We start from the raw sequence: 72,089 nt of genomic DNA on the forward strand, positions 1-72,089 counted from the left end.
TATGGATTAAAACAATCTGGATGTATGTGGTACAATCGTCTTAGTGAATATTTGTTAAAAGAATGTTATAAAAATGATCCAATCTGTCCATTTAGGAGTTCCAATAATATTTAGATAATCAACATAAATAGCAATTATCACAAATGAAGTAAATTATTTAAAGAAATTTGAGATGAAAGATCTTGGAAAAACAAAGTTTTGTCTTGAAGTACCCCGATGGTTGTACGATCATTATATATGAATAAAGATTAATTTCGTCATTGCGAGAATGATGAAGAGTTTTTTGGTCCTAAAGTACCATATCTAAGTGCTATAAGGGCATTGATGTATCTTGTAAACAACACAAGACCTGATATAGCTTTTGCTGTAAACTTATTAGCAAAATTTAGTTATTCTCCAACACGTAGGGAATTAAACATGTATTTAGATATCTCAGAGGGACCATTGATATGGAGTTTTTTTCTTCAAATGATTCAAAATCCCTATTAGTCGACTATGCTGATGCTGGATATTTATCGGATCGACATAAAGGTCGATCTTAAACTAGATATTTATTTACATGTGGAGGTACTATCGTATCATGGCATTCAACAAAGCAGACATTAGCTGTTGCCTCTTCAAATCACGCTAAAATAATTGCAATGCATGAGACAAGTCGAGAGTGTGTTTGGTGGCTAAGTTTATTAACCTAACATATCCAGAAGATATGTAATTTGTCTTTATAGGAAAAGATGTCAACTATTTTATAAGAAGATAATGCAGCATGTATAGCTCAATTGAAGGGTGGTTACATCAAATGTGACAGAACGAAACATATTTCACCAAAATTATTCTTCACTCATGATCTTGAGAGAAATGTAACATAGAAGTTCAACAAATTCGTTCTAGTGATAATTTAGCAGATCTGTTTACCAAGGTATTGCCAACTTCAATGTTTGAAAGACTACTACACAATATTGGAATCCGTTAGTTGAAAGATGTAATGTGATATTGCTATTAGGGGGAGTCAAAAACACGTTGCACTCTTTTCTTTTAAACAAAGTTTTGTCCTACTAGGTTTTTCTAATAAAGGTTTTTAACGAGGCAACTTGTAACAAGAGATTGTGTACTCTTTTTCCTTCATTAGGTTTTTATCCCACATGAATTTGCCTAGTAAAGGTTTTAATGAGACACAATTTTCTCTAGTTGACATCCAAGAGAGATTATTACAAATAAATGTGGATGTCAATTTTCTAACCCCTTCATTTATGAGGTAAAACCTCTAATTCATTATGCAAGTTGTTTAATGTATGCATTAATGAAGCACTTAAGTAAGCTTCATTTATTGTATTGTATTGTATTAAATGCCAATTACTTATAAATAGAATCCTTACATGAGTGAAATAAGATATGAGAAAATTCTCTGTTGATTTGATTTATTGTTTACTTTAAGTGTTCTTTTATTTAATTATTTTATAACATTTATTATATTATGTGTGTGAAAAATAAAATAAAATAAAAAACATGATTTTTACGTGGAAACCCTTCGGGAAAAAACCACAGCAGATGAGAAGAAAATTCACTATGTCGAATTCAAATCATTACAAGAGGAATAGACTATGTCTATTTATAGACTTGTAAAGCTATATTCTAGTAAGACTAAAACACCTTATTCTAATCAATATCAAATAGATGGAATTTAATAAGGTTTAAAAACCTTATTTTAAAAATAAAATAAAAGAAATGTCATTCTATATGGATTCTTCTTTTATTTTATTTTACCACTGTATTTTATTTAAATAAGAATTTGGGTCACTTAATTCTAACCATCTCCACCTTGACACGAATTCTTAATGAACAAGTTCTTCATCGTGAACTCTCAACGAACAAGTTCTCCGCCTCTTCCATAAAACCCCTTAAGGGTTTAACTTCAACAATGAACACCAACCAAGTCTAAGCAATGCTCAAACTTGGTTATAGAAAGTGACTCAGTCATCATATCTGCAGGATTTTCATGAGTACTAATTTTGCTCACAGGAATATCACTACGAGCAATAATATCACGAACAAAATAATACCGAACAAAATACTGTGCTGATTTGAATGTCTTCATTGAGTTCACTAAAGAGTCCCTTCAACCAAATAGTTTCTTTACAAGCCACAGTAATCGCCATGTACTCAGCTTCAGTGGTAGACAATGGGACCGTAGATTGCAAAGTGGCTTTCCAACTGATTGCATAACTTCCGATTGTAAAGACATAACCTGTGAGAGATCTTCTTCTATCAAGGTCTGTAGCAAAATCAGCATCAACATACCCAATGATTCCATCTCTAGTTCTTCCAAACTATAAGCAAACATCAGTAGTACCTCGTAAGTATCTTAAAATCCACTAAACTGCTTTCCAGTTTTCTTTATCGGGATTCTCCATGTATCTGCTAACTGCACTGACTGCATATGATAAATTTGGACGTGAACAAACCATAGCATACATGAGAGATCTCACTGCACTAGAGTATGGAACATGTGACATGTACTCAATCTCATCATCTGATTGTGGAGAAAGCCTGAAATGGGCTGCTAAAAGAGTACTAACAGGCTTAGCACTCTGCATATTGAACCTACAAAGAACTTTCTCAATGTACCCCTTCTGACTTAGGTACAATTTACTTGCTTTTCTATCTCTGAAAATCTCCATTCCAAGTATCTTTTTTGCTGGTCCTAAATCTTTCATCTCAAATTCTTTACTTAGTTGAGCTTTGACCTTTCTTATCTCTCCTTTATCTTTTACTGCTATCAACATGTCATCAACATAAAGAAGTAGATACACAAAAGAACCATCACTATTTTTCTTAAAGTAAACATAACTGTCAAAACTACTTCTTTTGAAATCATGAGAAGTCATAAAGGAATCAAACCTCTTGTACCACTGTCTTGGTGACTGTTTCAAACCGTAAAGGGACTTTTTTAGCAAGCAAACATATTCTTCTTTTTCTGAGACTATAAAACCCTCTGGTTGTTACATGTAAATATACTCCTCAAGTTCTCTATGCAGAAATACAGTTTTTACATCTAACTGCTCAAGCTCCAAATCATGCATGGCCACAATACCAAGCAAAACTCGAATCGAACTATGCTTAAAACTGGTGGAACATATCTGTGAAGTCCACTTCTGGAATTTGACTATAACCCTTTACAACAAGCCTTGCTTTATATCTAGGTTCTTCAAATTTTGGAGTCCCTTCTTTTTTTTTAAACACCCATTTACAACGAACAACCTTTTTACCTTTAGGAAGTTTCATAAGATCCCATATTCTGTTTTTGTGGAGTGATTCTATCTCCTCTTACATAGCAAACATCTAATTTTCTGAGTTTTCACAGCTAACCGCCTCAGAATAATTAGATGGCTCTTGATTCACATCTATATCTTCAGCCACATTTAAAGCATAAGCAACTAGATCAACCTTGGCATACTTCTTTGGAGGTTTAATTTCTCTTCTAGTTTTGTTTTTGGCGATAGAGTATTGTGGTGAAGAAGCAACTCTATTCTCAATTTTTGTACTGGCTTGATGAGTTGACTCTGTATTAATCTGATGCTCCATCTGCTTTTGATTTTCTTTATTGGAAAAATCTTTAAGAGATAAGTTAGGTAGTATAGCAGTTTCATCAAAAATATCTCTGCTAATCACAACTTCTCTATTTTCAAGACACCATAACTTATACCCTTTTACACTAGCTTTATAACCAAGAAAAACGCATTTAATGGATCTCTGTTCCAATTTTCCATTATCAACATGAGCATATGCAGGAGACCCAAAAATCTTTAAATCAGAATAATTTACAGGATTACCTGACCATACCTCTTGTGGAATCTTTTTCTCAATGGCAACGGATGGAGATCGGTCGATCAAAAAACATGCAGTAGAGGCTGCTTCTGCCCAAAACGACTTTGGTAAGTTGGCATTTGACAACATTGAACCTTCTCCATGATCGTTCTGTTCATTCGTTCTGCAATGCCGCTTTGCTGTGGAGTATGACAAACTGTCAAGTGTCTCACGATCCCTTCTGACTTGCACAATCTATTAAACTCATTAGAACAGAACTCTAAGCCATTGTCTATGCGGAGATATTTTATTTGTTTTCCCGTCTATTTTTCAATCATAATTTTCTAGGACTTAAATGCAGAAAACACATTGCTTTTCTGCTTCAGGAAGAACGCCTAAACTTTTCTGGAAAAATCATCAATAAAGGTTAGTATATAATTAGCTCCACCTCTTGAAGGCACTCTAGATGGCCCGCACAGATCAGAATAAATATACTCCAACATTCCCTTCGTGTTATGGATTCCTCTAGTGAATCAAACTCTCTTTTACTTTCCAAAAACACAGTGGTCACAGAAATTTAGTTTGCAAATTCCTTGCCCATCAAGAAGTCCCCTTTTGCTCAATTCTATCATGCCATTCTCACTCATATGCCCTAGGCGCATATGCCAAAGTTTAGTAATATCATCATCTGACAAGGAAGAGAAAGCGACAGCTGCATCACTAGTAACAGTAGAACTTTGTAAAATATATAACTTGGCAGTTTTTATTTGCCCTTTCATCACAACAAGGGAACCTTTGGAAATCTTTAAAACCTTACTTTCAGCTGTATATCTGTACCCTTTTGAATCAATAGTACTCAATGAAATTAAATTTCTCTTCAATTCTGGAACATGTCGCACGTCACTAAGTGTTCTGACAACTCCATCAAACATCTTAACTTTAATTGTTCCAACACCTGTGCTTTTACACGAAGCATTATTTCCCATCAAAACAACACTTTCAGACACTGTTTTGTAAGTTGTAAACCAATCCCGATTGGGACTCATGTGGAAGGTGCAGCTTAAATCAAGTATCCACTCCTCGCTCACTTTAGAATTGTTGATGGAAGCGACTAGAAGTTGACCATCGCTGTAGTCTTCTACAACATCAGCTTTACTAGAATTTTCTAGTTGTTTTCCTTTTTGATTCGTAGCCTCCCTTTTAATCTTGTTCTGTAGCTTATAGCACTCAGATTTAATGTGCCCTTTCTTCTTGCAGAAGTTACAAGTTTTACCTCTGTTTGATGACTTTGATCTACCCTTAGATTTACCGCGAGGATTTCGTTCCTGTGTCCTTCCATGATCATCATCAGCATTCTGATCTAGTCTCCCATGAACAATGAGACCCTCTCCCTGAGAGTCGGGTTTAACCACAAGATGCTTCATCTTATCATACGAGGTTAAAGAATCATAAACCTCATCAACTGTGAGAAACTCGCGGCTATATAAAATCGTGTCTCTAAAGATTGAATAAGACGGAGGCAACGAACAAAGTAGAATCAAACCTAGATCTTCCTTATCATACTGAATCTCCATGACCCCCAAGTTTGAGAGAATTTCTTTAAACACTGTTAAGTGTTCGTGCACAGATGCACCTTCCTCCAAATGATGAGCATAAAAACGTTGCTTCATATGCCACTTGCTTGTTAGAGTTTTCGACATACATATTTGTTCTAGCCTCTTCCATAATGCAACGGTGGTCTTCTCTTTCATCACATCCTGTAAAATTTCATTGGACAAATACAGATGTAATTGTGTTCACACCTTTCGATCCTTATGCTTCTTCTCTTCATCTGTTAATGTCAAAGGCATCTTATCTATCCCTAGCAAGGCATCCTCCAAATCCATCTGCGCAAGAACTGCTTGCATCTCAATTTGCCACAACGTTGATATGGTGTTACGATCCAACAGCAGAATTTCATACTTTAAATACGTCATTACCGTGATTGAGATGAAAAAACCTGGAAGCTCGGATACCAATTTGTGAAAAATAAAATAAAATAAAATAAAAAACACAGATAACACGGGCAGAGGAGAAGAAAATTCACTATGTCGAATTCAAATCGTTACAAGAGGAATAGACTATGTCTATTTATATATAACAGCCCGAATTAGGGCCTAGTCGGAATAGTGGTCTCGGGACCACAAAGCCAAAGTTAGAAGAAAATTATTTTATTATTTTTATTATTTTTATGAGGTTATAGTATAATTTTATTAGTGCATGAAAATTTTGGTGAGCTAATTTTAATATTTTCTAGCCCAATTTAAAAAAAAAAAACTAAATTGCATAAAAGGCAAAAGTTGTATTTTAGTACCCCAATGAGTTAAATAGCTAAAGAACTTAAATTGGAGAATTTTAAAGGCAATTACACCTTTTATATTAGTGTTGGTCGGCCATGTGAATGATGTTAAGCAAATGGTCAAAGTATTAGGTGGATGATGTCATGATTTGGTGATAAAATAATGCCTAAAAGCCTAGCTATCATTTATTTCTTCTCCATCTCTCTTCTCCTCCAAAAATATCAGCAAAAATGAAGTTTTGAAGGCTGAAAATTTTCAGCAACTAAAAGCCCTCACAAGTAAGTGATTCCCACACCCTTTGTTAATGATTTTTGCATTTTTGAGACCCTTGAAGCTTGAGTTTTCAAATGAGGGTGATATCTTACAAAATGGTCAAGAGTTTAGAGTGTTTCCATGAAATGATTTGTGATTTTTATTGAGTTTTTATGGCTGAATATGATTCCTTGTTGTGTTATAAACAACTTTTGTAAAAGGTGTTAGCATGAAAACACCTAAAGGGACTATGTTGCATAAGTTGTAAAATAGTTAGTAAGCATGTGAAATAGTGAGAATTTGAAGTTACTATAAGAGTAAAAATAGTTCAGTTAGGCCTAAGATATAAAGAAATTCGATGAAAATCGATTTTCGAGTATAGGGGCAAAATGGTCATTTTACCAAAGATGTAAATTCATGATTGCTTAATCTTAATTAGTGATTAAATGAGTGCATATTATCATTATAGATCAAGAATTACCAAATCTGAACCTAGATCGGGGGAAGGGCAAGCAAACCGACTAAACCGAATAGCCAAGTAGTTTTTGTAAACTGAGGTAAGTTGTATGTAAATGATACAACTACACTGTTAATACTTGTATTCATATCTCTTTCGAATTGATATTGTATGAGTTGTCAAGTTATGAATTGAGAATGTTTAGTAATATTTGAGATAATAAAGATATCCTGTTGAAACATTAGGATACGAACTGGATATTCGTGCCAAGGCATTGGGTGATTTGTGCACCAGTGTAAGACATGTCTGGGACATGCTTCAGCCACATTATGAGAGCCAGTATAAGACCATGTCTGGGACATGGCATCGGCATTCAGACGAGGGCTAGTGTAAGACATGTTTGGAACATGCATCAGCCATACTATAATAGCCAGTGTAAGACCATGTCTGGGACATGGCATCGGAACAGAGATGAGTATCAGTGTAAGACATGTCTAGGACATGCATCAGCCTCGACAGAGATAGCCAGTGTAAGACGAGTTTAGGACACGCATCGGCTAAGAGTTGTGCTAGTGTAAGACATGTCTGGGACATGCATCAACACGCGTATATGAGAGCCAGTGTAAGACCATATCTGGGACATGGCATCAACAATGTATCCCATGTTAAAGGTTCATAGAATATCCAGTAGCATTCTAAACGTTTCAATGATGAGAGTTATAGATCAATTTTGATAAAGAAAGAATAATCGTGTTGTGAGTGGTACATGTACCTATATGGTAAGCATGAGTAACGAGCTTAATTTAGAGAATGTGACTCGAGTAGATGATAATGAGTAAGTTAAATTATGTTTACCTTTGAGCTATAAGTATGATGACTAATGGTGAGATTGTTGTTTTATATTTATTCATATGCAAGTTACTAAGCTTTATGCTTACCCTCTTTCCTTTCCCTCTTCTTTCAGCGTTATCAAGCAAACTTAAAGATCCCTTAAAGTCAGAGATATTGATCACACTATCGGCCACAATACCCGGTATAGTTCGATTTATATTTTTGAAAGTGGCATGTATAGGGCTAGACTAGGATGTTGTATTAAGAGAATGATTCATGTATTTTGGCTTAAGTCAAAAGCCCTTCATTTTGTAATCAAGCTTGGAATAATGGTTATTATTCATTTTGATGAATGTATATAATGTTCTTTTTATGGATGAATTAGTGCCCATTGTGATGAGATTTATATATTGAAATAATCTTGTGTAGGTTGTGCAAAATAGGTGACAAAAGGGCTTGGGAAATAGCCTAGTTTGTCCATACGGGTAAGACACACGGACGTGTGTCTAGGCCGTGTGTGACACATGATTCACACCCATGGGCATGTGTTATGGCCGTGTGTCCCCTGCACTTAAATTTTTAAAGTCATTTTAGCACACGGGTAGGCCACACGGGGGTGTGTCCAAGCCGTGTCATAAAGTTAGTATGCATGCTTGTAGCACATGGACAAGAGACACGGCTGTGTGAATGACACGATTATAAGGTACGGGTGTATTCGTGGGCCGTGTGGTTTTGACAGAATGCTTATAATTTCAGACATGGGTTCGAGACCATGTTTGGGACATGGCATCGGCACAGAGATGAGTACCAGTGTAAGACATGTCTGGGACATGCATCAACCTCGACAGAGATAGCCAGTGTAAGACGTGTCTGGGACACACATCGGCTAAGAGTTGTGCTAGTATAAGACATGTTTGGGACATGCATCAGCACGCGTATATGAGAGCCAGTGTAAGACCATGTCTGGGACATGGCATCGACAATGTATCCCATGTTAAAGGTTCATAGAATATCCAGTAGCATTCCAAACGTTTCAATGATGAGAGTTATAGATCAATTTTGATAAAGAAAGAATAATCATGTTGTGAGTGGTACAGGTACCTATATGGTAAGCATGAGTAACGAGCTTAATTTAGAGAATGTGATTCGAGTAGATAATAATGGGTAAGTTAAATTATGTTTACCTTTGAGATATAAGTATGATGACTAATGGTGAGATTGTTGTTGTATATTTATTCATATGCAACTTACTAAGCTTTATGCTTACCCTCTTTCCTTTCCCTCTTCTTTCAGTGTTATCAAGCAAACTTAAATATCCCTTAAAGTCAGAGATATCGATCACACTATCGGCCACAATACCCGGTATAGTTCAATTTATATTTTTGAAAGTGGCATGTATAGGGCTAGACTAGGATGTTGTATTAAGAGAATGATTCATGTATTTTGGCTTAAGTCAAAAGCCCTTCATTTTGTAATCAAGCCTGGAATAATGGTTATTATTCATTTTGATGAATGTATGTAATGTTCTTTCTATGGATGAATTAGTGCCCATTGTGATGAGATTTATATATTGAAATGATGTTGTATAGATTGTGCAAAATGGGTGACAAAAGGGCTTCGGAAATAGCCTAGTTTGTCCACACGGGTAAGACACACGGACGTGTGTCTAGGCCGTGTGTGACACACGATTCACACCCATGGGCGTGTGTTATGGCCGTGTGTTCCCTGCACTTAAATTTTTAAAGTCATTTTAGCACACGGGTAGGCCACACAGGCGTGTGTCCAGGCCGTGTCATAAAGTCAGTATGCATGCTTGTAGCACACGGACAAGAGACACGGCTGTGTGAATGACACGGTTATAAGGCACGGGTGTGTTCGTGGGCCGTGTGGTTTTGACAGAATGCTTATGATTTTAGACACGGGTTCAGGACACGGGCGTGTCCCTGACACACGGTCGTGTGTTCTATGCTACACGGGCGTGTGAAGTCTTGATGCACAAAAGTTTTCTAAGTTTCCATGAGGACTCGGTTGGGTTGCAAACAACCCTGGATTTATGATTGGGCCTTGTAAGCCCATATATGAGATAGTTACTTGTGAAAAGAGGAGTTTTTTTTTTCAATTGTTTGAAATTTCACGGCCCAGTTTTATACAGTTGGTTGAGTCTAAGTCAGGTAGCACCACGAACCCTATCCTAATGTCGGATACGGGTGAGGGGTGTTACATTATAGGCTTGTAAAGCCATACTCTAGTAAGACTGAAACACCTTATTCTAATCAATATCAAATAGATGGAATTTAATAAGGTTTAAAAAAACCTTATTCTAAAAATAAAATAAAAGAAGTGTAATTCTATATGGATTCTTCTTTTATTTTATTTTACCATTGTATTTTATTTAAATAAGAATTTGGGTAACTTAATTCTAACAATGTGTTTTAATATAATAAAATGATTATTATTATTTATGTTAGGGTGTTTGGTAAATAAAGTTTTGTGCCCTTTTTAGTGGTTTGGGCACAAAGAGAATTGGGTAGTCAAAACCTCTAATTATAGTGTTTGGTGAATGGAGATTTGTAAGAGCTTGTTGAGCTAAAACCTCCAAAGCAAAAAATGCTAGGATGAACAACTTTTTTTCAACAACTGATTGCGAATTAGATATGTGGAATGACATATCTAACCATACTTACTCAAAAATTACTCCATTCATGCTCTCAAACCTAACAGTGGTACCAAGATATTAGTAGCCTCTATTCTCCCATTTTTACTTTCACCTCTAAAGTCCAAAGTAAATATCAAAAAAAAAAAGAAAAAAAACTCCATCATGAGTATACAAAAAAAAAAAAAAAACCTCCACCGTGAATCTATTTAAAGCAACATTGCCGTGAGAAATTTTCAATCGAGCCTATTCACCTTTTAATATTTATGTACTCTTAATTTATTTTCAATTTACTTGTAGAAAATGATTTCTTATGCAATTTTATATTAATTGAAATATGCTACTTGACAAATTTATTTAGAGTGTTATATAATTATTACTAATTTACATACTAAGAACATGACATAAATATCACTAAGAATATAGTTTACAAATATATTGATACACTATAAATGTTTATCAATTTCCACAAGGTTAATATTTGCAAATAAGGAACTTAAGAAATTTGTTTATTTAAAATTTCAAAAATATTCACTAATTAATTGCCAAAATGGATGTTTAATTCCTTATTAATAGTGTTTTATTTCAATAATTTCACCAAATAAAGACTAAAGTATTATAAACCAATAAATACTTAACAATAAAATGTGTTATGCCCTTATTTGTCATTTTACAGATATTAACTATCAGCTAAGTTTTACCAAATACTTTTAAATAAACAGTTAATAGAATTAGTTGGTTAAATTAGCCACTACAATCAGCAATCAGCTATCAACCAATTGCCAAATAGGGTCTTAGTGTTCTTTAATATAAATTAATGTGTTAGAAAACATTTATTTTAGTGTTTTTAGTGCATTTAGTGTATCATATTTTTTAAAATTTATTTTTAAATAAAAAATTAATCTAAAAAAATCAAATATAAGCAAACTAGGTCCGAGTTTACTTTTCTTAATTTTAGCAGGGCTTGGGCAAAAAATAAACTCATTTTTTGGGTCTGGCCCAGGCTTGAAAAATAGACCTAAACTCCTTGCACAAGCCCTCGCAAGTCAATCATGTATGATGGAATTATCAAAGATTTGACCTTTTCGAACTCTGCCTGTAATTTACTATAGACTCGAGAAACAAAGAGAAGATGTGTGCGAATGAGTTATCCAACAACAATAAAAAAGAAAAAGAGTGAATATAGGAACTCCAAGCTGCTTGATTAAAATATATAAGTAAAAAAATCATCACAAAGTTAATATTATATTAAATTAAAATTTAAATATTTAATGCATAAAAATTATTAAAATAAGCGAGATGTAAAAGAGAAGATAAAAACAAATAGATAATTTTTTTTAAAATTAAACTTAAAAGCAAATGAGAGCATTTTTATTTGTTATCAAACTTGAGGGGCTTTGAATACTTTAAAAAAAAAAAAAGTTGTTAAGAGCATACAAAATGGAGCCATTATGAAAAGAGTAGATATCAATGACATTTCAAGTCCTCCTTTGTCCTTCTACATTGCTCTCTTTATGGCAATACGAAAGACTCCATTCGCTGGAATTGCACTTCTAACGGTGTTTTCACCCTAAAATCTGCTTCCAATATCCATCATTGCAATTGGATCAACCTTCCACCTAAATTTTCTTTCTTTGGAAATTGTCTTCCAACTCGTTCCTTGCTTTTTTCGAGAGGAATGAGCGTTAGTATTGAGTGTTCGTTCTGCAACTCCAATCAGGAAACTGCCAGTCATCTCCTAAAAGAGTGCACTATGATCGACAACTTGTGGAAGCTTCTCCCTATCCCTCACTCTCAAGATCCTGTTGGAATGCTCCTTATGACACTTGGATTAAAGATAACCTTTTTTGAAACACCACCATATCCCTTGGGGCAATTTTGTTTGCCTTTCTCCTTCGTACCATTTGGATGACTAAGAATGCTATCATCTTCAATAAACCTTATGATGTTAAGGAGAGTTCTCTGCTTTCTCACTTCATTTTAAAATCAAAGGGCCTCCAGGACTAATTCATGTCAAATGGTCTCCTCTCCTCCCCCTTGGGTTGGCTCAAGCTCAACTATGACTGATCCTCGCTTGGCAACCCTGGCTCTGTTGGCTCGGGAGCTATCATTAGGGATCATAATGTTCATTCGATTGCAGTTTGTCATAGATTTATCGGAATCACAGTAAAGTTATAAGGTCTTAGGGATGCGCTCCAACTTGCTAAAAGCTTGCACCTTTCTCCCATCTCTTTGTGAACACAAAAAAATCATGATCATAAAAATGACTTGTTTGGTTCTCTTCTTCATGATTGAGTAGCTTATAGTGGAGCCGTCTGCTCCATATTTATCCGTTGTGCGGATGCTCTTGCTAGAAAAGGAAGCAGTTCCAATCTTAGTATTTGTATGAAACTAGGAGTTTAACTGATAACTTTGTTGTTTATTTTGACCTCTCGAGTTCTCTTCGTCCCCTAATAGCGTTGATCTGCCTATATACCAAACTGTTTAATTAAACAAAATTTCCTATCCATGGCAGGTGGTGGCATTAACCCTCTTAACCAAGTAAAACATTAAATTTAAGCATTTTAAACCTTTAGTTAAATAGAAAATTTCAAAATTTGGCCCCTCTAAAAATTAAATAATTTAATTTAAGTATTTTTAACACAATAATTTTAGCTTCCCAAAATTTTATAATTATTATCTTTATCACTCCTAAACAAAATTCCTGGTAAGTGTGTAGATAACTTACAAAATCTTCAGAATGGAAATGGCAGCCATGAAAGGGTGATGTAGGAAGATTAGTAGCTAAACAAGTGGGAAGAACCAAGTAACATCATAATGAACCAAAAAAGAACATCATAATCCAAAGATAATTCACAAGGTAAAAAAACGGAGTATATACTAAATATAGTAATACATACATCATAAAAGGAGTATAGAGCAAAAGGAAATGAAAACCAGAGGTGGGTAAGACGGTGAATAGGGCCACTTCCTTCTGAAGTGCTGCAAATACACTGAGAAATGTTTACAATTAGGGAATTCATCAAATTGAAAATCTGTAGCGGCCCTAGCATCAGGTGTTCAGTCCTTTGGTCCGTTGCTTAGCAAATAAATGCTGTTAACTCAATCATATGCAGGGAAAAAAAGCATGATAGCCAAGTACTAACATCATATAGTATCCCATTTTGTGCTCTCAGACTCAAGTAGATTTGTTGTCAAATTTCGAGTTAGATCCAAATCCGTCCAAGCTTCTTTGTTTGGTCTTTAGCTTCAGGCTGATTAGCAAGCGGAAGATTGCTTTTCGATCAAAGGATTCCCCCTTGCAGTTCAAAGCAGAAGATTGCCTTCACCAACTGACTTCACTTATCAGGCACCAAAGTGAATTTCACAGCACATTGCTTGCAAACTCTTGTTCTTCCTTGAACTACCAGTGCTTGTCATGCTAGTTTTTACAAGTAAATAATGCAGTCTTTCCTTCTCTAAATCAACTTATAACATCGGTACTGAATCAATCAAATGCCAATTAAACTTTTCAAAGAAAAAAATTCTTCCTCTCTGTTGATAAGAAAACCAGAAAATCTGAGATAAATTTGGGCTCTGATATTAATATTCACAACTCGTGCTCACCTATGAATGGCACTTACTTTCTCCAATGTGGAACTTGTAGAATTGGAGAGTCTATCCATCAACCTATTATATGTAGCAATATCAGGTATATATCCTTTATCCAACATCTCATCCACCAAGTTTTCACCTTCCTTTCTTCTCCCATCCCTTGTATATCCATACACCAAAATGTTATAAGTCACCTCATCTGGTTCTAAACCCTTTGCTGAAGCCAATAATCTAAATTTATTTGCATCCATTGTTCTTCCCAAATCACAAAGATCTTGCATAAGACAATTAAAAGTCAGGATATCTGGAACAATACCATCTTTAAGCATTTTTTCCATCAATCCAAATGAATCTTCTCTTCTCTGGGATCTCCTTAAACCTTCAATCAATGTGGTACAAGCAATCGAACTTGGAACATCTCCTTTCAACCATAACTCATTAACCACCTCAAATGCTCTACCAGCATTGCCTTTACCACAAAGCTCTTCAACCAAACCACAATAATCAAACCCCTTCGGCAAAAGTCCCTTCCTACAGAAATCAACGATCATGTCAGATGCCTCCAGAACCTGGCCTTCCATACACAAACCCTTGACCAAAATCTCACAAGTCACGGTCGAAAATTGGCACCCTGATTGAGTCATCTCATTTGCCATCTCAATAGCTTCCTTAACCTTCCTTTCTCTGAAAAACCCTTGAATCAAAGTGTTAAAACTAACCACATTAGGCCTACAGCTTTTCTCCTTCATTTCTTTAAACAACTTCAATCCTGATTCAAACTTCCCATTCCTGCAATAACCACTAATCAAAGTATTAAATGTACACACATCTGGTTTCACTCTGTCCTTTTCCATCCTCTCATAAAACCTCAAAGCGTTATCAAAATCCCCACTTTTCAAATACCCATTAATCATAACATTATAAATAACGATACTAGGCCTTCCATCGATCAATTTCTTCATGGATTCAAAAGCAAAAACAGCATCACTCAACTTCCTAGACCTACAAAACGCATCGATAACGAAACGAAAAAGGGGTTCTATCTGAGGGCAAGAGAAGATACCTGGAGAGCAAGGGCAAGGATTGGCAACTACAAAACTAAGGAGAGAACGAAGCAGGGAGAAACGGTGAGAGGAAGCTAAGGAATGAGCCATCCACAGGTAAGTAGAGTGATCATGACGGAAAGAGTCAACGGTGGAGGCCCAAGAGAAAACTTGGAAGTCATAGTGGGTGAAAATGGGGTGATGGTGAAGCTTAGTTTTGAGGACGTGAAGGAGGGTTTTGGGGGTTAAGGGTTGGTGGGTCAGGTGAGCTTTGAGGAAGGAAAATAGTTGCTTGTGGTGATGGGGTTGGGGTGTTGTGGGGAAGAGAGAAAGGGAAGGAATTGGTATTTGGGGTGAGTCCATGAGTGGAGAGAGTGGTGGGAGTGACTGTGGGCATTTCGATGGAGGATTTTGGAGAGGTTTAAGAAGGTTCTTCTTCTTCATTAGCTATTTTTTGAAGAACAGAAAACTTGTCAATATGACAAACAGGAAATAATGAATTTTGATAAGGCCATTGCCTTTTGTTGTTTCGATTAGGTAAGTTTTTGAAGCCCACCCGAGACACTTTTTCGGCCTATCTCAACCTGTTAACCTTTTGACTTAAATAACCAAGAAATAAAAAATAAAAAAACCTAAGATTTACTAGTTAAGTAACTTAACAACCCATTTCTTCTTCTCTGGACTGGCCCCAGGAGTTTTCAGTTTCAACCCAAAGATGAGAAGTAGCAGCCTCCATGGGACTTCTTCGATACGGGAGCTAAGTAGCATTTCTCATGGCAGGAACTTCAAGTCCTCCTTATACGATTCTTCCAAGCACCCATTTGCCAGAGCCATCCCTTCACTAAGTTTCAGTATTTCTCAAACTTCTACCATTTTCACTTTTGGTTTTTCTTTATTGGGTTTCTTAAATCTCTCATTTTTTTTCTTTTAATTTATTTCTTCTTGCAGAATCTAGTCATTTCTGTGTTCGTTGCACTGTCAGTTTTCGACCTTGCATTGATATTCACAAGGTAATTTGAGCACAAAGGAATGCTTTTTTTTCTTGGTTTATTTTGGTTGAAGAAAGCTGACATTCTTTGTTATAACTTTCTAGTATACAATTTCTATAGACTGATAGTTTTCATCTCATTGTAGAAATTAATTTGGTTAATTATATGTTGAAACAAATTTCATCCTTTGGCTAGCATAGTTAAAGGAACCTAAAAGTAATATTGATTCTTTGGTGTTTTTATTTTTGTTCTCATTCCTGCACTATGGGAGGAGAAAAGAGTTTTTCTTCATGTATTGGGGCTTGTGTGAGACTGGCTTTGACATTTTTGCCAGTTCCTAACACGTGAAATATGATTTAATACCAGGGGAAAGTGAAACAAATTGTTGGGTCAACTCTTAGAGATTCCAAGGAGGATGGATCAACCCTTGTAACCAATTTTGAATCGGATAAGTTGGCAGCTGAGTTTGCTAACTTGTACAAAAAAGATGGGCTAAAGGGAGGTCATGTAATCATGCTTGGAGCTGATCCTCTAAGCCAAGCAGCAGCCCTTGAAGCATTGCGTGCATATCCTGGTAAAAACTGATATTTCAGTTTCATATTTAGTTGTCTGTTTATTTCAGCTGTCTTTACTGCTTATCATAGTACTTTTTGTGATCGCTGCCAAATCTTTCTGTCCTAAGATGGCCTAATTTTCTGGTTCCTTGCAATCAAGATAAGTTTTAATGTTATTAATATATAATATTCTTGTAAAAAAGTGAAATTATTGATTCGAAGATATATGCTTCTCTAGACGCAAAAGGAGTAGTCGGAGTTAATTGTCAATATTAAGTTGTTGGAACTTTATTTTCATTTGTAAATGTTAGGCTATTCTTCGGTAAATTGGGACTTTTTAAGTGCAATGTTCAGATTATTTTCATAGTAATTCAGGTATTCTTAGATTATCACTGCAGACGAGTTTGTTAACAATACTATTGTCATATATATTTATGATGAATGGGAAACCTTTTACAGGTTGAAAATTTCTGATTCCAATATTCTTATACCTTTGGCATGATTTTCTTTGTCTTCCTGAAAGTACTTGATATCATTGTGAAAGCTTTGAAGGTCAGATATCTATCCTGGTTAGATATGTACACTCTCGAGTCATGATGCAAGCTTCTACTGGTTGTACTGTAATCTCAAATGAAGTTTCTTGAGAGTGGTTGTCTCATCCTTTTTCTCTATCTTTGGTAATATGTTTAATGTTTACCGACCTTTCCTCTGCTGAACTTATTGTGAGCACTGGAATAATCTAGGTGGCTTGCAAGTCGGAGGCGGGATCAATTTAGATAATTGTTTGAGTTACATTGATGAAGGAGCCAGCCATGTCATTGTCACCTCAGTATGTTGATCAATTTTTAACATTATTTGTTGCAAGATGTGAAATCCTGACATGTACAGGGTTTGCTGAGAGAAAACATCTTCACCTAATCTTGTGTATGTTTTCTTGTTGGACTTGTTGCAGTATGTATTTAACAACGGGCAAATGGACCTTGAAAGGCTCAAAGGTCTTGTCAATGTTATTGGTAAGCAAAGACTTGTTTTGGACCTTAGCTGCAGAAAGAAGGTAGGAAATATTTCTGTCTTCTGCACACTAAATACTTGGAGAAATCTCTTCTGAATTTGATTATTGTCATGCACATTCTACATCGTTAGCCTCCATTACTCCTGATTCCCGAGTCCCCAATTTTACTCCCTTACTCTTGAGTGTTATCTTCTGAGTTGATAGAATACTTAATTTTGGCTGTTTTTAATCATAAGATGTTGGTTTCCATTGCAGGAAGACAAATATGCCATTGTCACTGATAGATGGCAAAAATTCAGTGATGTCTATCTTGATGAAGAAGTATTGAATTTTCTTGCCAGATTTGCAGATGAATTTTTGGTTCATGGTGTGGATGTTGAAGGGAAAAAGTAAGTCTGAACTGTGTCATTTATTACAACCTGCAATTCACACTTGCTAGTTTGTATGCTGTTGTAGTTTTTACCTGGTTGCTCTTTCAAACATGGATGGTCAATTATGATTTGTCAGTTAGTTGATCTGGATTTAAGTTTTTGTTGTCGGTGATCAGTACGCTTGTTTGAATTATGCGATTGTGTTGTTTTAGCAGTTGTCTCTTGTTCTTGCAGCTTTGAGTCTCTTGATTATCTTGATCCTTGCTCTGAGCTAACCATTGTATTAATGGCACTCAGAAAGGCTTGTCCATCATTTTGCTCACAACAATCCAAAGATATCCAATCAAGCTTTATTCGTGCTTATATGTCTGGTTTGCTTATATCTGTTCATAAGTGCCTGCCGTACCATATGGATTGATCACTCTATGTTTTTAGAATGTCTAAAGATTGGGAGCTTGTAAGACATAATTGGTTAGAGTTTCTGCATTTTGACCGAACCATACCCCACTCTAACATGTCCTTTATGGAATGTCTGAGGGTTGAGGTGTTTCAGTAGTTATTTGCTTCAAACTTCATCAACAGAAGGGTAAAATGATTTGTACTTCCCTCTGTATTATAACTTCTAATGGTTTATTTATTACAGGCTGGGAATAGACAAAGATCTCGTGGCATTGCTAGGCGAGCATTCTCCGGTTGGTAGCTCCTACATTTGCCTCCATTATGTTTTAGTCCAGTTTTTGGTCTATCATTGCATTTGACTTTTTCTTCTATTCCGTGAATATAAAGTGCCCGGGGAATTAGATTTTTATTATAAGGTTATGACTTATTAAGGTGTATATTTTGCAGATTCCTGTCACTTATGCTGGCGGTGTGACAGTAATGGATGATTTAGAGACAATCAAAGCAGCAGGGAAGGGACGAGTGGACGTCACCGTAGGAAGTGCCTTGGATATTTTCGGGGGTAACTTAGCATACAGTGATGTAGTTGCATGGCATGAGAATAACAGGAGGGGCATAAACTAAAGTTGTAGAGCTACCTGAGGCCCTAGAAGTTACCTGGTCAGCCAGCCCTCACTCAAGGTGTGCTAAGACAACTTAAAACTTAAACCTGAGTCAACCCTCGATCTGCCGGGCTTCCCAAGATCATCACCTTCTTGGCATGGATGATTGTAGCTATGTTGTGTTATAGAAGCTTCTACTGGGAAATCCTTGGAATGAACTTCTGATTCTTTTATACTGCATTGCATATTTTACAAACAATAACCCTTTTTTTTCTATGTATTTCTCCTGTTCAGTTTTATGTATCTGATTTTATGATAAAACCAGAACTTCATGCCACCAAGTTTGTAGATAATTTAGTTGGAAGAGGAAGAAACCTCCGAAGTTGGTCGAGTTGCTAACAATAAGATACCATTCTTTTATGATTTTGAGCTTGCAATAAAACGTGGGAGAAAAAATATAGTACAAGTTACACTTATGATCACTCTAAAATAGAGGTTATTTTATTTAGGTTACTTTAATTTTTTTTTTAATTTAGTCACTTTAATTAAAATAATTATTTAAATTAGCCGTTAAAAATTTTATTAATTTATAATGGATTGTTGATATGACGCCTTAACTCATTGAGTGATTAATAAGTGGTGATTTTTTTTTGTACTTTAGATTGAAGTCGAGTCTTTGTAATTAGTTCAAAATACTTTGTTTTTGTTTTTTTTAAATTTTCTGAGATGATAGATGAGCCTTTCTCATCCATTTAGCGAAGATGAAACAAAACCTAGAAAATGTTGCTCAACAAACCCAGATTTCCTAGCTATAAATCTAAGTTTTTTGTTTATCATCCTCTTGGTTGTAGTTGAGGCGTGTAGATGAAGCTGAACTAATATCACCAAGCAGTGGTACTGGAGATTGTTAGCAAGAATGGAGGGCGACCACCATTGGCCCAAAATGCGTCATTTGGTAATTGAATAAAATTATGAATATTTGGTGGTAGTCCATGAAAAAGAGGCACATTTGACTCTGCCAACGCTTGTTGTCGCTGTTGCTGCGCTCCGACTGCATCGGACGATGATTCAATTGCACTGCTTGGTATAGGAAGCTGTGGTTGTTCTTCTTCTTCCAATGGAAGTCGCTCATACGCGACGTTACTAAACGAAGCTGCCATAATCACAATAGGGCCTGAACACGTTAGTGTCCCGACAACACTGCCACCCATGCCCGTCGACCAAATAGATGGTTAGACTTGAGGCTGCATGCGGTGCCGCTGGAGGCGAGAACGAACCCGACAATGATAATATTTCAAAATGCCCATGTAAGCTCACGATTGCACCAACCGAGGATGGTTGCTGATAGAGGATTGAGCAGATGAAGCGGGTAAGAATCGAATTCAAAGTTGTTGGATTCAATAAATAAAGATTTGGATGTAATCTAAAAGAAAGAAACCAAATAGATTTAAAAAAAAAAACAACAAAAATAAAAAATATATATATGGAATTTAAAAATAAAGAATAAATATTTAAAGTAATAACTAAATAAATAAATATAGATTAGGAATTTAAATTGCGGTCGCGGTCATGTTTTCGGTCGTGTTGCATTTATCGCAGTTGCGGACATAACGGATGCTATTGGGGTCACTGTGGCTATCGCGGTTGTGAATTTTTAAAATTCGCACAACTTATTGTAAATCATAATAATTATAATTATAATTATAAAATTCATTTTAATAATTTTTAGAGTGTTTTCTAACACTTAATATGATATGAAATTGAGAATACAACTTTTATAATCATGAATTATTCTTATATTTATTTATGAATTTTCTAAGAATCTTATATTAACTAATAACAAAGTAAAAAAGAAGAATATTAAACATTTATTATATTTAATAAGTTTGAAAGTTTTATAGATAAAATAATTGAAAATTCATACACGAGAGATGTGTTCAATATTTCTTGACAGCTTTGAAGATGGTGAAGATATAAACATTCTATGTTGCAACAGGAAAAAAATAATAGATAAATGTATAGATTCTCATTAATTTTCATGTTTCCTACCACTTATTCTCACTCTCATTCTACTTTCATTTATAGTTTAACATGCTTCGATTCTTAATTATCTTTTCATAAAATATACTCCATTCATTTATCTAAAGATATATTTTAAATGTTTTAATATCATCAAAATTAAGAACATTAACAAAAGTTTTCTTTAAAAAAAACATACCTTACAAATAATGGTAGTGGTACAATTTAGTTTTCGCCAATTAGTGGAATGACGAGGAAGATCAGATCCTTCACTTTCACTTTGAGTGCGTTCTTGACTTGATTCGCTTGGCCTTTGTCCAAAAATATATCCAAAAAAAATTAACATTTTCACCTTGGTTTTCATATAATTGATATGGAGGATATATTTGAGGAGGAGGATACATGAGAGGTGGAGGTGGGTGATACATTGGTGGTAGAGGATGCATTTGAGGCTGGTATGGCATACCATAATTAGGAAATGGTGGATAATAACCATATGGTTGTGGATAACCATGTGAAGGATGAAAATATGAAGGTTGTTCTGGTGGATAAAAACCTTGAGTGCTAGTAGATGAATCACTGTACCCAAGGCTACTAGAACTCGATCTCGTACCAGATGAAGAGCCTATAGAAGTATGCTTCTTGCCTTTTCCTTTTGATGGAGCTCTAGGTTCACTTCTATCTCTCCTAGGTTTAGGAAACATATTTCCATCAAACTCTGATCTATCACAGAAATGTCCACTAGTGGTACCAACCCCATATTCTCCTCCATACTGACTAGAAGATCTAATTTCACCTCTATCACCACTATATCCATCATCCTCATCAATTGGACTTAAACCACCACCATCGAGTCCATTGCCACTCTGACTTGGCGTTGAACTAGAACTTGAATGAGACAAATTTGTTGCTGAGATTGATCAACATCCATTTCATCATCAGAGGTATCCACAGGCAACACACCGACATTTTCACCATCTAACAATGGACTCTCTTTCTCATGAAGCCATTCTGATAGTGGATCAACATTTCAAAGATATGATCAAGGCTGATAGGATTAAAACTAGCGTTTATATCATCAGTGCTCATTCTTTTTTGATGCTTTATCTAAAGCCTCATATTATAATAAGTAAACACTAGTTTCTCAAGTTTTTTATACTTTAACCTATTTCTTGCCTTGGTGTGAATATAACTAAATGTGCTCCAATTTCGTTCGCAATTTGATTGTTTGCTAAGCACTTTAATTGCTAATTTTTGTAATTCAGGAACACATGTGCCGTATATTATCCGCCACTCAGCTGCATAATATTATTTAAATTTCAAAATAACTTCAAAATGTACAATATAATTAAAAAATATAAATTAAATTAAATAATTTAATTAACTATTTACCTGGATTCATTTGCTTCCAAGCTCTTTGTGCTTGTGGAATACCGAATGTCTCATGTTTATTTCTAAATAGTAACAACTGCATAAATAAAAGATAGAGTAAAAAATTATAATAATTCTATTTCAAATTATGTAACTAAGTTACAAATAATAGTACTTGAATCTAACCTGATTAACCGTTCTAACTTGAGTATCAAGAGAAGGTTCTAATCTTTCAATTACTGATCGTGTACCTTCTAATGTTTCTATTAGTACATTCTCAAAATGCTCCACTCCAAATTGAAATTGAGGATTGAGAAAATAACTTAAGTATAATTTATAAGAATATCATCAAATAATAATAACCTAAAGCTTAAAATAATAAAATATAAAAATAGTTCTTAATTATATGAAACATTTTATCTTACCAGCTGAATGCAAGTTGGAATGCATAAAATTACATCTATTGTCAATAATCTTTTCATACTCGGTGAAATATCGACAATCTTGTTGAATTGCTCGTTTAGCTCTATCAACAGCCTCATTAATAAAGCCCATTGCTGGTTTTTCATCGCTATCCACAAGCATCAATACTTTTACTAGGGGCTCGTAAACTTTTATGATCGATAGGTCATTGACTTTTTTCCAAAAATCTTTTCCCAAAACAATTTTTTTGGCTTCATAAGCAGGCCCTGACTTTTGCTATCCCCATTTTGATTCTTTAAATTCCTATATATTCATAAGAAAAATTTTAAAATAATATAATTTAAATTATTTGAAACTAATAAAATCATTAAAGGTTGCTATATTTAAGTAATTATATTAACTAATTATAAAATACTAACCTTTGAATTAAACGTTTCTCTTAAACCCTGCTTTTGTCTTTTTATCTCTTCAAGTTAAATGAAATGAGTTGCAAATCGAGTAAGAGCGGGTCGAAGTGTTTGTTTCCCTTGTGTATACTTCTTCATCAAATCAACAGTCCAAATGTGATTGTATACAAAGCAAGTCACTTTCTTTGCCTCATCTAACACTTTTGCTACACTGGGCTTTTTCCTAATATCTTCAAGGCATAAATCTAAATAGTGAGCTGCACATGAGGTCTAATATAGATGTTTTCTTTTCAACATTAATTTTTTTCTAGCAGCTTTCATTGCTGCCTCATTATCAGTCACTATTTGGATAATGCAATTTTCTCCAATTTCTTTTACAACTGAATCGAGCAAACTGTAGTATAATTCAGCATCTTTACTACTAACACTTAAGACATCTACCGATTTCTAAAAAATGGTTCATTTACTACAATGAACAAGGAAATGAATGATGTGCATTTGATTCAAACTGTTGGTCCAACCATCACACATTAGAGTTGCACCCAATTCTTTCCAATGAGTCTTTAGTCCATTTACCCAATCATGAACTCGTAGTTTCTCTGACTCCAAATACACATCTGAAACCTCATAAGGTGTTGGGAGCTTTACACCTTGTCTAACTTCTGTTGACACTTGAATTAAGTTATACAACCATGGAGAACTTGCTAATTGAAAAGGAAGTCTTTCATATAATAAAAATTTAGATACTGCTTCACCTATCTTCCTTCGAAAACTCTTTAAAAAGGAGTCATTGACCTTTGCTTGCTTTGAACTTTTGCTTCTAACCAATTCAGGTATAGCTCCCCTTAAGTTAGACTCAGACTCACTTGGGTGGATTTACTTGTTCTATCTCTATGATATTCTCTAGCTGATCCATGAGAAGATCGCCCTTCTTCATAAATGTTATTCCAACCACCAGTACTTCGTCTAAATTCTTCCCTTCTATGCCACTCATGTTGTGATTGGATAGTTTCTCGAGTTCCTTGCCTTATAGCAGAAACCTCATCAATGAATTCCTTGTGTTCATCCTCATCTTCTCTTAATTGAGATAAGAATTCATCTTTTCTCCTCTTTTTGTCTATTTTCTTTGTCTTGCTTTCTTTTAGTATATTCATCATACTTTCTCTAATGACACCTGTTAATAAAATAAAAATAATTCACACTTTATATTATTATCAATTATATATAACCTTTATAGAAAATTTACAATAACATTTAAAAATAAAAAAAAATTTACAATAACATTTAAAAATAATAATAAATATCACATACCAGTAACATTGAGCATGGTGCAACATTGCCAGTTTTATGAGCAATGTGCTCTTTAAATCGCGTTATTCCTCCTTTCACAACTTTACCACAACATTTACATATGATATTTTCTTTCGTATTTGGCACTGGAGTTCCAAAGTGCCAACCTATATCATTACTTGGTGCACCCTCCAATCCTTTAGTCGGGAACTCCTCTTCACGTGGTGGCATGCTTTATTTTATTTATATATAAGAAACATAAAATTATATTTAGAAATATAAGCAACTTATTACTTATATTATCAACAATATAATACAAAAAAAGCAAACATCATTAACATGGAAAATTTAAATTTATTGCATAATCCATACATAATAATAATAAATAATAAATTATGAAAGTTATGAAATTTTAAAATAATAATAATGAATAATAAATAATTATCATTATAAATTATAATTACAATATTAATTAAAAATAACATATAAAGTAAAATTATAAAGCTGATAAGATTGAAGCTTTCATATTAAAAATATAATAATAGATTGTAGTAAAAGTAATTTTCATTTTCTGTAAAAGCTCTCCAAACTCTAATAAATCATCCAAAATATACTTTACTTTAATAAGTTAAAAGATGAAGAGGATGGGAGTGAGAGGTGAGATTCACTCTTTTCCACTTTAAATACTTACTAGTTTATAGAAATAGTAGGTGAAAACATTTACGTAATATATTTATAAAAATTTGTTATGAAAATTAAAGGCATGAAATGATAAAGTTAAGATGATTTTAAAGTTCGGTTTCAAATGTCATTATTTACATTTATATGCATGTATTTTTTTCTAAATTTATCAATATAAAAATATAAAATACCTCGAAATAATATTTGTTGTTTTATAAAATGAATGAATATTTGATAATTTTCTAATTAAGTTTGGTCTTGTTTATTAGGTTACATCAACTCAATCAACTCCTTAATTTATAGTATAGATGATTTTTATGGTTGTATTAGCATAGTATATAATTACATAAGAAAATTATTAAAACTCCATATGTGTATGTAAAATTTAATTTCATAAATTATTAATATGTTAAAATTTATATCAATAAAAATTAAACAAATAGAATATGGATATTTATATTATACTTAATTGTCGATAAGTTAATGTCAAGAGTCAACTAAACACTAATTTGATTGGAAATTAATAAAAAACATAACCTTTTTACAAAGTAGCAAATATTACAATATAAAAGTGTTTTTACATTTTATACAAAATATAAAAAAATCAATTTAAATCCAAAATACATATAGAAAAATACAAACAATAATCAAATTTAAAACTTTCAAATCCTCAAATTTATCATTCAAATTAAATCTCATTTTTTATATTAATTTTAATAAACATAGTGAAGATATCATTCTCATTAAATAATATATAGTGGTTTTATTTTAAAATGATTATATATATGTTTAATGGGTATAATGAATTTCATTTATGAGTGTCGAAACCATTTTCAAATCGAGTTTTGGAAAATGAGAATCGATTTTAAAAAACGAAAACGGGAGTCGCCACCAATCTTTTTAGGTGTGATTGGATCACCTTTAAAACATTTTGTTTTAAAATCATTAGTTTTGGTCCACGAAATAAAAGGACGGGTTCGGGAGTCGGTTATGTACGAGGAAGGATTAGCACCCTCGTAACGCCCAAAAATTGGTACCTAATTGATTATCAAATGTCTTTAATGTCAGAAATTTAAAAATTTTAAGATGTAATCCTCTTTAAAATACTTTGATTTTGAAAATTTGGGTTCACTCGTATCAAAACATTAACACTAAGTTAACCTTTTGGAATCCCTATCTCGAAACGACAAATCGCCACATCCAATAAGTTAGGACACAACCTTTGAAATTCTAAGACAGTTGCTCGTATTTTAAAAATCTTAAAAACTTAGAAGGGTACTTGACTATTCGAACTCAACGAGAAAAGTTGCAACCCAATAAGTTAGGGCACTACTTTTCTCGAAGCTTTCAAATACTAAGCATTGCCTTTTTTATTTTTATAAAACTTTTAAATATTGTTTTAAATGACCTTTTAGAGTGACAATTCTATATTACGAAACATAGATATTCAAATAGCATATATTATAAAGTATTATCACACTTTATACAAATGCAATCACTATATAGAGGTAAAATAGAATAATAAAATAATCATGCTAAGCAAATAGGAATATACCCAAAAGAAAGCATAATAAATGCACTAATTATATACAATATATCATACATAAAACATTAAATAATATAAAAAACATGGTAAATATTAATGTGTAAAATATGTATGAGTAAAAATAGATGACATGCATAGCAAATGGATAAATAGAATCTACATAAAATATAAAATATACAATCCAATAATTTAATGTACATATGAATGGATTAATAAATGAAATGATGCATATAATACAATATATCAATGTACATATATAAAATATGCATTTGAAAGTAAATTATAAAAGTCTAAGATATTACATAACATATAAAATACATAACATAACAATAATACATTAATACTAAAGTAAAAATAAATATTGTATAATAATAAAAAAAGTTTTATAAATATATGTATAATATAAACAAATAATAAAAATGTGATATTTAATAATATAATGTATAATAAAAAATATTTATAAGAATAATAATTATAAAAATATAAAATATATTGGCTTAGTAAAATAATGTATAAAATTTAAAATATGTAAGAGAATTTATATTTATATTTATAATGAAATAATTATATAATATATATAAATATAAGTTTAAAATAAGTAATTAATGATGAAATCTACGATTATATAAATTATAATATTATAATATCTTCAAAATGTGTAATAATAGAACATAAATAAAGCGTTATTAACATATAAATAATAATAAGTATATAATACAAGTTAGAAAACCTTTAATGATAATAATATATAGATAAAAATGTATAATAATATAAAATGACATAATAATATATAATAAAATAATTATAATATATAATATATATAATTAATAAATATATAATACAAGTAAAAATATAATAATAATATATAAATAATAAACTAATATATAATAAATAATAATAATGTAAATAATATATAATAAAATAATTATATAATATATAATATAAAAATAAGGTTAAATAAAACAAATAACAATATAATATATATATATATATATATATATAATAATAATAATAAATATATAGGGTTAGATTTAAAGTTCAGCAAAGTTACAGGGTGAATTTAAAAGAACTAAAAATTGAATTAAGGCATTATTTAAAATGCGCGCAAAATCAAAGGGGTTCACTGGGCAAAATGCCCTATCCCCAAAACGGCAACGTTTTCTAGAATATAATTTAATAGCCATCGGGACTAAATTAAAACTAAAATAAAATAATGGGCCAAATCATAAATAAAGTAAAGTCTAATTGTAAAAGCAAGAAGGGGTAGAAGGACTGATTAGGAATTAACCCAATTCTAAAAAAATGCGCGGATCCTCCCCAGGTAATCGGGTCAACGCGCGGATCCTGGGGCCGCAAAACGACGCCGTTTCGTTCAAGCTATATAAGCTACCTTCTCAGCTTAAGGTTCATTTGAACCCCAATTTACAAAAACTAAAAAAATTCTCTTTGAAAGAGAGAGAGGAAGGGAGCTCCGGCTCGGCCTTCAGACGCCACGCCACGTCCACGTGCCATCGCATACCATCGCCAGCAGCCCTAAGGGCCACCGTGTACAGAGATCGGGGGGTTTAAAAACCCTCGTCTCTTCAGATCCAAAACAGGTAGTTCTTCTCCTTTTCAAATACCCTTAGTATTTTGCTAAACAGTTCATATGTATTCGCTAAAAAAAAATAGAGAATAAGTCACTCGGTTATCACCTTTGAAACTGTTTGTATTCGTTTTATATTTCTGTATCTCTCTTACTTTACAAGGGTTACAAAGGGCTTTTTATAGCCACTGATTTGTTACATAAGGAAAGAAATCTCCGATTTCTTTCTATTTCTTGTCTACTGTATCTTTGACCATTATCTGCTGAGTTTCCTTTTCCATTTTGTAGGTACCCCGACGATCTCAGCATTAATAGTGGTACCAAGGCCAGAGGGGAGGCCTGAGATCGCGGTGCTGGACGGTCGCGAGAGGGACGAACGCATTGATGGCGCGTCAGTGTGCATTGATGGCCTCGATCTGGGGAGTTGAACCGACGCATCTGATGGCTTCTGGAATCTTCTGCTTGCGGCGCGAGAAGAAAGAAGGCAGAAACCCTAGGGTTTCCTGCCTGGGTCTATAACAGTTTGGGCCAATTGAGGCTTTGGGAATTTGGGTTTGCAATGGGTAGAGGTGGTTTAGACCTGTTCGGTCAGGTTGGGTATTGGGTCTGTGTATTTGGGCTAGTTTAGTGTATCTGGGTAGGATGTAAATGGGTTTAGCTGAATTGTTTTGGTTTTGGACCCATGATTTGGGCTTTGTAACCTAGACTGTTTAAATAAACAAACAAACATTTATTTATTCATTTCTGTATTTTGGTTTTGGTATTAAGGGCCGGACGAATTTGGGCTCTTACAGCTGCCCCTCTTTGCTCATTGCTGTGTAACAGGAATCGAGCAAAGACTTATAGAAAGACCAAATTTGTCCTGGACCTTAATCTGCTCACTGTAGACTCAAAACTGTCATGTTGATATCTTTGATCTGTTCTCCATTGAATGCAAAGATACCGAATTTGCTTCTTCGATTTGTTCTCTGACAATACAGAGACAACAAATCATCCTAGATTTGCTTCATCGTAAAGACGTAAAAGCCAAATCAGCTATGTTTTTGATTTGTTCCTTGTAAGCATAAGGATGTCAAACCATCTTGAGTCTGTTTGAGAACATCTGAGAGTCAAATCTGCTATGTCCTTGATTTGTTTCATGTAAACACAAGAATATCAAATCATCTTAGATCTTGCTTCAGTGTAAACATCTGAAGGCTAGATCTGCCATGTCTGAGAACATCTGAGAGTCAAATCTACTATGTCCTTGATTTCTTCCTTGTAAACACAAGAATATCAAATCATCTTGGATCTTGCTTCAGTATAAACATCTGAAAGCTAGATCTGCTATATTTGGGAACATCTAAGAGTCAAATCTGCTATGTCCTCGATTTGTTTCTTGTAAACACAAGAATACCAAATCATCTTGGATCTGCTTCAGTATAAACATCTGAAAGCTAGATCTGCTATATTTGAGAACATCTGAGAGTCAAATCTGCTATGTCCTCGATTTGTTTCTTGTAAACACAAGAATACCAAATTATCTTGGATCTGCTTCAGTATAAACATCTGAAAACTAGATCTGCTATTCTTCGGCCTATTACCCTGCTGTTTAGGAGACTAAAGCACGCCGTCTTTGATAACCTGTAGAATGATTATGCCTGATAATTAGGATGCTATGCTCGAAGTGAGTTGAATGTTCCTAATTAAATGTGTTATGATGCAAAATGCTATGAATATGACCCCTATCCTAAGCGTCACCATTCAAAATTTCATTCTTGCTCAGCCCGTAGACCTTCCTCCAATACTACAATCTGTTGAGGATGTCTGTAAGAATTGAATCATTGGTTTTGTCCATTTTTCTTTTGGACTAGAAGAAAGGAATTCCTCGAGTTTCTTCATCCCCTATTTACGTAGATCTCTCGAACAATCGTCCTATTTTAGATTCTTGTATTATCTAGAAACTCCAGAGTAATGCGCAAAACTTCATTTGTGAATGTATTTAGTTCATCTATTATTATTTCAATGCAACATATTTAAAGAATAATGGAAAATGAATGAATCTTTTATGAATTATCAAAAAGATACAAAGGGAAATTAGCCATGAAAGCCTATCTTTAAGAAGAAATAGAATCTAAAGATAGCAAACGAAAGAGAAGTTAGATGCCCTAGATATGGCTTGAGTGCTTATACATCAACTTCATGAAGGCATGTGTTTAGAAGATTCAAAGTATTCTGTCGATGCCCCAGTATGCGACATTCTTCGCTCTTTGAATAGCAAGATTACCGTATGCCTTTCAATATTTGAGCTGCCCTTTCGGGTTTTCAACTCAAAACCCATTTGGCCACAAGGTGCCCTTTGCGGGTTTTCACCTTGGCCTCTCCTTTTTTTTTTTTGAAACATCTCAAGGCGCCCTTTGCGGGTTTTCACCTTGGACTCTCCCTTCTTAGACAAAGTATCTTTTAACTGAGTCTGAATTCACTGGATTGGGTAAACTTTTCCCATCTATTTTCGTTAAGATCAATGCACCGCCGGAGAAAGCTTTCTTCACGACATACAGCCCTTCCCAATTCGGCATCCATTTTCCTCTAAAGTCTTTATGAATAGGAAGAATCTTTTTCAGCACAAGGTTTCCCTCATAAAACTCCCTTGGTCGAACTTTCTTGTCATAAGCCCGCATCATTCGCTTTTGATACATCTGACCATGACGAATGGCTCTTAGCCTCTTTTCTTCAATCAAGTTCAACTGGTCATACCGGGATTGAACCCACTCAGCTTCATCTAACTTTACCTCCGTCAAAATTCGAAGAGAAGGTATTTCTATTTCAATAGGTAATACTGCTTCCATCCCATAAACTAACGAGAATGGAGTTACTCTAGTAGAGGTTCTGACAGATGTTCGATAGGCCAGGAGTGCGAACGGTAACTTTTCATGCCAATCCCTATAAGTCTCAGTCATCTTTCCCATTATTTTCTTAATGTTCTTATTGGCGGCCTCCACTGCCCCATTCATTTTTGGACGATAGGGTGAAGAGTAGTGATGCCTGATCTTGAACTGGTCGCAAACCTCTGCTATCATTTTGTTGTTCAAATTCAATGCATTGTCGGATATGATCCTCTCAGGCATTCCATACCGACAAATAATCTCATTATTCAAAAATCGACTTACAACTGACTTAGTAACATTTGCGTAAGAAGCAGCCTCTACCCATTTTGTAAAGTAGTCAATCACCACGAAGATAAACGGATGTCCATTTGAAGCTTTCGGTGATATTGGTCTAATGACATCTATGCCCCACATGGAAAAGGGCCATGGAGAAGTCATGACATGTAAAGGTGAAGGCGGCACATGAATTTTGTCCCCATAAATTTGAAACTTATGGCATTTTTTTGGCATAGTTGATGCAGTTTCCTTCCATAGTGGCCCAGTAATAGCCAAACCTCATGATTTGCCTTGCCATCGTGAACCCGTTTGCATGGGTACCACATGCACCTTCATGAACCTCTTCTAGAATTAGCTTGGCTTCCATAGCATTGATACATCTCAAAAGTATTTGGTCTTTCCTTCTCTTGTACAGGACATCCCCATCCAAGACATAGTCACAAGCTAACCTTCTCAAAGTTTGTTTATCATTTTCGGTTGTCTGTTCTGGATATTTACGATCTCTTACATATCGCAATATATCCTGATACCAAGGATTATCATCCTTTTCTTCCTCTTCAAGGTTACAACAGCTAGCTGAAGTTTCATAGACACTCATTTGAATTGGTCTTATCTCTTCCTCTTTATTTGCCCTAATCATTGAGGCCAAAGTTGCTAGAGCATCTGCCATCTGATTTTCATCTCGCGGGAGATAATTAAAGGTGATATTATCAAACTCCTCAAGCAACCCCAAAACTACCTTTCGATAATTGATCAATTTAGAGTCCCTTGTCTCCCACTCACCTCTAAGCTGATAGATTACCAACGCCGAATCTCCATATACTTCTAGGGCTCTTATACCTCGCTCTATGGCTGCTTAAAGTCCCATGATGCATGCTTCATACTCAGCCATATTATGTGTATAATCAAAGTCTAACTTGCACGTGAATCGGTAATGATCGCTATTAGGGGATACCAAGACTGCCCCAATTCCATTCCCGACTGCATTAGAAGCCTCATCAAAATTGAGCCTCCATGGAGAATTTTCAGTCATTGCTATACACATTAATTCCTCATTTGGAAAATCAAAGTTCAATGGCTCATAATCCTCTAGAGCTCGACTAGCTAAGAAATCAGCTACCGCACTTCCTTTTATAGCCTTCTGACTTACGTAAACTATATCAAACTCTAAAAGCAAAATTTGCCATCTCGCCATTCTTCCATTTAAAGCCGTTGACTCCATCATGTATTTCAATGGATCCAATTTTGAGATGAGCCAAGTGGTATGGTATAACATGTACTGTCTTAATCTTCGGGTGGTCCAGATTAGCGCACAACACAACTTTTCAATTGGTGAATATCTCATTTCATAGTCAGTGAATTTTTTACTGAGATAATAAATTGCCTTCTCCCTTTTCCCCGACTTGTCATGTTGGCCTAGCACACATCCCATAGAATTACTGAACACTGATAAATACATTATTAATGGTTTATTCGGGCTAGATGGAGATAACACTAGAGCATTTAACAAATACTGCTTGACTTTCTCAAAAGCATTCTAGCATTCTTCATCCCAAGTACCTTGATTGTGCTTTCTGATGAGGCGAAAAATAGGATCACATTTCTCAGTCAATTGTGAAACGAACCGAGCGATGTAATTCAACCTTCTTAGGAATCCTCGAACTTTCTTCTGAGTACATGGTAGAGGAAACTCTCGTATGGCTCTGACCTTGTCTGAGTCAACTTCAATTCCCTTTTCACTGACTACGAAGCCTAATAACTTTCCCGATCTGGCCCCAAAGGTGCATTTTGCTGGATTGAGCTTCAACTGAAATTTTCTCAACCTTAAGAACAATCTTCTTAAGACCTCAATGTGTTCCTTTTCTGTTCGCGACTTGGCAATCATATCATCAACGTATACCTCGATATTCTTATGCATCATGTCGTGGAATAAGTTTACCATAGCTCGTTGGTATGTTGCCCCTGCGTTCTTCAATCCAAATGGCATTACTTTGTAGCAAAAGGTGCCCCATAAGGTTATGAAGGTAGTCTTATCCATGTCTTCTGGATGCATCTTTATCTGATTGTATCTTGAGAAACCATCCATGAAAGATTCGCTATGTTGTCTACTAAAGTGTCAATGTGTGGCAAAGGAAAATTATCCTTTGGGCTTGCTTTGTTCAGATCTCTGTAATCAACACACATTCGTACCTTCCCATCCTTCTTAGGAACGGGCACAATGTTAGCTACCCATTCGGAATACTTCACTTCTTGCAAGAATCCTGCGTCAAACTGCTTCTTGACTTTATCCTTTATTTTCAGAACAATATCTGGACGCATTCTCCGCAACTTCTGTTGGACTAGTTTGCAATCTTGTCTTATCGGAAGATGATCTACTACAATGTCAGTACTCAATCTAGGCATATCCTGATATGACCAGGCGAAGATATCCTTGAACTCTCTAAGCAACTTAACCAGACCATGCCTTGTGTCCTCGCCAATTAGGGTTCCGATTTTCAACTCCTTCCCTTCCTCTAGGGCTATATTCTCTATTGCCTCTTTCTCATGTGGCATGATTTGTTTCTCTTCCTGCTTAACCATTCTTAACAGATTGAGAGATACATTACAATCTTGAGCATCTTCAAAATCCTGAGGTTCCTCTAAACACATGTCTTGCTCGCCAGAGAAATTAGGAGCTATAGTATCAGCGCTCATATCATTGATATCTAGGGACCTGTGGGGGTATGAAAGAATATACAAAGAATGAATGAATTGAAGAATGATTGTTTATGTGCTATGAATAAAAGAATAAGAATTGCTAGAATTTGAAGGAATATTGGTTGATAAAAATGAAACCATACTCGTTTAAATTTATAAAAGTTATGTTTTATTTAAATAATTATAGATAAACATAAGCCTATTTCACAAATATAATATTACTACTCCTAGGCCCTAGAGTAACAGACATGTTTTGAGAATTACTCTGAAAAATTCCTAAAGACTACAGGAAGGTCTTCCACAGTTCAATTATTCAGAAAGCTCCGGTTCGTAAGGGCGAATGCCCTCGAGGCTTCCTTGCTCCGATCCCTCATTGTGTACAGTATTAACTTGATGATTTTCCTTTATCAGCAGTCTTCCTGATTTAAAGGATTTGGATATAGGTGGGAATGTCATCGGTTCCCACTCGACTTCCCTTCCATTCAAATGCGTCTTTCTTCTCGCTTGGCGCTTATCTATTTCCTGCCTCTTGTGCTTGTGGTCTGGCTTGAAGCCCAAGCCAAAGCGGTCATTCTTCTAATCAGTTTTGGGATTTGAACCCCTCATTTCAACTGTCTTCCTAGCCCTTTTCCCGGCAATGCTCCTTTCCCCATCATCATTTGTAGGGTCATCCTCGTGGCTCCAGACATTTTGGGTACCGGCACTTCGCTTCCTTCCAAAATGAAGGTGGCATTAATGATTTCTAAAGAGTGGAAAGAACATTCAATAGCCTCTTCATTTGCCTCAACATAAGGGGCCTTGCTGGTAACTGCCGCTATGATGTCCTCTTCTACATTGATGGTTATTAAGTGACCATCTGTCACTAACTTTAATTTTTGGTGCAATGAAGAGGGCACCGCTCCTGCCGAGTGTATCCATGGTCTCCCCAATAAACAATTGTAGGAGGGCTTGATATCCATCACTAGGAAATCAACTTCATATGTATTCGGCCCAATCTCCAGAGGGATGTCAATTCGTCCCATTACTTTTCTTTCAGTTCCATCAAAGGCTCTTACCACATTATGACACGTTTTCATATGCGAATTGTCAATGGGCAATCTGTTCAATGTGGATAGCAGCAGGACATTCAAAGTAGACCCATTATCCACGAGTACACTTGGAAGTGTATATCCTTTGCACCGAGTAGTGATGTGTAGGGCTTTGGTTGACCCTATGCCCCCAGGTGGAATTTCATCATCATTAAAATAAATGAAATTGTCAGCACTGATGTTGTTTACCAACCAGTCCAACTTATTGACAGATATGTCGTGGGTGACATGTGTCTAGTTAAGTACCTTCAACAATGCCTCCCGATGCACCTCAGAACTCAGAAGCAAGGCTAATACTGATATGCGCACTGGTTGCTTACGCAACTGCTCGACCACATTATATTCACTATGCTTAAGGAACTTCAGAAATTCCTTAGCCTCTTCCTCTCTTACCGGTTCATTGATGGGTATTTTAGTCTTTTTCCTTTTCTCAACATTAATATCTTTTATTTTTTTGGGCTCCACTCTGATACCCCCTCATCATAACGTTTCCCACTTCTTGTAAATGAACCTTCATTCTGCACATCCTTAGATGTACTGGCTATACTCTCTTCTTTGGGTACTGTTACACTGCAGTCGTAACTCCATGGCTCCCTCTTGTCATCTTTGTAGGGGAAAGACTTGGGTTTATAGATGACCACTTTGGGTCTGTTTTGCGCCCCCACTTCATTATTCCCTGGCAAGGAAATAATAATTCTTGGCCGATTGGTTCCTTGTTGTACATCTTCTAATGCACTTATTTCTCTTTCATAAGAGCTACTTTCAAAAATTTGTAGCTCTTTATTATCAATGAAGCCTTGTACCAAGCCTTTGAATTCCTCACAATTTTGGGTCTCATGACCCTCCCTTCCATGGAACTCACAGTAGTCCCCCACTTCTTCTTTTCCTTCCTCAGAGGTTATTATCCCTCTCTTCGCCATCACATTCCAAATTATTCTCAAAGGCATCTTTACTTCAGCGACACTTTCCTTCATCCTTTTTTCATTAGCCTCACTAATGGCATTCACTTCTTGATGGTCATGGTTTGGCAAAGGGTTATCAGTATTTGGGGTACTCTCAAATTTCAAAACCCCATTCTTGATCAACCTCTCTACGGCTTTCTTGAATCCAGTACAATTCTCAATTGAGTGCCCCGATATTCCAGCATGATACTCATATCTGGCATTTGCATCGTACCATTTAGGATATGGAGGCTATAATGGTTTCAAGTGGAAAGGGGCTATAGCATGTGTATCATACAAGTTTTGATAAAGCTCCCGATATGTCACAGGTATAGGTGTAAATTGCATCCTCTCATGCCTAGTGCTAGATTCCTACTTTTGAGAGCCCTGTTGCCCAACTGGGGCTACTTTGGGCTGACTAACCGTGACTGCTTTCAAATTGAAACTGATTGTGTTGTTCACCTCATTATCTTTTCTTCTTGGGGCCGATCTTTTGGCCACTTCCCCCTCAATTTTACCGCCCCTTATGGCGTTCTCAATCATCTCCCCTACCATAACTATATCCGCGAAACTTTTCGTGGTGCTTTCAATCATGTAAGTGATGAACGGCGCTTTCAAAGTGTTGATAAATAACATGGTGGTTTCCTTTTCTAACAATGGTGGTTGTACGTGCATTGCCACCTCCCTCCATCGTTGTGCATATTGCCTAAAACTTTCATTAGGCTTTTTCTCCATATTCTGAAGTGTGATCCTATCCAGCGTCATATCAGTCACATGGTTGTACTGTTGCATGAAGGCTTGTGCAAGATCCCTCTATGAATTTATTCTAGCTCGGCTCAACTGATTGTACCATCTAGCTGCTGCTCCCACTAAACTATCTTGAAAACAATGGATCAACAGCTGATCATTGTTTACATACCCTGTCATCCTTCTGCAGAACATTGTGACGTGAGCCTCCGGGCAAGTAGTACCATTGTACTTCTCAAACTCCGGCATTTTGAATTTGTGAGGCAGCACTAGGTTTGGGACTAGACTTAAATCTTTGGCATCAATCCCATGATGATTGCCAGTGCCTTCCAAAGCTTTGAACTTTTCTTCTAGCCATCTGCAGCATTCATCTAACTGCCTTGCAGCTTCATTTTTCAAATCCTCCTTTTCCACCATATCTAGATCAGGAACGAGAGGATTAGTAGGATTGTCACCCAAATTGAGTCCCGAACCAGCTGGGAAATTCATACGGATACCAGCATTAATCAGCCCATGTGGAGGCTTCACAGTGACAGATGGCCTTCTAGGAGGTGCCTCGGTTTGCAAGGGCACATGAGGCAGAGTAAAACCCGGAGGAGGACCTTCATTCTCCTCTTCAGTGATCGTCATGGGAGCTTTTCCTTTATCAATGGCTCTCAAAAGCTGAGCCATTTCAGCCATCATGTTTCTTTGAGCCTCTAGCATCTGCTCCCTCATTTCATTCTGCATTTTGGCCAAATGCTCTTGCATTTGATCTTGCATATCTTTTTGTAATTGCTCGAACCTTTGATCCATGCTCTTAGTTTTAGTGCGAGTGCCGTAAGGATGTGTGATTTCCAAATTTTCTTTTCTACCTTTGAAAGTAAACTTTAACTAATCAGGGTCTTTCTATAACTTTGAATGCAAATGATGTGATGAAATGCTATGAGATGCAAATGCATGAATGCAAAAAGAATATCGATTCTGGTTCAACTTCATTTAGAAAATTTTATTTAGAAAAAGAATATCTTTACATATAAGAGGATCACAAATACGCTTTCGCCCTAAGGCCCAAAGCTTTAACTCTATCTAATAAAAGGGCTAACTCTCATCCTACATCCGACGATGATGAATACATCAAACTCAATACATCAGCTCGAATTGTCAAGTCTTATATATACTCAGCAACCTCTTGAATCTGGGCTATGGCCTCTCTAATGACATGATCCCTTTCTCTGACCTGTCCTCTAGTCTGATGTAGCTCTCCCTTCAAATAATCTTCTTGCGCCTTGAGCTACTCAACCCGGAGTTCACTGTCATGCAATGCTACCTCCAAATCCTCAACCTTGCTCTTTAGCTCCTTTAACTCGACCGTAGAATTATGGTTTTGGTATCAACGCAGGGATCTTCCAAGTTCAATCACCTTAGTCTTTAATCCTTTATTCTCTTCCTCTAATGCCAAATTCTGCACTTGCATCTCTTGGAACCTCCTCTCCCAATACTCGGCTCTAGCCTTTTCCTCTTGGACTTCTTTCTGCAACTGCTCTGAAGATCCTCCTACTCTCGCCCTTCTCAAGGATACTTGTGCCCTTTTGTAATGCTCTTTTAGATCATCTCGATCCTCCTCAAGCTTCCTCTTTTCTTTCCTCTCTTTCTCGGCTTCCATCTTTTGAACCTCGATGTCCAAACTCAAGTACATCTTCTCTTCTTCGAGCTTTGCTATCCTTTTCTCAAACTCCAAGCTTTTTCTCTCGAACTCTTGCTTCATAATTTCTAACTCTGAGGGCTTTGCTCACAAATATTCCTCCATTGGTCGAGCTCCTTCCACATTTGGCTTAGGGATATTATCATTCACCCTTATTCCTCTCCATTCAACAAATTCTAGCGTGGTAGCAGGGCTAATAGTTACTCCTTTCAATCGACAAGTCTTCTTCCAAGTACTAGACATTTCGCTAACCCTCCTCTTGTAATCGGCTCCTCTGTATACAAATTCACTTTGAGCCAACCCATGAGTCACTGGCACGAACTGTCTCAACCCATGCTGCCTTAGTACAAGCAATGAGGCATAACCAATGGCACCCCAAATTCCCAACAGGGGTACCCAATCAAAACTGCCACATCGGTAAAGAACCTCGCCAGGCATCATCCATGGAGCCCTCCACTCGACATCTTTCAACTGAAGATTCTGAAATAGCGCCATCCAATTTTCTTCTGGAACATCAGCTCTCCTAGTTGAAGTTACTATATCTTTCAACGGTGAATAATCCTCGAAGAAAACCCGACAAACCACCCTATCTATCAACCGAAAATGACTGTAGAACCAAGCCAAAAGTAACTAAGCACATCCTATAAACCTGCCAGCACTAGCCCTCCTACATGCACCTAAAGACACGAATGTTTACGCGAATTGCGAGAAGTAGTGACCTTTTATGAGTCGATGAAAAAGATCCGTGGTTGCCTCATCCACATATCTCAAAGCCCTAGGGAAAACCATCAATCCATATAAACTTAAGGCAAAAATATCTACCTTATTCGTCTCATCAGGGTGTGTCAGAATCAGATCTTTCAAAGCGTCCCACGAAATGCACTTGCACTCACCCTTTTCTTTAATTTAGGCCGTGGCCCACTGCTCGCTCATCCCCGTAATAATCATCATCAATTTTTTCCAAAAGGTAGGGACACAAGGAGCTTGGGAATAGATCCTATCATTCTGAAACCGGGGACAACGAAGTAAAGCAGTGTACTCTTCCACAGTAGGCACCATGTCTACTTCTGCAAAAGTGAAGCAACTGTACGTCGGGTTCCAAAATTGAGTAAGGGCTCGGAATAAGTGTTCGTCTATCTGAGCATCAAGCAAGTAAGGTAAGTCTCCATAGTTACCGTAGAATAACTGCTTGGTCTCTTGGCCCCACTGATCCCAAATTGCCTTAAGCTCTTGGAGATTATTCTGCGTGATGCTAATACGAGTGTAATCTGACAACTCTGATACGTATCCCTCAGCTATACTATCTCCCTTTTCTAGTTGAGTTTGCTCGGACCATCTATGGACGTTAGCGTTGCCTTCCACTCTGTCAAGAAGTCCGTTCTCCATAATAAAACTTCCTAACTTAGAAACTGATCGTGAACCGATATCTTTGTAAATGCAAAATGATATGTAACAAAAGAAAGGAAATAGTTAGTATCACATGATAACAATAAACTCAAAGATAACCTGCAAGGGTAATCATTACGTATAATTCTATCTGGGTTGAGCTCTTACGATTTTTCTATATGTGGTTTGTTTCTAAAGTTTGAGGTACCCGAACCAGCAGATTCCTCGATTCTCACCCATTATAGGCTCATTTGAATCGAGTTCAGTTCAGGGGAATACATTTTCCTATGGCTACACGGAGATGAAAATCTCACGAAACCATAGGTACGGATGTATCCCGAAAGTGATCCGCTATCCTGCACGGAGGCGAAAACCTCACGAAGGCGTAGTTTCTCACTCCCACTTAAGGGTGTGACTACAACGGTCATGCAAATGCAATGCGTATTAGAATATATAACATATGTAATAATACAAACACATGTAATGCAAAGAGGATTGAATTTTAAAATTTTTCAAATTTTCGACATTAAGACAAAAGGTAATCAATTATACGGCTTGACTCTCTTATTAGTCCCCAGTGGAGTCGCCAAGCTGTCGAAACCATTTTCAAATCGAGTTTTGGAAAATGAGAATCGATTTTAAAAAACGAAAACGGGAGTCGCCACCAATCTTTTTAGGTGTGATTGGATCACCTTTAAAACATTTTGTTTTAAAATCATTAGTTTTGGTCCACGAAATAAAAGGACGGGTTCGGGAGTCGGTTATGTACGAGGAAGGATTAGCACCCTCGTAACGCCCAAAAATTGGTACCTAATTGATTATCAAATGTCTTTAATGTCGGAAATTTAAAAATTTTAAGATGTAATCCTCTTTAAAATACTTTGATTTTGAAAATTTGGGTTCACTCGTATCAAAACATTGACACTAAGTTAACCTTTTGGAATCCCTATCTTGAAACGACAAATCGCCACATCCAATAAGTTAGGACACAACCTTTGAAATTCCAAGACAGTTGCTCGTATTTTAAAAATCTTAAAAACTTAGAAGGGTACTTGACTATTCGAACTCAACGAGAAAAGTTGCAACCCAATAAGTTAGGGCACTACTTTTCTCGAAGCTTTCAAATACTAAGCATTACCTTTTTATTTTTATAAAACTTTTAAATATTGTTTTAAATGACCTTTTAGAGTGACAATTCTATATTACTGAAACATAGATATTCAAATAGCATATATTATAAAGTATTATCACACTTTATACAAATGCAATCACTATATAGAGGGTAAAATAGAATAATAAAAATAATCATGCTAAGCAAATAAGAATATACCCAAAAGAAAGCATAATAAATGCACTAATTATATACAATATATCATAAATAAAACATTAAATAATATAAAAACATGGTAAATATTAATGTGTAAAATATGTATGAGTAAAATAGATGACATGCATAGCAAATGGATAAATAGAATCTACATAAAATATAAAATATACAATTCAATAATTTAATGTACATATGAATGGATTAATAAATGAAATGATGCATATAATACAATATATCAATGTACATATATAAAAATATGCATTTGAAAGTAAATTATAAAAGTCTAAGATATTACATAACATATAAAATACATAACATAACAATAATACATTAATACTAAAGTAAAATAAATATTGTATAATAATAAAAAACAAAAGTTTTATAAATATATGTATAATATAAACAAATAATAAAAATGTGATATTTAATAATATAATGTATAATAAAAAATATTTATAAGAATAATAATTATAAAAATATAAAATATATTGGCTTAGTAAAATAATGTATAAAATTTAAAATATGTAAAAGAATTTATATTTATAATGAAATAATTATATAATATATATAAATATAAGTTTAAAATAAGTAATTAATGATGAAATCTACGTATTATACAAATTATAATATTATAATATCTTCAAAATGTGTAATAATAGAACATAAATAAAGCGTTATTAACATATAAATAATAATAAGTATATAATACAAGTTAAAAACCTTTAATGATAATAATATATAGATAAAATGTATAATAATATAAAAATGACATAATAATATATAATAAAATAATTATAATATATAATATATATAATTAATAAATAGATAATACAAGTAAAAATATAATAATAATATATAAATAATAAACTAATATATAATAAATAATAATAATGTAAATAATATATAATAAAATAATTATATAATATTTAATATAAAAATAAGGTTAAATAAAACAAATAACAATATAAAATATATATATATAATAATAATAATAAATATATAGGGTTAGATTTAAAGTTCAGCAAAGTTACAGGGTGAATTTAAAAGAACTAAAAATTGAATTAAGGCCTTATTTAAAATGCGCGCAAAATCAAAGGGGCTCACTGGGCAAAATGCCCTATCCCCAAAACGGCAACGTTTTCCAAAATATAATTTAATAGCCATCGGGACTAAATTAAAACTAAAATAAAATAGTGGGCCAAATCATAAATAAAGTCAAGTCTAATTGTAAACGCAAGAAGGGGTAGAAGGACCGATTAGGAATTAACCCAATTCTAAAAAAATGCGCGGATCCTCCCCGGGTAATCGGGTCAACGCGCGGATCCTGGGGTCACAAAACGACGCCGTTTCGTTCAAGCTATATAAGCTACCTTCTCAGCTTAAGGTTCATTTGAACCCCAATTTACAAAAACTAAAAAAATTCTCTCTGAAAGAGAGAGAGGAAGGGAGCTCTGAGCTCTGGCCTTCGTACGCCACGCGCCCACGCGCCCACGCGCCGCCCTAAGGGCCACCATGTACAGAGATCTTGGGGTTTAAAAACCCTCATCTCTTCAGATCCAAAACAGGTAGTTATTCTCCTTTTCAAATACCCTTAGTATTTTGCTAAACAGTTCATATATATGTGCTAAAAAAAATAGAGAATAAGTCACTCGGTTATCACCTTTGAAACTGTTTGTATTCGTTTTATATTTCTGTATCTCTCTCACTTTACAAGGGTTACAAAGGGCTTTTTATAGACACTAATTTGTTACATAAGGAAAGAAATCTTCGATTTCTTTCTATTTCTTATCTACTGTATCTTTGACCATTATCTGTTGAGTTTCCTTTTCAATTTTGTAGGTACCCCGACGATCTCGGCGTTAACAGTGGTACCCAGGCCAGAGGGGAGGCCTGAGATCGCGGTGCTGGACGGTTGTGAGAGGGACGAATGCATTGATGGTGCGTCAGTGTGCATTGATGGCCTCGATCTGGGGAGTTGAACCGACGCGTCTGATGGCTTCTGGAATCTTCTGCTTGCGGCGCGAGAAGAAAGAAGGCAGAAACCCTAGGGTTTCCTGCCTGGGTCTGTAACAGTTTGGGCCAGTTGGGCCTTTGGGAATTTGGGTTTGCAACGGGTAGAGGTGGTTTAGACCTATTTGGTCGGGTTGGGTATTGGGTCTATATATTTGGGCTAGTTTAGTGTATCTGGGTAGGATGTAAACGGGTTTAGCTGAATTGTTTTGGTTTTGGACCCATGATTTGGGCTTTGTAACCTGGACTATTTAAATAAACAAACAAACATTTATTTATTCATTTCTGTATTTTGGTTTTGGTATTAAGGCCCGGACGAATTTGGGCTCTTACAATGAGCTTTAATTTCAAGTCTCTATAGGCTATAACATATTAAGTCAAACATTAATTCTTTAATTAGGAATAAACTAACAGCTGTCCTACTCTCCTACTACCTGTCAATACTTAAGAGAACACTAGAAACGTTGCCTCGGTTTTGGCTAGGGGTAAAGGAAAAAAAATGAAAAAATAAAGAAAAAAAGGAAATCAAACGGCAGAAAATTGAGAAAGAAAAACTGAAGAGGCCTGAAGTCCTAAACTTTATCGTGAATCATCCTCTCAAAACTCATATCATATCCTCTCAAAACTCTTATCAAACTGAAGAGGCCTTTTCCCTTCATCTTCATCCCTAACCTAAAGTCTATTTGCACTGCAAAAACAAGCAAGAATCAAGACAAAATTTCAGCCTTCAGGTACTTCTGTACTTGAAAATCTCTGAAATCTGAATATGCAATTGCAAGTCACTAGGGATTTAGGGTTTGCTTTGTTTGCCCTTTGCCATTTGGTTTGAAAACATAACACTAAAACATTTGGTCTCTTGATGGACTGATACTGGTCATGGCGTCATGTAGTAAACCAAATTTTATAACGATGGTTTATATTTTTCATTTTTTCAAGGTTTTCAGTTTTCCAGTTTTCAACTCTCCTCTCTCTTTCAACATGATGATGAGGATGGCAGAGGGTAAAGGAAGAGATGGTGGAAAGTGGAATGGCTAGAAGCAGGGAGCAAAAGAAGAAGGGGGTGGAAACAAAAGGTGGGCGTGGGCATGAAGGGGAAGAAGATGATGAACAATAGTGAGGCTCTCTTCCCCTATTTATTTGGTCTTCTTTTTATTTTTATTTTGGTTGAAAACACTGATTTTGCAGGTAAGGGAATATATTCCCTTTTGTTTGATTGTGTTTCACTGTTGCTGTTGATTTTTGTTTAGAGAAGATACATTTTTTTTAAATTTACTGTAATGGGAAATAATAGGAATAGAGGTCCATTATTGTTGCAATTGGCCATTACCCGTTAAATTGTGGTCGCGACCCACCACTATCGGTGTGACTCTGCTTCACACCGCAATTTTCAACAGTAGCAGTTTCGGACGGTGCTGCTACCGCTATATAGCGGCCGCTATAGCGGTATCGGACCACTATTTAAATCCATGATATATATTAGATAAAACAAACAAACTAATGGATAAAATGATAAATGTCCAATTAAACCCTTTAATATATGAATCACAATAAACTCAATTAATGGTTCTAATACATCTTTCAATAAATAATCATTAACAAATTAAAAGGTGAAGAATGGATTTTCACAACTCTTTAAAAAAAATCGAGAAGAAAACTATTTTTAAAAATCATAAGAAAAAAAATCTTGCACAAAGAAATAAACTCTCGAAGTTAAAAATTTTATTAATGAAAACAATTGTGTGTTAATGAACAATGAAGAAGTTTTTGTATAGGCTAGTTAAGCACATTCAAATAAAACTCTAAGTACAAAATTCTAATTAATCTAAATAATAAGTAATTTTAAACTAAACTTTCTTGTTTGACTAAGAAACAAAAACTCCTCCTAAACAATTTAAAATATTTAAACAATATCTAAAATTCGAAATAAATAAATAATAAATTTTAAGTCTAAAAACTGAACCCAATTTGATTTAAACTCAAGTTAAAAGCTCGTAACTCGTAATTTATGTCATAATCGCATTTAGAAATTCTGCTCGCGCAATCTTCACTAAAACAGTTATAACTTGAGCTCTCAAACTCGAAATCGAGTGAGTCAAAGTGTGTTTTGAAGCTAATAGACAGATCTTCAAATGCTATGCAAACATCTAAACCCAAAAATGCATTGATCCCATCTAAAAATTCATTGCAAGTTGACTAATCTTTTCAATTTGAAAATTGGCAACTTGGTTGAACTGATTTTAATAAATTTCACTCATTTCGTGCATGTATCCTCCCTCGTTTTCTAGAAAAGGTTTATCTTTACATCTTGTCTTTGATTAAATCTTGGTTTGATTTGCTCGGCCTTTGACCTTATTATTGGGCCTTGAGGTAGTATAAGCCCTTCACATCAATAAGTCTTAAATCAGGCATTGAAACTCGCATCAGTAGCCAAAGTGTAACATTGGTAACGTGCCTAGTTCTGCTCATGATGCAAATGCCTCTCTTGAGTCATCGAGCGAAGGTGGAGACGCTCTTGACGATGCCGTACTCGTTGCCTATTTCCATTACGTGTATGCGTAAAGCGTTGGCATTATCTCAAGTCATGATGATGGGTGGCTTAGGTTTGTTCTTGGATCTAGCAGATCTGCCTCGTGGCTTTCTATTATTTAGTTCAACTTCATCACTGAAGGGATGAGAAAAGGTCATATACCAAAAATAAAAAATAAAAAAAAAGTGAGAGAAGGGGAAGTACAAAAAAATGAAAACAAAGTTTTTTGTCCTACTATTATTAAAAAGTACAAAAAAAAAAAGAAGTCACGATCACTTACTTAATCAGCTAATGTGTCATGTCAACAAATCGTTAGTGTATTAATAAAAATTTTAACAGCAATGATTAATTGAATAATTATTTTAATTAGAGTAATTAAATTAGAAAAAATAGAGTGACTAAAATAGGACAACGGTGTAATTTACTTTACCTAAAATAATAGTTCAATGGAAGTAAAATATTGAATAAAAATGTTTTTTATTTTTAAAAATATTTATAATTAATGTGATGCAAATTTTTTACTTATTAGTTTTTATATTAAATATTATATAATGATGTGTCAAAATCCCAATTTCTCAAGATTGAGTTTTATATGGTCTTATTCGGTCCTATTTTGAAATAACTGATTATGATTATTTAGATATATTAATTCTCATATAGGATGTGTTTATTTTATTTTTTAAATAATATATTTTATGATATTTACAATATATATGTTAATTAAATAAGAATTGACCTAAATTATAATAAAAACATTGAGAGAATAAAATAACATTTTAAAAGGTTCAAGAGCCTGGAAAGTTCTTGTATTATAGTGATCGGATCAAATTAGTCTCACTATTATTAAATGGATTAAGTTAGCCACTGTACTACTAAAAAATTAAATAAGTCCAAATTATAAAAAATTAACATGTATTGTATAGAAAATGTCTTGAAAATTATTTTTTTCAATTGAAACAAAAGATTTCATTTAGAGAACCATAAAACTTTAAAAATATAAACTCGCTAAATAGTAAATGATATTTTTAAATAGTAATTGTTAATTCTATTTCAATTTGACATTATTTGATTCTTTTAATAGTTCATGGATTAAATTGATTCATTTAATAGTAAAGAGACTAATTTAATTAAGCCACTATAATAGAGAGACCTCTAAAGTATATTCATTCATTTTAAAAGTATTTAAAAAAATGAAATAACATATAGTATAAGATACTAAGTAATTGGATAAAATAATTCATTATTCAATATTAATTAAAATTTCACCTAAAAGCTATTGTTTTAATATTTTTAATTGCCTTTCAGATCAACGCAAAGGTAAACAACATTCACAATTATATAAATATTATGAAATAATAATAACTAAACATCTCAAATAACAATGAAAATCATACTCTTTTTTTTGTAATAACAAAACTTATTAAATAATGTTAAACTGTGATCTTTCCGTAATTCTTTAAATATTAATTTGAATGAAAATGTTTGATAATGAATATATTTATAGTGTTAAATATTATTTTAATTGGTATACAAGTATAACACTAATTAAATGGTAATTAATCTAAAATAATAAGTGTAATTTAATTGAATCCAAAGTTTAATTAACTAATAATAACTATTACCTTGATAGTGAAAATATTATTAATAAAATTATTAATTATAATGATTTTTATTAGTTATTTGGTAAGATCATAATTTTATATTCAATATTTAATAGAAATATTATTAATAAAATAATTAGATTATATTATATTGTATTATATTATACTATATTATATAGATTTTAAAAAATATGAGTGTAACATTGATCACCTCTCTTTCAAGCGACAAGAGGGAGATAAATCAATAGTGGGACTAAAACAAATATAAATATCGTGGCTTACTATAAGTGTGGCAGATAAGTTGTAATATTTGTAGTATTGCAAAGGAACACTAAAGTATTCCAAGGATCGAACCCAAAGGAGTTGATGATTGAACAATTTCTAAATATTTGTAGTATTACAATAGAACACTTGGACTAGATCAGGAAATTAAGTCACATAGTTGTAAAGTATCGAACTCGTACTAGAACTACCTCACATGCAATTTAAGAGTGATATCTAGCTAACTTGGTTATTCCTATTGCAAACATAATTAGTTTACTAACTTAAAATGTCAATAGATATAGAGGCAACGGAAATGAACGTATGTACAAGTGTTATCCATCAAAATAAATTATGAGGATTGCTTATAGATATTTAAAAAGAATTGATCATATTTTTTCAAACAAATGCAAGCTATTCATGAATTATTGTGTTGATGCAGGTCCCAAATGTGACAGCCCAAAATTGACCCTAGTCGGGATGTGGTTTCGGGACCACAAAACCGAGGCATAAAAATAATTTAAAATTTATTTTGATGCCTATAATATGTGTGTGCTCATGTGTGACATTTTTGATGATTGATTTAGTGTTATAAAGGTGAATTTCACTAGAAGGGACTTAGTAGTGAACTTTGAAAGTACGATAGGGAAATGTGTGATGACTAATTAAAGCATGCATGCAAAACTATGGACTTGCATGTCAAATTTCCCCAAAACAAGCTAGTGGCCGGCCATGACATGGTTTATGGGCAAAGAAAATATGTTGAAACATGTTTTGTTAATGCATGATGAATTAAATGATAAAATAATTAATGATGTTGGATGAGAAACAAAAAATCAAAAAATAGCTCATCCTTTCCCCATTGCCGTGCAAGTGAAAGAAAAACAAGAAAAAAAATTGTTCATCCTTGTTCTTTCCTTTTGGCCGAAAATACTAAGGGAGGAGATAGGATTTTGCTTCATGCTTGGTTTAGAAGAGATCTAGAAGGAGATTTGGCTAAATTTGCATCAAGATTAAGGTATGTATGAGGTTGTGTTAGGAGTTTCATGCATGTTTTGGTTGCTAACTTGATGTGCATGTTAGCCATGGTTCAAATCCTTGTTATGCCATGGAAATGGCATTTGGCCAAAGTTGTTATTGTGTTAAAGCCATTGCATGCTAAATGTGAAGCTTGCTAATGATGCATGCAATGATGGATTGACTACTCTTGAAACTTCTTTGTACCAATTTTAAGTAAGACATTGAGTTTTTTTTGTTTAACCATGATTGAAGTTGAAAGGGCATGATTGTGATGTATTCGCCATGATGCATTCATGAGCATGGTTCATGCTTCTTGCATGTTAGTTAAAATTTGTGTTTTGGATGGCTATGGACACCTTGAAATTCGCCTTGCACTTATATGTGTATATATGATTGCACATGATATTTTGATTATGAAGAAAGTGATGAATATGTTGTTTAAAGAAGAAGTTTGTTGAAGAATGTGGTGAAATTTGCATGTACATTCGGCCTAGTACACATATGATGTGAAAATCTTGCAATTTATTTTGATTTTATGCAAGAATGACTAAGCATAATCGGCCACATGGGGGAATTATTGTGCATGCATTCGGTTAGAGGCAAGCTTAATGATGCCTATTCTTGACTTAGGTAATCAGCTACCTTGTTGTGAGCTAAGGCCGAATGTGTGCGTAATTAAAGAAAATTGACTAAAGTGCTTAGTTATGTGATGTTGAATCAATGATATGTGTATTCGCCAAGGCTAGCAAGCGAGACTTTAATAAATTGAATTTGTTTGAATTAGCTCAAGAGCTTAGAGGGCCACAATTGGATAAGGGGAAGGAAAAAGTGATCGAATAGCCGTCAAAGCCGTTCGACAACATCCGAGGTAAGTCCTCAAGAAATGACCCTACTCGAATTATGTGAAATGAAAAATTGATGTGTAATGACTATTGATTTATGTATGTATGAGTATTTGAATGATACCCGGGCTAAGTTCCGAAGGCGATTATGCTAGTGATATGTTTGTGTTTGAGCCTTAGTAACGAAAATGAAATATGAATGGGAAATGATTATTGATGTATATGTGTGCATGAGCAATTGAATGATATCCGGGCTAAGTCCCGAAGACATTTATGCTGGTAATTACATTCAGGTTAAGACCCGAAGGCAATTGTGCTAGTGACTACATCCGGGCTAAGACCCGAAGGCATTTGTGCAAATTGTGAAATTCGGGTTAAGTCCCGAAGGCCTTTGTGCGGGTTACCATAACCGGGCTATGTCCCGAAGGCGTTTGAACGAGTAGCTATATCCGGTTAAACTCCGAAGGTATGTGATTTGAAAATTATAAGCTTGCTGGAAAATTTTCAGCTAATGCACTTGTGAAACTTCCCAATAACAAGGTATGTGTTGTGTGTGCTTTGCGCGCTAGTAGTAAGAGCGTATGAATATTCGCTCCTATGATGGAACGAGTTATCGGCCTTAACGGCCGTTATTTGTGTATGAACATAAGAGTTGGGATGGTGAAGTAAGTATGATTATGTGAATGTGTATTAATGAAATGATTCATTTGGCTATGTGAATGTAATGCTTTGGTTAAAGCTGATTTTATTGCTTGAGACTTACTAAGCATAAAAATGCTTACTCCGTTGCTTTGGCTCTCTGTTTTATAGATTTTGCTCGGTAGCAATCGGATTCGGGATCATTAAAGTCGAAGTCATCTACACTATCAAAGCCTCCATTTTGGTATAATTTTGGTTGAACTTTGAAATGGCATGTATAGGACTACCCTAATGTTAAAGGTCATGTACCTTTCGGTTTTGTGTAAGCTTGGATAGCCATGCGAAAATGGCTTATATACGTTTTTAGTATGATTCTATAATAGTTTGTATGATAATCATTATGGGGTATGAAATTGTTTGAAAGGATTAGCCATTGGAATGGTTAATCATAATCACACTTTGTGCTATGTGTGCAAAAAGGGCCATTTGAATCGTGGAAATCATGAAATAGGTAATGGTTACTTGGAAAACAGATGCTGGCAGCAGCAGTGGTGTGGTTTTGAAAAATCACCAAAATTTGTAGGAATGGTATTAAATAGTGAATAAATTATGTAAATGAACCTTAATGAGTCTACTTTCATGTGGAATAAACAAAACGGTCATAGGAGTTACATGTTAAGAGATATTAAAGCTATTGTGAGATAGGGCCAGAACGGTTTCTGGGTCCCCTGTCGTAACTTTAAAAATTTATTATAAATTATCCAGAAAGAATTAGGAGTCATTCCTTATATTTACAGATTCCATTTTGAGTCTAGTTTCATTAGAAACAAACGGCACCAGTATTAAAGCCCTGTACAGGGAGATATTCAAGTTGTAATGTGCGAAGGTCAGAGCAGTCGATCCCTGTAACATGGGTGACTTTAACTAATAAACTGTACCAATTGGCCCGACCAAAAATTCTAGAAATAAATCCATGGATGGATATATGAGTCTAAATTCAGGAAAATTTACAGAATCAGTTTCGAGTTTTGAAACTCGAGATATGATTTTAAGGTGACAGTGACGCAGATTTCCAGCCTGTCTGGAAATGTCAAATTTGTGGGTGAAATATGTGGATTTGGCTTGTTAACCCTCGTGTCCGACACGGCGATGGTCTCGGGTTCGGGTGTTACAATTTTATTGGTATCGAGCCACGGTTTAGTCGATTCTAGGACTACCGTAATATGTTTGGGGTCTAGCTATACATGCCATTAAGTGATAAATTGATAGTGTGGAGATTTCTGACAATTTGAATGTAACACCCCAAACCGAGACCATCGCCGTGTCGGACCCGAGGGTTAACAAACCAAGTTCACATGTTTTTGCCCACCAATTTGACATTTCCAGTCAGGCTGGAAAACTGCGCCACTGTCGCTTTAAAATCATATCTCGAGTTTCAAAACTCGAAACTGGTTTCGTAAATTTTCCTGAATTTAGACTCATATATACATCCATGGATTTATTTCTAGGATTTTTGGTCGGGCCAATTGGTACAGTTTATTAGTTAAAGTTACCAAGTTACAGGGATCGACTGCTCTGACCTTCGTGCGGTATAACTTGAATATCTCTCTGCACAGGGCTTTAATGCTGGTGTCGTTTGTATCTAATGAAACTAGACTCAAAATGGAATCTGTACATATAAGGTATATCTCCTAATTCTTTTTGATAATTTATAGTGAATTTTAAAGTTGCGACAGGGAACCCAGAAACCATTCTGGCCCTGTCTCACAATAGCTTTAATATCTCTTAACCTGTAACTCCTATGACCGTTTCTGTTTCTTCCATATGAAAATAGACTCATCAAGGTTCATTTACATAGCTTATTCACTATTTTATTCCATTCCTATGAATTATGGTGATTTTTCACATTCACGCCACTGCAGCTGGCAGCATCTGTTTTAAGGTAGACTTACCTATTTGGTAGTCTCCATGATTCAACTAATCTTGCCATACATAGGTTCATATATGATCATTTTAACCATGCCAATGGCTGATCATATGACCAACATTCCCATTTCCAAACCATAGCCACATCATGACCCCAAATATATATACATACAACCCACAATAAGTCTAAGTTCATGCTCCCCTTTTGAGCCATTTTCGCATGGCCATACAAACTTACATTACAACGTATTTAACAAACAAGAGGTAGTCCTATACATGCCATCTCAAGTTCAACCAAAATTTATACCAAAATGGAGGCTTGATAGTGTGGATGACTTCGACTTCAACGATCCCAAATCCGATTGCCTCGAGCGAAATCTAGAAAACTAAGAGCCAAAGCAACGGGTAAGCATTTTATGCTTAGTAAGTCTCAAGGAATATAATGAACTATAATTTACAGCAATACATTCACATAGCCAAATGCATCATTTCATTAATACACATTCTTACTTCATACTTCATCATTGTATAAGTTCGCAAAGCATCAATCAATTCAATAACTGAAATTCATTAGTCGATTGAGCGAATGTTGCTCAAACACGTCGACTTTCCAATGCACATATAACGTACCTTATCCTTTGGGCTGTCCGAGTGTACTAATTAAATTCATTTCAGCAACCAACACTCACCTCCAGCCCAAGATTCTTCGAATATAACCGGATATGATCACGTGCACAAATGCCTTGGGTCTTAGCCCGGATAGAATAACTTCGCACGAATGCCTTCGGCCTTAGCCCGGATATAACCACTAGCACAATTGCCTTGGTCTTAACCCGGATATAATTTCCAGCATAATTGTCTTCGGCTTAGCCCGATATCATTCAATTTCTCATGCACACATACATCAATAATCATTGGACATACATATTTCATTTTCGTTACTAAGGCTCAAACACAATTAATATCATTAGCATATTCGCCTTCGGGACTTAGCCCGGGTGGAATTCAAATACTCATACACACATAATCAATAATCATACACATCCATATTTCATCTCACATAATTCAAGTAAGGTCACTTCTTGAGGACTTACCTCGGATGTTGTCGAACGGCTTTTTTTCGGCTATTCGATCACCTTTTCCTTCCCCTTGTCCAATTGTGGCCCTCTTAGCTCTTGAGCTAATTCAAACAAATTCAATTTATTAAAACCTCATTGTGCTTGCTTATGGCCGAATATGACAAGGATTTTAAATGGTCATATGGCCACTCTTTAGCTTGAATACACAATGGTCATGCACAATTTATACTACATCAAGCAATTCAATACAATTTATTTGAGCATCAAGGAAATGCTAAGGCCTTCAATAGGCTACCCAAGGCCGAATATTCATGTACATGTTGAGGTCAATTTTGCACTTAATACCTCACAAAAACAGCATGCAATCTACTAATTTATGCTTTGCACATTGTGGCCCAAAACTTATAATATAGCATCAAGCACTTATATGTGTGCTAGGCAATTGTGCTTGCAATTTCACAAGCATTCTTCCACATTTTCTTCTTTAAATCAATATATTCATCACTTAGTTCATAACCAAACATAATGTGCAATCATATATATGCATATATGAGCATGGCGAATTTTCAAGGTGTCCATAGCCATCCAAAACACAAACTTTTAACTAACATGCAAGAAGCATGAATCATGCTCAAGAATGCATCATGGCCAAGTATGACAATCATGCTCCTTTTCAACTTTAATCATGATAAAACAAAGAGAAAACTCAAAATCTTACTCATGAGTAGAAAATCCATCATTGCATGCATCATCATCAAGCTTCACACTTAGCATGCAATGGCTTTATCACTATAACAACTTTGGCCAAATACCATTTCCATGGCATACCAAAGATTTGAGCCATGGCTAACATGCACATCAAGTTAGCAACCAAAACATGCATGAAACTCCCAACACAACCTCATACATACCTTAATCTTGATGCAAACTTAGCCAAATCTCCTTCTAGATCTCTTCCAAACCAAGCATGAAGCAAAAATCCTCCTTCTTCCTTAGTTTTGGCTCAAAGAAAGGATGAACAAAATTTTTTCTTTCCTTCTCTACAACTCACGGCAATGGGGTATGCCACTCTCTCACACACATTTTTTTTTCATTCTTTTCTTACCCATGCTTATTTGTTTACTATTTCTCCCTAATGCCCAACAAAACATGTTTCATGACATGTTTGACCCATATTCTTTGTCATGGCCGGCCATTACTTGTAGAAAGGGGAATTTGACATGCAAGTCCATTATTTTGCATGCATGCTTTAATTAGTCATCACCTATTTCCTATCGTACTTTCAAAGTTCACTACTAAGTCCTTTCTTATAATTTAGCACCTAATTAATAAAAATCGAGACACGAAATATTTACGCATACCAATTCCACATACAATAAGTACGGAATATAACACTTAATTATTCTTGTGACTCGGTTTCGTGGTCCCGAAACCACTCTCCGACTAGGGTCACATTCGGGTGTCACAACTCTCCCCACTCAAGAGATTTTCGTCCCGAAAAGCTTACCGGTAAATAGGTTCGGATATCGCTCTCTCATTGAGTTCTCGGTCTCCCAAGTAGCTTCTTCTATCCCGTGCTTGAGCCATAACACTTTCACTAGCGGAACCCGCTTGTTTCGCAACTCTTTCACTTCTCGTGATAGGATACGAATTGGTTCTTCCTCATAACTCATATTAGCTTGAATTTCAATTTCGATGGATTAATCACGTGCGATGGATCGGATCTATAACGTCAAGCATCGAAACGTGGAAGACATCGTGAACCTTTTGAGTTCGGGGGCAAAATCAAACGATATGCCACCGGACCGACTCGCTCGATATCTCATATGGCCCAATGAACCTCGGGCTCAACTTGCCCTTACTACCAACACGAGTATTTTTTCCAAGGCGATACCTTGAGGAACACTTTATCACCCACGATACTCGATATCCTTACGCTTCATATCCGCGCACGACTTACGACGATCGAAGGCTATCTTCAAACTTTCACGGATTACTTTCACTTTCTTCGGCATCCCTAATCAAATCCACCGAAAATCTTGCTTTCACCAAGCTCACCAAAACAATGGTGTACGGCATTTACGCCCGCACAAAGCCTCGTAGGTGCCATCTTAATACTCGATTGAAAGCTATTGTTGTAGCGAATTCAATCAACGGCAAATACCGTTCCCATGAACCACTAAACTCGAGGACGCAACATCTTAACATATCCTCAAGTATCTGAATTACCGCTTCGGATTGACCATCGGTTTGGGGGTGGAAGGCGGTCTTGAAATGCAACTTGGTACCCAAAGCTTCTTGCAACTTTTTCCAAAACCGCGAGGTAAATCTCGGATCTCTATCCGACACGATAGAAATAGGCACCCGTGTAATTTCACAATCGAGAAACGTACAATTCCGCTAATTTGTCCATTGAAAATCCGTGCGTCTGAGGGGACAAAGTGGGCCGACTTAGTCAATCGATCTACCACGACCCAAACCGCATCCTTCTTACTTGCGACAATGGCGGTCCGGATACAAAGTCCATTGTGACTCGATCCCATTTCCACTCGGGTATCGTGATTGGTGAAGTAATCTCAAGGCACCGATGTTCCGCTTTCACTTGTTGACATATTAAACATCTTGAAACAAAGTCGGAGATGTCTCGCTTCATACCATGCCACCAAAATCGACGTTTCAAATCATTGTACATCTTCGTACTCCGGGTGGATTGCCATTCGGCTACAATGGGCTTCATTCTGAATTATCGAAATGAGTTCAATTCTTTGGGACACACAGACGACTTTTGAACCTCAAACAATCGTCATCGTCGATTTGAAACTCCGAGTCCTTGTTCGAACACACGCAGCCCGTTTGCAACCAACTCGTCATCGACTTTCTCGAGCTTCTCGAATTTGGTGTGTCAATAATGGTTTGGCTTTCATTTCAGCCACTAACACATCGTCGGATCGGATAGACAAGTGCACATTCATCGCTCGTAAAGTGAATAACGATTTACGACTCAAGGCATCCGCAACTACATTCGCCTTTCCCGGTGATAGTCAATGATCACTCATAATCCTTTAACAGCTCGAGCCAACGTCTTTGTCGCAGATTTAAGTCTCGTTGGGTCATCAAATACTGAGACTTTTGTGATCCGAGTATACATGGCACCTTTCACCAAATAAGTAATGTCGCCAAATCTTTAAAGCGAATACGATGGCGCCAATTCGAGATCATGAGTCGGATAATTTTTCTCATGTGGCTTTAATTGCCTCGACGCGCAGGCCACAACTCGACCTTCTTGCATTAATACGCAACCTAACCCAAGTAGAGAGGCGTCGCTATAGATGACAAACTCCTTGCCGGACTCGGGTTGCACTAGAATTGGGGCTTCAGTCAAATAAGTTTTCAGTTGATCGAAGCTTTTTTGGCATTTCTCCGTCCATTCGAACTTAACATCCTTTTGGAGTAGCTTCGTCATCGGCGTGGTTATCGTTGAGAAGCCTTTTACAAATCGTCGGTAGTAACCGGCAAGCCCCAAAAAGCTTCGAACCTCAGTAATATTTCTCGGAGGCTTCCAATTTAGTATGGCTGAAATTTTATTCGAATTAAACTCGAATACCGATCAGATACCACATGACCCAAGAAGCTTACCTCTCTTAACCGTAACTCACACTTGTTGAACTTAGCATATAATTGCTTGTCCGTAAAATTTGCAAAGACTAACCGCAGGTGTTCAAAGATGTTCGGTCTCATTTCTTGAATAGACCAAGATGTCATCAATGAACACGACTACGAATCGATCCAAATATGGTCTAAAGATTCGATTCATTAAATCCATAAATACCGCGAGGGCATTAGTGAGCCCAAACGGCATCACCGAGAACTCATAGTGACCATATCTCGCTCGAAGGCGGTCTTGGGCACGTCGAATCTCGGATTCGCAATTGATAGTAGCCCGATCTCAAATCTATTTTCGAGAACACCGAGGCTCCCTTCAGTTGATCGAACAAGTCATCAATACGTGGCAACGGATATTTGTTCTTTATCGTCGCTTTGTTAAGCTGACGATAGTCGATGCATAGTCGCATGGTTCCATCCTTCTTCTTCACGAACAACACCGGCGCACCCAAAGGCGAAAAACTCGGGCGAGCAAAACCTCTATCCACCAATTCTTGCAACCGAGTTTTCAACTCCTTCAATTCCGTTGGTGCCATACGATACGGAGCTATCGAAATTGGGTGGTACCAGTACCAATTCGATGCCAAATTCTATTTCTCGAGCAGTGGTAAACCCGCAATTCTTCGGGAAAACATCCGGTATTCACAAACCACGGGCACAGATTCGGGTTTCTTCTCGATTCCTTGTCATCGAGTGCGTGCGCAAGGTACGCCGCACCCTTTTCTTACATATTTACGGGCCAACATCGGCGATATTACACCGGCAACCCTTTAAGTCCGTGGACTCAACCCGAATTATTTCATTATTCGCGCACCTCAAATCGATAGTCTTGCTCTTGCAATTTACAACCGCATCGTGCATGGTCAACCAATCCAAACCAAGAATAACATCGAACTCATCGAATGGCAAAAGCATTAAGTCCGCGGAAAACAAGAACCTCGGAACACTAGGGACTTTTCTTGCACACTTTGTTAACAAGCACGTAATGACCCAAGGGGTTTGACACCGAATTACAAACTCGAGAGACTCAATGGGCAAAGTCTTCTTTGGATGCTAAGGTTTCACATATATAAGAATGAGTAGAACCAGGGTCAATCAAAGCAATTACATTTGTATTGAGAAGAGTGAAAGTACCGGTAATAACATCCGGAGAGGCAAGATCCTCGCGTGCGCGTATGGCATAAGTCCTAGCAGAGCACGAGCCTCGAGATCGATGGTAGCATCTCTAGATCCTCTCGACCGCCAACGACATTGCCCATATTTCTAGGTGGCCTACCTCGGCGATGGTAGCACCCGGGTTTGCACTCGACTTGCATTCTGCTCATGCATCCTCGGGCAATCCTTCATAAAATGGTCGGCCGATCCACACTTATAGCGAGGAGCGATCACGAAACCAACAGCTCCCGAATGCCATTTGCCACAATGTGGACACTCCGTCCTCTCTCGGCGATCATTTCCGCCACCGCAATCGAGGTGACTCGTGTGGTCACAGGGTCGATCGCGTCCTCGTCTAGAAAATCCCAAACGCCTCTAGACCGGCTCGCATCATCTCGAAATCTCTTCGATGCTTGTTGAAGAGACTTTCCGAGGACCTCTTCGAATTCTCCAATCCCCACATCAGCTTTTTGTTTCTCCTTTCTAAGCTCTTCGCTTTACAAGCTCGCTCAACAAGTACTACGAACTCTCGTATCTCGAGAATGCCAACAAACATCCTTATATCATCATTCAGCCCATCCTCGAAGCGTTTGCACATAATAGCTTCGGACGAAATGCATTCTCGCAGCACGGCTAAGCCTCACAAACTTTCGTTCAGTAGTCAGAATCGGACATAGAACCTTGCTTAAGATCAAGGAACTCCCTCCGCTTTTGGTCGATGAATCTCGATCGATATACTTTTTTGAACTCGGTTAGAAAGAATTCCCAAGTCACTTGCTCTCTAGGCACCACAAGTCGAGTACTCCACCAATAGTAGGCGGACTCGCGTAGCAAGGAGATGGTACACTTTAAGCACTCATCGGTGTACAGGATAGCTCATCAAGCACCGGATAGTGTTATCTAACCATAATTCAGCTCGCTCGGCATCATCATCATCCGTAGCCTTAAATTCAGTGGCCCCATGTTTTCGAATCCTATCGATCGGGGCTTACCGACCTTATTGGGTCATCACCGGAGGTATTGTAGGTCTTGGGTTGCATTAAATCGGGAATGGAGGTGGTGGAACAGTAGTGTTGGTTCGAATGTATTGATTAAACCATTCGTTCATCACACTATAAAAGGCTTGCTTAGCCTCGTCATTAGGATTGCTGGCCATAGGTTGAGAGTCCGCCGCGCTGTCCCTTGCGCGAGCAGCGCCACACTCTCCACATCATCAGCTATCGCTTCGGTTGGGATCGGGATCCATTGCTATAAACAAACATGAAGTCAAATTGTCGAATTCATCACACTATCGATTCGTCATTTAATGGCATGTATAGCTAGACCCCAAACACATCACGGTAGTCCTAGAATCGACTAAACCGTGGCTCGATACCAATAAAATTGTAACACCCCAAACCCGAGACCATCGCCGGTGTCGGACCCGAGGGTTAACAAACCAAGTTCACATGTTTTTGCCCACCAATTTGACATTTCCAGTCAGGCTGGAAAACTGCGTCACTGTCGCCTTAAAAATCATATCTCGAGTTTCAAAACTCGGAAACTGGTTTCGTAAATTTTCCCTGAATTTAGACTCATATATACATCCATGGATTTATTTCTAGGATTTTTGGTCGGGCCAATTGGTACAGTTTATTAGTTAAAGTTACCCAAGTTACAGGGATCGACTGCTCTGACCTTCGTGCGGTATAACTTGAATATCTCTCTGCACAGGGCTTTAATGCTGGTGTCGTTTGTATCTAATGAAACTAGACTCAAAATGGAATCTGTACATATAAGGTATATCTCCTAATTCTTTTTGGATAATTTATAGTGAATTTTAAAGTTGCGACAGGGAACCCAGAAACCATTCTGGCCCTGTCTCACAATAGCTTTAATATCTCTTAACCTGTAACTCCTATGACCGTTTCGTTTCTTCCATATGAAAATAGACTCATCAAGGTTCATTTACATAGCTTATTCACTATTTTATTCCATTCCTATGAATTATGGTGATTTTTCACATTCACGCCACTGCAGCTGGCAGCATCTGTTTTAAGGTAGGACTTACCTATTTGGTAGTCTCCATGATTCAACTAATCTTGCCATACATAGGTTCATATATGATCATTTTAACCATGCCAATGGCTGATCATATGACCAACATTCCCATTTCCAAACCATAGCCACATCATGACCCCAAATATATATACATACAACCCACAATAAGTCTAAGTTCATGCTCCCCTTTTGAGCCATTTTCGCATGGCCATACAAACTTACATTACAACGTATTTAACAAACAAGAGGTAGTCCTATACATGCCATCTCAAGTTCAACCAAAATTTATACCAAAATGGAGGCTTGATAGTGTGGATGACTTGACTTCAACGATCCCAAATCCGATTGCCTCGAGCGAAATCTAGAAAACTAAGAGCCAAAGCAACGGGTAAGCATTTTTATGCTTAGTAAGTCTCAAGGAATATAATGAACTATAATTTACAGCAATACATTCACATAGCCAAATGCATCATTTCATTAATACACATTCTTACTTCATACTTCATCATTGTATAAGTTCGCAAAGCATCAATCAATTCAATAACTGAAATTCATTAGTCGATTGAGCGAATGTTGCTCAAACACGTCGACTTTCCAATGCACATATAACGTACCTTATCCTTTGGGCTGTCCGAGTGTACTAATTAAATTCATTTCAGCAACCAACACTCACCTCCAGCCCAAGATTCTTCGAATATAACCGGATATGATCACGTGCACAAATGCCTTCGGTCTTAGCCGGATAGAATAACTTCATACGAATGCCTTCGGCCTTAGCCCGGATATAACCACTAGCACAATTGCCTTCGGTCTTAACCCGGATATAATTTCCAGCATAATTGTCTTCGGCTTAGCCCGGATATCATTCAATTTCTCATGCACACATACATCAATAATCATTGGACATACATATTTCATTTTCGTTACTAAGGCTCAAACACAATTAATATCATTAGCATATTCGCCGGGACTTAGCCCGGTGGAATTCAAATACTCATACACACATAATCAATAATCATACACATCCATATTTCATCTCACATAATTCAAGTAAGGTCACTTCTTGAGGACTTACCTCGGATGTTGTCGAACGGCTTTTTTCGGCTATTCGATCACCTTTTCCTTCCCTTGTCCAATTGTGGCCCTCTTAGCTCTTGAGCTAATTCAAACAAATTCAATTTATTAAAACCTCATTGTGCTTGCTTATGGCGAATATGACAAGGATTTTAAATGGTCATATGGCCACTCTTTAGCTTGAATACACAATGGTCATGCACAATTTATACTACATCAAGCAATTCAATACAATTTATTTGAGCATCAAGGAAATGCTAAGGCCTTCAATAGGCTACCCAAGGCCGAATATTCATGTACATGTTGAGGTCAATTTTGCACTTAATACCTCACAAAACAGCATGCAATCTACTAATTTATGCTTTGCACATTGTGGCCCAAAACTTATAATATAGCATCAAGCACTTATATGTGTGCTAGGCGAATTGTGCTTGCAATTTCACAAGCATTCTTCCACATTTTCTTCTTTAAATCAATATATTCATCACTTAGTTCATAACCAAACATAATGTGCAATCATATATATGCATATATGAGCATGGCGAATTTTCAAGGTGTCCATAGCCATCCAAAACACAAACTTTTAACTAACATGCAAGAAGCATGAATCATGCTCAAGAATGCATCATGGCCAAGTATGACAATCATGCTCCTTTTCAACTTTAATCATGATAAAACAAAGAGAAAACTCAAAATCTTACTCATGAGTAGAAAATCCATCATTGCATGCATCATCATCAAGCTTCACACTTAGCATGCAATGGCTTTATCACTATAACAACTTTGGCCAAATACCATTTCCATGGCATACCAAAGATTTGAGCCATGGCTAACATGCACATCAAGTTAGCAACCAAAACATGCATGAAACTCCCAACACAACCTCATACATACCTTAATCTTGATGCAAACTTAGCCAAATCTCCTTCTAGATCTCTTCCAAACCAAGCATGAAGCAAAAATCCTCCTTCTTCCTTAGTTTTGGCTCAAAGAAAGGATGAACAAAATTTTTTCTTTCCTTCTCTACAACTCACGGCAATGGGGTATGCCACTCTCTCACACACATTTTTTTTTCATTCTTTTCTTACCCATGCTTATTTGTTTACTATTTCTCCCTAATGCCCAACAAAACATGTTTCATGACATGTTTGACCCATATTCTTTGTCATGGCGGCCATTACTTGTAGAAAGGGGAATTTGACATGCAAGTCCATTATTTTGCATGCATGCTTTAATTAGTCATCACCTATTTCCCTATCGTACTTTCAAAGTTCACTACTAAGTCCTTTCTTATAATTTAGCACCTAATTAATAAAAATCGAGACACGAAATATTTACGCATACCAATTCCACATACAATAAGTACGGAATATAACACTTAATTATTCTTGTGACTCGGTTTCGTGGTCCCGAAACCACTCTCCGACTAGGGTCACATTCGGGGTGTCACATTGAATTTATGTTTGTTTATAGCAATGGATCCCGATCCCAATCGAGCAATAGTGATGATGTGGAGAGTGTGGCGCTTGCTCAGCGCAAGAAGGGACAATGCCGACTCTCAACCTATGGCCAAGAATCCAATGATGAGGCTAGGCAAGCCTTTTATAGTGTGATGAATGATTGGTTCAACCAATACATTCGAACTAACACGGCTGTTCCACAACCTCCATTCCCGACTAATGCAACCTCAAGACCTACAATACCTCCCAGAATCGACCAAATAAGGTCAAGTAAGCCCCGAATCGATGTAATTCGTAAACATGGGGCCACCAATTCAAGGCTACGGATAGCGACGATGCCGAGCAAGCTGAATTTTGGTTGGATAACACTATCCGGTGCTCGATGAGCTATCTTGTACACCGATGAGTGCTTAAAGTGTACCATCTCCTTGCTACGCAATTCCGCCTATTATTGGTGGAGTACTCGACTTCGTGGTGCCTAGAGAGCAAGTGACTTGGGAATTCTTTCAAACCGAGTTCAAAAAAGTATATCACCGAGATTCATCGACCAAAAGCGAAGGAATTTCTTGATCTTAAGCAAGGTTCTATGTCGCCATCTGACTCACGAACGAAAATTTGTGAGGCTTAGCCAGACGCGAGAATGTATTTCGTCCGGCTATTATGTGTAAACGCCGAGGATGGGCTGAATGATGATATAAGGATGTTCGTTGGCATTCTCGAAATACGAGTTCGTAGTACTTGTTGAGTGAGCTTGTAAAGTCAAGAACTTAGAAAGGAGAAACAAAAGTTGATGTGGGAACCGGAGAATTCGAAAAGGTCCTCGGAAAGTCTCTTCAACAGCATCGAAGAGATTTCGAGATGATGTGAGCCGGTCTAGAGGCGCTTCGGGCTTTTCTAGACGAGGACGCAATCGACCCCCTGTGACCACACGAGTCACTTCGATCGCCAGTGGTGGAAATGATCGTCGAGAGAGGGCGGAGTGTCTACATTGTGGCAAATGGCATTCGGGGAGCTGTTGGTTCCGTGATCGCTCCTGCTATAAGTGTGGATCGGCCGACCACCTTATGAAGGATTGCCCGAGGTTGCTTGAACAAAATGTAAGTCGAGTGGAAACCCGGTGCTACCATCGCCGAGGTAGGCCACCTAGAAATGTGGGCAATGTTAGTGGCGGTCAGAGAGGATCTAGAGATGCTACCATCAGATCCGAGGCTCGTGCTCCTGCTAGGACTTATGCCATACGCCACGCGAGGATGCTGCCTCACCAGATGTCATTACTGACTTTCATTCTTTTCAATACTAATGTGATTGCTTTGATTGACCCCGGTTCTACTCATTCCTATATATGTGAAACCTTAGCATCCAAAGAAGACTTTGCCTATTGAGTCTCATTGAGTTTGTAATTCGGGTGTCAAACCCTTTGGGTCATTACGTGCTTGTCAACAAAGTGTGCAAGAAAAGTCCCCTAGTGTTCCGAGGTTCTTGTTTTTCGGTGGACTTGTTTCTTTTTCCGTTCGATGAATTCGACGTTATTCTTGGTTTGGATTGGTTGACCATGCACGATGCGGTTGTAAATTGCAAAAGCAAGACTATCGATTTGAGGTGCGCGAATAACGAGATAATTCGGGTTGAGTCTACGGACTTAAAGGGTTACCAAATTGTAATATCGCAATGTTGGCCCGAAATATGTAAGAAAAGGGTGCGAAGCGTACCTTGCGTATGTGCTCGATGACAAGGAATCGAAAAGAAACCCGAATCGCTGCGGTGGTTTGTGAATACCGGATGTTTTCCACGAAGAATTGCCGAGTTTACCACCTGTTCGGAAATAGAATTTGGCATCGAATTGGTACCGGTACCACTCAATTTCGATAGCTCCGTGTCGTATGGCACCAACGGAATTAAAGGAGTTGAAAGCTCGGTTGCAAGAATTGGTGGATAGAAGTTTTGCTCGCCTGAGTTTTTCGCCTTGGGTGCGCCAAGATTGTTTGTGAAAAGAAGGATGGAACCATGAGGTCGTGATCGACTATCGTCGACTTAATAAAGCGGCGATAAAGAACAAATATTCGTTACCACGTATCGATGACTTGTTCGATCAACTCAAGGAGCCTCGGTGTTCTCAAAATAGATTTGAAATCGGGCTATTATCAATTGCGAATTCGAGATTCGGACATACCCAAGACGCCTTGAGCGAGATATGGTCACTATGAGTTCCTAGTGATGCCGTTTGGGCTTACTAATGCCCTGCGATATTTATGGATTTAATGAATCGGATCTTGGACCATATTTGGATCGATTCGTAGTCGTGTTCATTGATGACATCTTGGTCTATTCAAGAAATGAGACCGAACATCTTGAACACCGAGGTTAGTGCTGCAAATTTTACGGGATAAGCAATTATATGCTAAGTTCACAAAGTGTGAGTTCGGTTAAGAGAGGTTAGCTTCTTGGGTCATGTGGTATCTCAGACGGTATTCGAGTCGACCGAATAAAATTTCAGCCATACTTAATTGGAAGCCTCAGAAATATTATGAGGTTCGAGTTTTTTGGGGCTTGCTTGGTTATTACCGACGATTTGTAAAGGTTTCTCAACGATAGCCACGCCGATGACGGTTACTCCAAAAGGATGTTAAGTTCGAATGGACGGATAAATGTCGAAAAAGTTTCGATCAATCGAAAACTTATTTGACTGAAGCCCCAATTCTAGTGCAACTTTGAATCGGCAAGGAGTTTGTCATCTATAGTGACGCCTCCCTACTTGGGTTAGGTTGCGTATTGATGCAAGAAGGTCGAGTTGTGGCCTATGCGTCGAGGCAATTAAAGCCACACGAGAAAAATTATCCGACCCATGATCTCGAATTGGCTGCCATCGTATTCGCCTTGAAGATTTGGCGACATTACTTATTTGGTGAGAGGTGCCATGTGTACTCGGATCACAAAAGTCTCAAATATTTGATGACCCAAAGAGACTTAAATCTGCGACAAAGACGTTGGCTCGAGCTGTTAAAGGATTATGAGCTGGTCATTGACTATCACCCGGGAAAGGCGAATGTGGTTGCGGATGCCTTGAGTCGTAAATCATTATTCGCTTTACGAGCGATGAATGTGCACTTGTCCGTTCGATCCGACAACGTGTTAGTAGCTGAATTGAAAGCCAAACCATTATTGATACATCAAATTTGTGAAGCTCAGAAGGTCGACGATGAGTTGGTTGCAAAACGGGTCGAGTGTGTTCCGAACAAGGAATCGGAGTTTCAGATCGATGATGACGATTGTTTGAGGTTCAGAAGTCGTCTGTGTGTTCCAAGGAATTCGGAACTTATTTCGATAATTCTGAACGAAGCCCATTGTAGCTGAATGGCAATCCACCCGGGGAGTACGAAGATGTACAACGATTTGAAACGTCGGTTTTGGTGGCATGGTATGAAACGAGACATCTCCGACTTTGTTTCGAGATGTTTAATATGTCAACAAGTGAAAGCGGAACATCAAGTGCCTTCAGGATTACTTCAGCCGATCACGATACCCGAGTGGAAATGGGATCAAGTCACAATGGACTTTGTGTCCGGACTGCTATTGTCAGCAAGTAAGAAGGATGAGATTTGGGTTGTTGTTGATAGATTGACTAAGTCGGCTCACTTTATCCTGTATGTCTGGATTTTCATTGGATAAACTAGCTGAATTGTACGTTTCTCAGATTGTGAGATTACACGGGTACCGATTTACATTGTGTCGGATAGAGATCCGAGGTTCACCTCGCGATTTTGGAAGAAATTGCAAGAAGCTTTGGGTACCAAGTTGCATTTCAGCACCGCCTTTCACCCCCAAACCGATGGTCAATCCGAGCGGATAATTCAGATACTTAAGGATATGTTGAGATGTTGTATCCTCGAGTTTAGTGGTTCATGGGAACGGTACCTACCTTTGATTGAATTCGCTTACAACAATAGTTTTCAATCAAGTATTAAGATGGCGCCTTACGAGGCTTTATGCGGCGTAAATGCCGTACACCATTGTTTTGGACCGAGCTCGGTGAAAACAAAATTTTCGAGTGGATTTGATTAAAGATGCTGAATGTAAAGTAAAAATAATCCGTGAAATTACGAAAATAGCCTCCGATCGTCAGAAGTCGTACGCAGATTTGAAACGAAAGGACATTGAGTATCAGGTGGGAGATAAAGTGTTTCTTAAAGTTTCGCCGTGGAAAAAGATACTCAGATTCGGCCGTAAGGGCAAGTTGAGCCCGAGATTCATTGGGCGTCTGAAATCTCCGAACGAGTTGGCCCGATTATGTATCGCTTGATTTTGCCCCGAACTCGAAAAGATTCACAACATCTTCCATGTTTCAATGCTTCGACGCTATAGATCGATCCATCGCACGTGATTGATCCATCGAAGTTGAAATTCAAGCCAATATGAGTTATGAGGAAGAACCGATTCGTATCCCGCACGTAAAGTGAAAGAGTTGCGAAACAAGCGGGTTCCACTAGTGAAAGTGTTATGGCTCAAACACGGGATAGAAGAAGCTACTTGGGAAACCGAGAACTCTATGAAAGAGCGATACCCAACCCTATTTACGGTAAGATTTTCGGGACGAAAATTTCTTAAGTGGGGAGAGTTGTGACACCAAAATTGACCCTAGTCGGGATGTGGTTTCGAGACCACAAAACCGAGGCATAAAAATAATTTAAAATTTATTTTGATGCCTATAATATGTGTGTGCTCATGTGTGACATTTTGATGATTGATTTAGTGTTATAAAGGTGAATTTCACTAGAAGGGACTTAGTAGTGAACTTTGAAAGTACGATAGGGAAATGTGTGATGACTAATTAAAGCATGCATGCAAAACTATGGACTTGCATGTCAAATTTCCCCAAAACAAGCTAGTGGCGGCCATGACATGGTTTATGGGCAAAGAAAACATGTTGAAACATGTTTTGTTAATGCATGATGAATTAAATGATAAAATAATTAATGATGTTGGATGAGAAACAAAAAATCAAAAAATAGCTCATCCTTTCCCCATTGCCGTGCAAGTGAAAGAAAAACAAGAAAAAAAATTGTTCATCCTTGTTCTTTCCTTTTGGCCGAAAATACTAAGGAGGAGATAGGATTTTTGCTTCATGCTTGGTTTAGAAGAGATCTAGAAGGAGATTTGGCTAAATTTGCATCAAGATTAAGGTATGTATGAGGTTGTGTTAGGAGTTTCATGCATGTTTTGGTTGCTAACTTGATGTGCATGTTAGCCATGGTTCAAATCCTTGTTATGCCATGGAAATGGCATTTGGCCAAAGTTGTTATTGTGTTAAAGCCATTGCATGCTAAATGTGAAGCTTGCTAATGATGCATGCAATGATGGATTGACTACTCTTGAAACTTCTTTGTACCAATTTTAAGTAAGACATTGAGTTTTTTTGTTTAACCATGATTGAAGTTGAAAGGGCATGATTGTGATGTATTCGGCCATGATGCATTCATGAGCATGGTTCATGCTTCTTGCATGTTAGTTAAAATTTGTGTTTTGGATGGCTATGGACACCTTGAAATTGACCTTGCACTTATATGTGTATATATGATTGCACATGATATTTTGATTATGAAGAAAGTGATGAATATGTTGTTTAAAGAAGAAGTTTGTTGAAGAATGTGGTGAAATTTGCATGTACATTCGCCTAGTACACATATGATGTGAAAATCTTGCAATTTATTTTGATTTTATGCAAGAATGACTAAGCATAATCGGCCACATGAGGGGAATTATTGTGCATGCATTCGGTTAGAGGCAAGCTTAATGATGCCTATTCTTGACTTAGGTAATCGGCTACCTTGTTGTGAGCTAAGGCCGAATGTGCGTAATTAAAGAAAATTGACTAAAGTGCTTAGTTATGTGATGTTGAATCAATGATATGTGTATTCGCCAAGGCTAGCAAGCGAGACTTTAATAAATTGAATTTGTTTGAATTAGCTCAAGAGCTTAGAGGGCTACAATTGGATAAGGGAAGGAAAAGTGATCGAATAGCCGTCAAAGCCGTTCGACAACATCCGAGGTAAGTCCTCAAGAAATGACCCTACTCGAATTATGTGAAATGAAAAATTGATGTGTAATGACTATTGATTTATGTGTGTATGAGTATTTGAATGATACCCGGCTAAGTTCAAGGCGATTATGCTAGTGATATGTTTGTGTTTGAGCCTTAGTAACGAAAATGAAATATGAATGGGAAATGATTATTGATGTATATGTGTGCATGAGCTATTGAATGATATCCGGCTAAGTCCCAAGAAATTTATGCTGGTAATTACATCCGGGTTAAGACCGAAGGCAATTGTGCTAGTGACTACATCCGGCTAAGACCAAGGCATTTGTGCAAATTGTGAAATCCGGTTAAGTCCCAAGGCCTTTGTGCGGGTTACCATAACCGGGCTATGTCCCAAGGCGTTTGAACAGTAGCTATATCCGGTTAAACTCAAGGTATGTGATTTGAAAATTATAAGCTTGCTGGGAAATTTTCAGCTAATGCACTTGTGAAACTTCCCAATAACAAGGTATGTGTTGTGTGTGCTTTATGCTAGTAGTAAGAGCGTATGAATATTCGCTCCTATGATGGAATGAGTTATCGGCCTTAACGCCGTTATTTGTGTATGAACATAAGAGTTTGGATGGTGAAGTAAGTATGATTATGTGAATGTGTATTAATGAAATGATTCATTTGGCTATGTGAATGTAATGCTTTGGTTAAAGCTGATTTTATTGCTTGAGACTTACTAAGCATAAAAATGCTTACTCCGTTGCTTTGGCTCTCTGTTTTATAGATTTTGCTCGGTAGCAATCGGATTCGGGATCATTAAAGTCGAAGTCATCTACACTATCAAAGCCTCCATTTTGGTATAATTTTGGTTGAACTTTGAAATGGCATGTATAGGACTACCCTAATGTTGAAGGTCATGTACCTTTCGGTTTTGTGTAAGCTTGGATAGCCATGCGAAAATGGCTTATATACGTTTTTAGTATGATTCTATAATAGTTTGTATGATAATCATTATGGGGTATGAAATTGTTTGAAAGGATTAGCCATTGGAATGGTTAATCATAATCACACTTTGTGCTATGTGTGCAAAAAGGGCCATTTGAATCGTGGAAATCATGAAATAGGTAATGGTTACTTGGAAAACAGATGCTGGCAGCAGCAGTGGTGTGGTTTTGAAAAATCACCAAAATTTGTAGGAATGGTATTAAATAGTGAATAAATTATGTAAATGAACCTTAATGAGTCTACTTTCATGTGGAATAAACGAAACGGTCATAGGAGTTACATGTTAAGAGATATTAAAGCTATTGTGAGATAGGGCCAGAACGGTTTCTGGGTCCCCTGTCACAACTTTAAAAATTTATTATAAATTATCCAGAAAGAATTAGGAGTCATGCCTTATATGTACAGATTCCATTTTGAGTATAGTTTCATTAGAAACAAATGGTACCAGTATTAAAGCCCTGTACAGGGAGATATTCAAGTTGTAACGCGCGAAGGTCAGAGCAGTCGATCCCTGTAACATGGGTGACTTTAACTAATAAACTGTACCAATTGGCCCGACAAAAAATTCTAGAAATAAATCCATGGATGGATATATGAGTCTAAATTCAGGGAAAATTTACGGAATCAGTTTCCAAGTTTTGAAACTCGAGATATGATTTTTAAGGTGACAGTGACGCAGATTTCCAGCCTGTCTGGAAATGTCAAATTGGTGGGTGAAATATGTGGATTTGGCTTGTTAACCCCTCGTGTCCGTCACCGGCGATGGTCTCGGGTTCGGGGTGTTACACCAAAGGTCTTCTAGACTTGTAGAGTTCTTAGGCTTAAGACAGTTTAGAATTCAAATAACAGACACTCAAAACTGGTTCAAGCATTAGAAATGGTTAAGCACATGACATTATTCCCTACTTGCCCCTAATTTTTTTACAAACTCACCTCCTTATTTTTCGTTCCCTCGCCTACCTTATTTCTCCAAAATGCTAGAAGGTATTATGCGATATAAGTACTACAAAATTGGTAATTGTGAATCGAAAGATTTTCTTTTTTCGAGCTCAACTTTGATTTAGTTTTCTTTTTCTTCATTTTCCATTCTTTCATTCACGTTTTTTTTATTAATGTACTAAATCAGGTAATCTCTTCATTTTCTTTTTCACACACAAAGCCACCATAATGTTTCTACCTAGCCCTCAATGTCCATGGCCTGAATTCCATTACATAATGCATTTTAAAGATTGGGACAAAAAAGGATTGAGTACTAGACTCATTTAGGCTCAAGGTTTTGATATTAAGGTTACAAGGAAAGGGTACTTGAGGCTCAAAGATACGAGAACTGGAAGTATGTAGCAAAAGGTAAGCTTTTAGGCTCTAGGCTAGTTCAAACAATGCCTAAGGTTTTTCCCAAATTATTCACACAACACCAATTCTATCAAGCAGACATCTATTTAAACGAAAAATTAACAATTCAAATTATTTATCTACAATGATCCATATACTTTATTCATCCTATGGTACAGTTTATACATTTCATTTAGGTTACTGCCTCTACACTATTATACGCATTAACTAAATGAACTAATTAGTCTACAATTAAACACATCAAGTTGTCTAGTATCATTCGAAATTTACAAGTTTGGCAATTCAATGTACTTATTCAATATTTACAACTAATAACTTATTACCTAATTATATTCCAAGCACCATGCAATTACACAAAACAAAAATGAAAAATTTGAAATTTTTGAAGGTTTTTTAAAAAGGCCTAAAAATGAAAATAAACATACAAAACAATATAAAAGTAAAAAACTAAAACATATAAAAAAATGTGCATCCCCCCATACTTAGACTACACACTATCTTCAGTGTGTGCTTGAAAAAAGGATAGAAAGTTACCGGACTTCCCTCAAAGGAGCATCAAACTAGTTCGAGGGTCACCTCCTCGTCAAAGCTTGTGAATGTAGTGTAGTCTTCCAAGGCAATTTGCTACACATAGAACAAACACAAACAACTAAAAAAAATACAAAATAGAAAAATAGAAAAATAAGTCCAAAAGTAATGTATTTTATATAGTTTACATGCTGCACAAATAAATAAAATTAAAATTAAAATTGTGAAAGCATGCAACTATTCTGAGTCGGAGCTTAACTCCTCGATTATTGGTTGTTTCTTTTTACCCTTGAAGGTGGATCCATGTTGATATTGTGGTCAAATGTCTGACTCTTCCTCACTAAAGGTATGAATTGCTATTCCTCTCGGCTTCTTCGGCCAACTTGATTGCACAAAACCATACTCGCTGCTTCTCGATTAATATGTGACTTCATTACTTCAATCATTTGAGTATTGTATTGGCTCATTTCTATCAACACATCAATCTTTGTTTGCATGGCACCAATAATCTTTTGCAAAGGGAGCTCATCTTTCTAACCTAAGGCTCAATCTTTTTTATTCTTTTGGTTACGACTTTTCTCTTGGTTTTGTTACTCCTTCAGCTTTTGGAAATCTTATGGCATTGAGTCACCGATTACAAATGTAGGAG

The 72,089-nt window shown here is 36.4% G+C and overlaps 2 protein-coding genes and 1 long non-coding RNA gene across 3 annotated transcripts; 2 read left to right on the forward strand and 1 right to left on the reverse strand.

The window, feature by feature from the left end:
* Positions 1 to 13,163: 13,163 nt before the first annotated feature.
* On the reverse strand, positions 13,164 to 15,562 carry LOC108460759 (pentatricopeptide repeat-containing protein At2g36240). The gene has a single exon (XM_017760387.2). The coding sequence runs from the start codon at positions 15,412 to 15,414 to the stop codon at positions 13,936 to 13,938; it is 1,479 nt and encodes a 492-aa protein (XP_017615876.1). The 5' UTR covers positions 15,415 to 15,562; the 3' UTR covers positions 13,164 to 13,935.
* On the forward strand, positions 15,553 to 19,373 carry LOC108460761 (1-(5-phosphoribosyl)-5-[(5-phosphoribosylamino)methylideneamino] imidazole-4-carboxamide isomerase, chloroplastic). Its single transcript, XM_017760388.2, has 8 exons — positions 15,553 to 15,821; positions 15,919 to 15,980; positions 16,326 to 16,533; positions 17,257 to 17,342; positions 17,466 to 17,567; positions 17,781 to 17,914; positions 18,540 to 18,588; positions 18,743 to 19,373. Exons 1-8 carry the CDS (start codon positions 15,686 to 15,688, stop codon positions 18,917 to 18,919), a joined length of 954 nt encoding a protein of 317 aa, XP_017615877.1. The 5' UTR covers positions 15,553 to 15,685; the 3' UTR covers positions 18,920 to 19,373.
* A 30,034-nt stretch (positions 19,374 to 49,407) lies between these two features.
* On the forward strand, positions 49,408 to 50,584 carry LOC128291652 (uncharacterized). Its single transcript, XR_008281462.1, has 2 exons — positions 49,408 to 49,519; positions 50,304 to 50,584. It is a non-coding gene; the product is annotated as an uncharacterized LOC128291652 (long non-coding RNA).
* The last annotated feature ends 21,505 nt before the right edge of the window (positions 50,585 to 72,089 follow it).

This window comes from Gossypium arboreum, chromosome 4 (genome assembly GCF_025698485.1).
Source record: "Gossypium arboreum isolate Shixiya-1 chromosome 4, ASM2569848v2, whole genome shotgun sequence".
In the NCBI taxonomy this organism is placed as follows: domain Eukaryota; kingdom Viridiplantae; phylum Streptophyta; class Magnoliopsida; order Malvales; family Malvaceae; genus Gossypium; species Gossypium arboreum.

Excerpts from the sequence above, each read along its gene's own strand:
- LOC108460759 (XM_017760387.2), bottom strand. The coding sequence starts at position 15,414 with ATGAAGAAGAAGAACCTTCTTAAACCTCTCCAAAATCCTCCATCGAAA.
- LOC108460761 (XM_017760388.2), top strand. The coding sequence starts at position 15,686 with ATGAGAAGTAGCAGCCTCCATGGGACTTCTTCGATACGGGAGCTAAGT. Across the intron at positions 15,822-15,918 it reads CATCCCTTCACTAAGTTTCA|AATCTAGTCATTTCTGTGTT; the intron begins GTATTTCTCAAA and ends TTCTTCTTGCAG. Across the intron at positions 16,534-17,256 it reads AGCATTGCGTGCATATCCTG|GTGGCTTGCAAGTCGGAGGC; the intron begins GTAAAAACTGAT and ends GGAATAATCTAG.